The 72,089-nt window shown below is 31.1% G+C and overlaps 2 protein-coding genes across 2 annotated transcripts in view; both read left to right on the top strand.

Annotated features, from left to right (window-relative positions):
• Positions 1-28,000: 28,000 nt before the first annotated feature.
• LOC149225597 (zinc finger protein MAGPIE-like) lies at positions 28,001-65,251 on the top strand. The gene is made up of 3 exons (XM_089377185.1): positions 28,001-28,442; positions 28,954-29,350; positions 63,684-65,251. The coding sequence occupies exons 1-3, from the start codon at positions 28,274-28,276 to the stop codon at positions 64,966-64,968; spliced, it is 1,851 nt and encodes a 616-aa protein (XP_089233311.1). The 5' UTR covers positions 28,001-28,273; the 3' UTR covers positions 64,969-65,251.
• Positions 65,252-70,818: 5,567 nt separating this feature from the next.
• The window catches only part of LOC149225596 (uncharacterized), a 3,501-nt gene continuing 2,230 nt past the window's right edge, over positions 70,819-72,089 (top strand). Inside the window, exon 1 of the mRNA XM_089379968.1 lies at positions 70,819-72,089. This exon is cut by the window's right edge and continues 982 nt beyond it. Within this exon, the coding sequence (XP_089236094.1) occupies positions 70,819-72,089 (1,271 nt within the window).

Below are 72,089 nucleotides of genomic sequence, written 5' to 3'. Positions count from 1 at the left end.
CACAAATCAAAGGTTGAGATTTATCTCCAAAGTAGTTATGACCATTTTCCCTTTCAAATAAATTGATTAATTAAAAAAATCATATGAATAAGTGTCATATGAAGTGAATTATAGTTTTTTGGGCATGTAGTATTGATAAGCCATGCTATTGTCCCATGTTATTATAACAACGCCTTTTTACATATTAAGAATATCTATAATAAAGTAGGAGTAAATCTCCATGAATGAGAATATTGTGCTATGTTTTTCCAAATGTATATATGTTTAAATTATATATTAATTTGTTTTATAATAAATAATAATAATAATAATTTATAATAAATTTATAATTTAAGAGCAAATATTCATGGATAAAAATCGTGTTCCATGTTTTTTCAAATGTGTATATGTTTAAGTTATATATTAGTTCTTTTTATAATTAATAATAATAGTAAAGAAGATTTGCGAGCTTGCATCCACTCTTTGTGATGATGATTTCTCCCCATGGTCTTTCATTTTAAAACTTGGCGAACTTTTTCTAATTTGATGTTTTAGTTTCTCTTCTCCCACTAGATTTTCTCTATGGTATTGGTCATGTGTGTTGTGGCTAAGGCTTCCTACTAGAAGAGATTTGAGAGCTAGGAAAGAAATCCAATTTTTGAAATTTCAGTGCTCCTATGCACTCAATGTTAAGGACTCCTCTTTAAAAGGGATTTCAGTGTTATCTTCATTTGTGAGATGGGTTGATCCATTCTTTGAGTGCATCACCCCCTGTAGTAACATACAATGTTGTGGATGTATATGCACATTTGGTCCATGTGGTTATAATGTCACCTTGTCTTGGTATTTGGGTCAATCATTCTCTACATTGTCTTTGGTTGATAATGAATGGGCATTTGAATTTTTCCATCAACTCAACAATAAATTGGATGACATGAAAATTGAAATTGTGAAATTAAAATTTCACTACAATGCAAAATCCATATTTGTTTCCAATGTGATGGAACTGTCTTTTGGAATTAGAGGCAAAGTGGACAAGAAAGAAGATGAAATAAGTCACTTATGTCAACAGGTCAAGGAGTTGTGATATCTATTTCACAATTTTGCCTTGAACATGAAGGAATTTTCTAATTCAAGTGGTTCAACACCAAACGGATGCCAAGATCTAAATGAACGATCGAAGAAAGTATGTTGTAATGAAGGATTTAATCCTTAAATAGGGAGAATGTTCTACAAATGTTTCTTAATTTTGGTGATCTTCGGGAAGGTTTCAACCTCCAAACAAATGTACTATGTTAGGTTAGTATTCCTCATCAAAGGATAGTTTTGAATCATGTTATGCTAGATGTTCTTGAAGAGGATATAAAATTCGAAACATAACTCCTAACATACAACTATGAATGTGACACAAATTTTCAAATCAATACAAGTATTCTCAATATGATTTAAAAAACTAATAATAATAATAATAATAATTAAAAATAAAATTGTAGTTGACTTAAATTTTAAGTATTTTGATATCCCCTCACAGGCAGATCAATTGGAAACAATAGTGAAAATGAAGTGTTATGTACCAAGAAATTCGAGGTTCAAATACCCTAACTTACTCATGTTTGTGGAAGGGGTATACCTAGGAATCTAAAGGTTATAGTGGTAGCAGTTGAGATCAATCCATGTCACGCGAGTATGAAACCGATCCATGCAAGTGAGTATGAAATTGACCCAGTTGTCAATTCCCTTGGGTACAAAATAAAAATAAAGAAAATAAAAAGAAAAAAAAAATATTTTGATGCTAATTATGGATTGCTACTTATGAGAATTTACCAACCATTTAATTTATATGACTGAGCTAATATTCTAATTTAATAAGAAAATTATTTACATAAAAATATGACCTAAATTGATGGTGTAATTTTGATTTGGACATTTTTGGACTTATCATAAATTGAAGTCTTTTTCAATAATGCTTATATTCTTACTTATACATGGATTAGTCTATTGGTTTAGGAATAAGTGTCACTTTTAAATTATATGAAATATTTGTTGTATATATTCATGCATAGTTATGTTTAAAAGAAATCATTTTGTATTTAAGTTTTGTTAAGGTAATAAATTCAATAATTGAAATAATTGAATTAATTAATATTTGATTAGTTTCAATTTAATTATAAATAAGTGGTTTTATACATTTAATTATAGTTTTTTTTTTTTTTTTTACTTTAAAATGGTTACAAAGACACGTAAATGTGAATGTGGAACTTATAAAATTAAATTTATAGTTTTATATCTACATTTTCCAATTTATAATTATGGATAAAGATTTTATTTTCATAAGTCTTTACTTGACATGTTATGTCAAAATAATGATAAAACCCTTAAACATTCACATAATGGCTTGTGTATACATTTTATATTTTCAAATTTAACTTATATTTTTATAAAACATGCCATTTTACCAACTATTCTAACACATTTTCATCTATATCATTAGAAGAATAATTATCTAAGATTTTTATCAATACAAAAAAATAAATACTCATTTTCAAAGCCCATCCTTATAATCACCACACAATAAATTACAACTTCACATCTTCAAGAATGTGAGGTCAATTTTTGTGAAGTGAACTCCAGTTTCTCATCAACTACTACTTGGCAATATGAAAAGCTAGAATCATTTAAAAAAAAAAAAAAATCAAGTAATTTTAATCCTTTTTCAGTTCGACTTATAATAATCCACAACTAAAATATGAAAAGCTAGAATCATATTAAAAAAAAAGACATGTAATTTTAATCCTTTTCAGTTCCACTTATAATAATCCACAACTAAAATCTTATATTTTTCATCTCATGCTTAAGGGAATCCTCAACTCCACCGTGGATAATTTTGTGAATTGAAACTCAATTTTAACTTAATGGTGTATCTTTTAGATATCATGTATCGGGCATCCTCAAACTCACTTGCAATAATTTGTGCATAGGAGGTTTAGTACTAACCATTGTAACTCAATGAATTATCTTTTAGATATCATCCTTTGGTGTATTGTCAACTCCACTTATAATAATTTAATATTTCCAATCTCACTAATATTAACTTCGCCTATATTGTGAATATCATGCCAGGACACCCAAAAAGCACCGAGCCACACTTACGCTAGGAATCAAACCTGAGATTTTGACTTAAGGTGCCTCAAGACTAGGTATGGAAGTCAAGACTAAAACCAATGGCCATGGCTAAAAATGAAAGTTTATAGTTGTCGATAGATAGTGGGTTGATCTATTACTAAATTAAAGACGTATTTTTCATGAAAATCAACATTGCTTAGAGTTGATGATAATTTCACAATTTGGGTTGAATATGTTATAGGTTTTTTTTTAAGCATTAGCCCTGACAACTCGTAAATTTGTCATGCGTATATTAGGAAATGTTGAAACTTATGTCTAAACATTGAATCTAAGACCTTCTCTACATAATGAGTTATTACAACCAAGTTAAGTGTTTGTTTCATAATGAAGAACTTAAAAATGTAGGGATTTGGGAAATCAAGGTTACATAACTAATTGTAGGTAGTTTGTAAAGTAGATTTATATTTTAGATATATTTTTAAATATCTTATTAAAATTTGGACACACAAGGAATCAAACCAACAAGTAAAAGTGGATGTCTATAAAAGTGGATGTCTATAATATTAATTTATATGTTTATTTCATTTCATAATATATGAAAAGACATTCAAAAAAATGTTGTTTTCCACATTTATTAATTACATCCCAAAACTACAAAACTATAAATATATTTAATTAATATTTTTCATTTCAAAAATATTATGATGATTAATGTATATGAACCAATCACATCCATCATTAATAACAACTAATTAACCAATACCATTAATAAAAACTAATTAAATTTCCAAACCAATATCATTAATAACAACTAACTGAATTTCTAGCTGATAACAAAAACAATATATATATATTAAATATAGTAACATAATCCATTTTAACTCCTACACTTCCCAAGAGAGGAAAAAATACAGGGTAAACCCTTTGGAAGTATTGCAGAAGTATATGCTTGAGCTTGTTCTTAACATGGGAAGACTACGAAATTAACATCTAAACATAAATAAGTAACGTGACACCTCAATCAATATACTTTAAAAGGGCCAGAAGAAATATAGTTGTCACCATGATAGAATGCTCCTACTGAGGAAAGATTTCTTTACAAACAATAGCGCGCATCTCCAACCAAACAAATTTATCTACGTACAGTAGAAATGCTTTTGCTGCATTATAAATATATGACCAAAAATAACCAGCTGATAAGCAAGTATTACCTGCACAGAAAAGTAAGTTTACAGAGTTGCAGACCACTAAGAATACAGGTCAAATCAACATGTTATCAAACCCCTTCAGCTATCATTCCATTTTTGTTTCTTATGCTGTCGTTTCTGCTACTGTTTATATCAACTCCTGTTCTTCCTGATAAAACAGACCGTATGCCGACATTGAACAGCCAGGCAACCTATGAATACACCACAGATAAGTAAATAAGATATATATTCATTGAGTATACTTAATGAAGATAAGTAAAAATCAGATATATATTCATGCCATATATAGCAGAATGCAATAATTTGGACGAGGTGGGCAGAGGCCATAGGATTCTCCCTCTCTGTAAAGTTTTGAATATTCCAAAAGACAAATCTCAGAGTTTGGAGGTACGTCCATCAATGTTGGCCGCCCACAATGTACGAAGGGAATATCACGAAGACAGTGAGACAGTGGGATACCTTCAACAGCTTTCTTTCACATATTTATTGCAATTTTTGAGAAACAAAAGAAATTAGGGTTTGTGATGCGCACAATGTGGGCCATCCCTTGGTTTCTGCCATGTTTATTTCATAGCCATCAAATAATTGTATGCAATCCAATCAGCTTGTGGTTTACATGTAATTTTCATTATTGTGTAGATGCCCATAGATAGAAGTTAGGTGCTCTAGAATGGAGATTAGGTGAGAGAGTAGATTATATATATATATATATATATATATAATAATAATAATAATAACAGCAACATAAATATTTATACTTATTAAATATAAAAGTAATTTATTTAATTCATTTAAAAATAATTTATTTTTATGTAAATTATTAATTATGTAATTTTATTGGATTTTATTTGTATTAAATTTTAACACTATTTATTTAAATTAGCAATTACTTTGGTTTTGATGTAGATTATATTTGATTATATCTAATGGTGTTTAGCATATACTATTTATTTAAATTGGTAATTACTTTGGTTTTAATTTATATTATATTTGATTATATCTAATGGTGTTTAGCATATACTATTTATTTAAATTAGCAATTACTTTGGTTTTAATTTAGATTATATTTGATTATATCTAAGGTGTTTAGCATATATATATATATATATATATATATGAGAGGTGCATTCATAAGTGCGAAGCATTCTAAATTCATATTAAAATATACGAAGTTCTTGTTAAAAGGAGGAAGAGGTTGTATATAAATATGAGACAAGAGAATCTTTTTCACCTTTCTAAAGTTGCACAAAAAAAGTTTTGGTGGAATGTGTTTGTTCGTAAAACAAAAGATAATCATTTTGTCCCCTTAGAGAAGTGGGACATCTACATTAAGAAGTTGTATGACTCCTCGAACACCATGGGCATCCTCTTAAACACTCCTTTAAAGGAGGATATCTTTTCTTTAGAAGAGGTGGAGACTAAATATATTAAAGGATACCAAGCTGCAATCTTCAAAATGGGAAGGTCTATCCTCATCCCTCATATCCACAAACTTCTCAAATTGGCATTAATGCATGGCTTCCCTAAGCTTTGGATGCAAAGTCTTATTGTGTCTATCTCTAAAAGTAGGGACAAAAGCATTCCCTCTAACTATAGGATCATTATGATTAGCCACATTTGAGCCAAACTATATGGGCTCATTTTGGAAAAAGAGATTAGCCTCTGGCTTGAAAGCTATGGTAAAAGAGCTAAAGGAAAGCTAGTTTTATGAGACAACTCGACTATCGACCATGTTTTCACTCTTCAGATCATTGTTGAGGAGTGTTGCAATAGTAAAACTCACCTCTTCTGTTGTTTTGTTGACTTTAGAAAATCTTTCGACATTGTTCTTCGTGATAAGCTATGGAAAAGATGTGAAAAGATAGTGATTCCTAATGAGTTGAGGATTGTTGTGATTCATCTTTACGAGAATGTTGTTTCTAGACTTAATACCAATAAAGGGTGGTCTAAAGAAATTAAATGAAATATCGGGGTTAAGAAAGGGTGTTCCCTATCCCCTACCCTTTTTGGCATATACAACGATAAGCTAGAGGAGTGTTTAGAAATTGTGGGTTGCAGCGACCCCAAGCTTGATGGTATGGTCATTACTCTTCGCCTTTATGCCAATGATATTGTTCTTCTAGCCAGAAGCCAAGATGATCTTGACAAGAAGCTTAAGACTCTTCATGATCATTGCTCCAAGATGGGTATGATAGTTAATACCGACAAGACTAAAGTCATGATAATTAAATCCAAAAAGATCAACCATGGTAATTTCATCTATGATAACAATTACTTGGAGCAGGTTTCTTCATATAAATATTTAGGTATTGACTTCCATCATCAACTCACTTGGAATTATAGCATAGAGAAACATATTATTGGAGGATGGAAAGCTTATTATGAGCTTGAAAATAATTTTAAGTAAGCTCATCCAGGACTTGGAGTAAAAAAAGGTTCCTCTTTGAGACCCTCATTATCCCTGTTATTTATATGGGTGTGAGGTTTGGGGTTGCAATATATCTAGAGAGTCGTGGTGAAAGATCGAGATGATTCAATAGCAATATATAACCTACAACCTCAAGATTAAAGGAAATAATCCTTATCCTATCCTCTTGATCAAAGTTAGCTTTCCCCCATTGAAAGCATGACTATGTTTAGGTATTTGATGTATAAGAAGAAGCTTTATAACATGGAAATCAAGAGGCTTCCCAAAATTGCTTCTAACTCTATCCAAAACCCCCACCTCCGCCTCAAGCGTGAGTGGCACAAGGATGCCCAGTCTTGGCTCGACCATTGCGGGGTGAAGGAGGAGATCATCCTCGTGAATAAGGATAGTATAAAAAATACTATCACCTCCAAATTTAGTGATAAATTGTGGGATGATAAAGAGTTGGAGGGAAAAAGGAAGCTAAGGTTTTATATGGAGGTGATCAACCCCACCCTTGCTAACTAGAATTATCTCTTTGTCTTGACCAGTACTAAGAAAACAATGAACATTGCAAGGATAAGAACCAATTCTCATTAGCTTCAAAGTGGAACCAGGTGGTGTTCTATTCCCAAAACTCCCTGGGATGAAAGAATGCCACATTTGCGATACTAAGAGGGTGGAAAACGAAAAACAATTTCTCTTATATTTCTCGGCTCTTACTCACATTCGTTCTCATTTCCAAAACATTTGCCACACTTCCAATCTTCTTGACTTGTTAATCTAGTCTAACTATAGTGATCTTGGAGCGCTCTTTTTCCTTCTCTTTTATCATAGAAATAAATTTTTAAAAAAGTCACCACATTAAATTTTTTAAAGAGTCACCAGATTAATCTTAATAGATGTTAATCATCATAATCATATATACAAATATTACTCACTTTGTACTAGATTTTTTTTTTAATTATATAAATAATATATTATTTCACTTTATTTTCTTTCTTTAATATTTTAGATTATGTATAAAGTATATAAATATATCATTTGATTTTTCCCTTTCAAATTTGGAGTTTAATTTATTAGCTTTTTTTCATTATTATTCAAGTCTTTTCATTATAATAAATTATATAAATAGATTATTACACTTTTTCATTTTGGATATTTAATTTTAAATTTTGATTAATATTTATATTATATTGAAAAATATTTATTTAGTGAAAACGAATGCAAAATAATTTTATTAAAATAATATATAAAAATTTGACTAATTTTAATATATTTTATTAAATAAATATAAAATAATTTTAGCATTCACAATTATGTTTAAATATATTTCATTACCTAAAATGGTAAGAAATTTACATTTTATTACATTGTTTTTCTTATCATAAATTACCTAAAAATTAATTAAAATTGACTTTTTAGATGTACAAATCTCTAATATCTATCTTTTAATTAACTTAGTTTTGAGATAATTTTTAATTTAAAACAAAGCTCTTAATATATAGAAATATGTGGATTAGGAATTATGGATCTTTATATAGTTAAAATCATCTCAAACTTCCCATTCCTTTGGACATATAGATATCTATTTATTTAATCATAATTAATTATGATTTGTCATGGTTTTGTTTAATTACATAGTGTGAATTGTCTAACTATAATTATAATTAAATATATTTTTAAAAAATCTATGAGTATTTCAAAATAGTTTCTATTTATAAATAATGATTAATTAACTAATACATTTTTAAAAATATTTCAATTATCATAAATATTTAGTTTGTGAATAGATATAAATATATCTTTTTAATAGTTCAAAAAATACATATGATATAAAAAGTCTAAAAATTACAATGAGATGAGTTTATAATAGATATAAATATATCTTTTTAGTAGTTCAAAAAATACCATATGATATAAAAAGTCCAAAAATTACAATGAGATGAGTTTATACCAAGATACTTACTTTTCTCAATACATATTTCATGATAACTACAAAAGTATATAGATTTAAAAATATATCAACATTTATTTATTTCATGATAACTACAAATAATTAGAGATATAAGGATTTAAAATTACATAAACATTTATTTAATTATTGATATATTTTCTTTTTATAAAATGATAAGATTTTTTATTATAAATTATTTTATTATGGAAAAATAAATAAATAATAATACAAATAAATAAATTTGAAAAATAAAAGAATTCTTATAATTTTATTGAAAAATATGTTTTGAATTTTTTTATTAAGTAGTTAGTTGCTAATAGCATTTAAAAGTTAATTATTTTTCCAAAAATTACACCAATCTCATTCACTTGCCTAAGAAAAGTCATCTAAACATAGTTAACATTAACATAAATTTAACTAAATCTCTTAAGATTAAAAAATATTTGACTTAAAATTCATATTTAAGAAATATATTTACTAAAAACTTATAATCAAAACAAATAAAATTATAAAAAAAACATAATATAAAAAATGACAGATTTAATTTATCACTTAAATACAAAACTATATACTTAAATATTAAATAATATATTATATGGTAACTTTTTAATTGTGTTTATCAATCTCATATGAACATAATTGTTAACCAATCAAATTTATAAATTACAAAATTACAATATAGATATGTTTTATATTATAAAACATAAATAAAACTATCTATAAATTAATTCCAAACACCAAAACTCATCAACAACCCCAACAATTCCATCCCATCCATATGGCTTCAACAACCCCAACAATTCCATCCCATCCATATGGCTTTGAATCATTGTTGATTTTGTGATTGCCTCATACTCACGGGGCTTCATATTGCACAATAATTATCATTCACTTTAACTGTGTTTGTGAATCTCATATGAACACAATTGTTAACCGATCAGGTTTATAAGTTACAAAGTTACAACATAGACATTGTATAGGCTTAACCACCAAAAAGAATTCCATGTGTCATGGTTGATTTTGTGATTGTTTTATACTCCCGGGGCTTCATATTGCATATAATGATTGTCATTCACGTTTATAAAAATAAAACATGAATGGCAAAAGAATATCCATCCATATGTCCTTGGGCGAGTCTTGATTTAATGGTTGGTATGTGAGTGTGGCTTTATGATGTATATGATTATAAGTTAGTGAAAAAAAATTATTATGTTTTTTTAATCATCGTCGGTTTGGTTAGTTTATATTTATGTCTTAAAAAAATACTATTATTTAATATAAATAATATAAATATTTTAAATAAGTTGTGGATGATAGGTAAATGTTGGGGTGATGGTATATATAATATGTTTTAAGAGTAAGAGGTTATTAATAATGACGTGAGAGTAATAATTTGATTAGTTATTTTACAGAAAAAGAAGAGTATGATAAGTAATGAACCAGCATAGATCCATTTTAAATATAGATTTAATATGAGTCTAGAAGGATCTAATTTCTTCAAGTGCAAATTTTATGAGGCGTTATTATTTAAATGTTTTGTATAGTTATTTAATTGTTTTTACTTTTAGATTTTTTATTTTGGCTGACATGAGCAAAATTTCAACTTTTACAATAGACCGATAGAGTTACACATCATACTCGGCTGTAGAAAAAGCCTCTTGGCTCAACAATGGTTAAGGATTTGACAATATTATTAAAGGTCATTTCTCCACCAAATATAAATTTAAAGCTTCTAATTTTCCAAACTTTCTCAAAAAATCATCATGGTGACTCAAGACTTTGAGAAGATAAAAATTTTATATGTTTTCTGAAAACAAAATGGGGATGTGGATACACATGCCAATCTAAGAGGTATATTGAATAAAGGTATATATAAGGAAAATGATGGAGGGGTGAGGGGTTTATATTTCTTTTTATGATATATTACAACATCTATCTTATCATGTAGTTTATAATGGTTAATGAGTTAAGTTTCCTCCATTGTTCCCCTAACCTCATATGATTTCCCTCTTACATGTGTGATTATGTTCAATATGATGGTATATGTGTGAGTTTCTTGGGAATGGTTTTTTTGGCCTAGTTTAGTAATTATTCTTTCTATTTTTTTATTGTTAGTTCTAGCAATAGACAGCCATTGGGAGTAGGATGGGGTGTTTTGTCTATGAATGCTCTGATTATACCTTCTGTAAAAATAAGGTGATTATGGCTCACTACTAATGTAGAAGTATTTATTTTTTCTATGTAAGATAAAGGAGGTTCATAAAGGGGTAAAATGTTGCAAGCATGAGGCATTAGAAGCATAGTGTAGTGCATCAAAATCATTATATTAATAAAAAAAACTAGACAAGAATTTTGAGGAAGAGAATCAGGTAAGGGATTAGTATGTAGGGGAGACCACATCACATATTCTATAAATTATGGAAATGGAGAAGAAGTTCATGCATTCATGCAAATTCATCATAAAAAATACTTGAAGTGAAAATCCAAGATGAGTTCATTGAAGTTTGTCATAGGTTGGATTTCAAACCACATTAACCTTCCTTAGAAGTTTCCCTCATCTTTATCCTCACCAAAATTTACATCCTCTATGGGCTCCTATCTTTATGATTTTTCTATTGCCAATGAGGAATATATGGAAATCACACACTCCAAAAATTATGAACTAGGGAACCCCATGGTGAAGTAAAAAATATAGCTCATATTGAGTGGAGATGCACTTTAAGGATGTTGTAATGGCGACTCATATGGGTCTAATAGGTAAATCCCTACAAGGGAATAATTCTATATTTTATTGTATTTGGAATAGTTTTTCAACCAATTATTTTTCTATTTCAATATGTATGATAGTATATATACCAAGCCTATAAAGGTTAGAGATGGAAGATTAGGAATATAGGAGGTTTTGAATTTTAAACTATATGTTTTTGATAGTAGGTTTGGGCTAGACTCCGTCATTTTTCCTTACAAATTATATGGTTCAACCAAAAAAATATATATTATAAAGCTTACTCATGATCATGAAAAAATAAGATTCTAAATTATTAAGTGGGATTTTCTTTCATGATGATCTTCATATTTTTTAAACATATCCTTTCTCTTGATACCCTAGTTCTTTTTTCTATGTTTCTATTTACCTTTGCAACCATGTTAATGTGGTGAATCTTGTCTCCATTGTTGCATTTCCCTATAACTACAACTAAATATGTGGCTTTAGTTTTCTAGGTAGATGACGTGCTCTTTGAGCATCTTCCTTAAGCTAGACTACTCTTGTCCTAATCTAATCTTGGGCATATTTTGACTAATCTATTTGCAATCCCAACCCAATATTTGGATATTATAGATGTCGACATATCTAAGGATGCCATAATAATAATATCTTCCTTAGTCAATGAATAAATGTCCAATAAGTTAAGTGGAGAAGAGTAGCCCTTTAAATTTTTCGACAACCACTTAATATTCTTCCTCTATTATCAGAAAATTTGTAATTAGTATATTTCTCATGGTTGATTTATTACTTAGATTCAACTTACTTTCTATATGTTATTAGTTTTCTCTCATGTATTTTAGGTGTAGAGTCCAGTTTACTATCTTTGAAATGTTTCAAATGATTCACCCATGCCTTGTCTATCCATATTTCCATTGGGGCTCCATTGAGACTCCTTCAACCTATAATTTTAGAGACAATGGAGCTCTAGCAATTACTCTTTGGTTGGATTAACCAATATGGTTGTTTATAGGGTTTGAAGTGAGATAAATCAATAACCCAAATTCTCGTGTATATAAGATTCTCTCTATCTTATTTTATACAATTTATATTTGTTTCTTTCCAACTTTTACCTAGTATTTTCCACAAAATCTCTATTAACTCGATATAGTCTGAAAATATTCTAAATATCTTTAAAATACAATAAGTTTTTTGTTTTTTAAGTTATAATCTACACCTTAATGTTGAAATAATTACCCACATCCTCACTTCATTCTACATCCATTTGGATGTGGTTCTCTTCGGCTTCCTCAAGGTGTTGATAGCCTTGCTTATTCCTAATTTATATTCTAATATGGATATAAGATAACGTGGCTCAACTTCATTATGGTCCAAATTTCCTTATAATACATTATCAAAATACCAAAATGAAACCATAAACTTTATATATTTTTCTAATTGCAATAAAAAAAAATTATTACTCTGACTTCTTAAATAAAAATTTCACATTTTCACCTTTTTTATTTTTATATATTCAAACCTAAAAATTTTATATATATACCTAATCTGAAGATTCTCTGCTCATGGAATACACAAACCATGGTGAAAGAGCCCACAGAACATCTCCCACCTTATCCACATAATGGAACATATTCTTAAATATGGATACACACTTTATAAAAGCTACACAATATAACAAATAAATAGTCGGTTAATGGAGGGTTGCATAATAATTAACTTACAAGACAAGATGTATGAAATATAAAGCGATAGGAGTACTTTATTTTATTAAAAAATAAATATTTATTTAACGTAGTGACATCGTAAACAACTTTATGATAAAAGAACGTAAACAACTTCACGATAAAAGAACGTTGACTTATAAATATATATATCATAATATAGGCTGATTTTTTCAATTTGCAGAAACATGTTTCCAGAAGTTATGTGTTTGGTATAATATGATTTTTTTTCTGGCATGGTATGGTATGTTTGTTCGATATGATTTTTTTTAATGTATACTATGAAGGTTTAATAAAAAATTATATAAAAATAATTAGGGTTATACTGAGAAATACGTATATTTTATCTAATATAATATTAAAAAGATGGCAGTATCTATCAATAATATTATATAAAATTAAAAATATAATAAAATAAGTAATTTTTAATTTTATATATTAAATAATATTATAAAAGTAAATTTAATTAATTATTAAAAGAATAAGATTATAAGAAATATGTTTTTTTTAACCATTTGTTTTTTGGGTCAACCCTAGTGAAATAAAAATAAAGAAAATTTGGAGGTTAGTTTAGCATGTTTTGAAGTTGGATAGTTTATAATTTAACATTTATGATCTTTAGAATGGGATGGGTTTCACAATTTTTTATATTTTAAGATTAGGATTTGATATCTATATGTAAAATTGATGTATTTTAATGATTTTTTTTAGGAAATCAAATTTATTTATGAATTTTTAATAATAAGAAATTGTAATCTTATTTAGTTAAAAGAAACCAAACTTTTAATTAGATTGCACATTTTTTTATATTTGATCACTCACAAATTGGACTTTCATCATGAATTTGACATTTTTATCCCTTCTAAATTAGACTTTGTAATATTTCTCAATCAACCTCACTAATAAATGAAACACTAGTTAGCATTCTATCAATTATTACCATCATTTTCAATTTAATATAGTTTGTAAATATTTATTTAAATAAAATATTATGTCTAAATTAACTATTCAAAATATTAAATTTTATAGACATAATTGTGGGTTGGGTATAAATATAGTTTAGTGCATTAGAGATTAGCTCAATCAATTTGAAATGACTATTTGTGTTTCCAAAAGGTTATAGGTTCAAATATTTAGGAGTCTCATCAAGTCACTAACCACTCCCATAATTGGAAATTGATTTATTTATATCCGTAAATTCTTGTGAAATAAAGGGAGTGCTCCAAATTGAATGCTTTGGTAGCCTTAGTGTCATATCCTTTGGGATGGTACATACTTTAATTCCTTAATCACTAATTATGATTCCTTATTGGGTAGGGTTATCGAGTGAGGGAAGTAATCCAACCCTATATATATATATATATATATATATATATATATATATTCAAAGAAAACCTTGTGAGAAAATCAACGGATGCTTTCTCACATTTGTGGATGAAATCCATGGTAAATCATTTGAATAATAAACTAGACACTTGTTGGCACTGAACTAGCCAAATGCCCAATGACATTGCAACAACTAGTTCACCTAACTCATTGGATTATATATTTGATTCTAGTGCAACTGAACTTCAATTATTGTTGATTTTTGTTAGGTTACAAACTACTATATATTATGGTTGATGGTTAAACTATACTCCATTTAAATATTAGAGGAAAAAAATGTTAGAACCAACCATTTTCCCTAGAATATTTGACTGGAGGGAAGCTCAAGCACCAACCACAATATATAGTAATTGGTAGTCTAACGAAGCTCAAATCTAATTGGACTAGAATCATAGACCTCATAAATGAACTCTACTTTGAAATAATTATTTTATATTCATTGTGTTAACCCATTAAGCTTTTGAAAATTGATGAACATGGATTGGGATTTGATTTGATTAATTTTTCATGTATCATAGCATCATTTAATAGAATCTCTTTGGATGTAATTGCATATTTGGCTACTACCTCGAGGTGATCCCCCATATTTGGGAAAAACCACAATAGAAATTGAACCTTGTCCAATAGTGAAAAACTAATTGCTCCTTACCATTGGACTCAACCCTTTAGGTCTCCTCACTACACACACACTTCATCCAAATGTAGTAAAAATATTGTGGAGGTAGTATATAATGTTATTCATGGATTTCCATTTCTCATAAATACTAGTGAAGAAATCATATGCAAAGTGGGAATTGCCAAGTTTCCCAAAATATAGTTCTAAATTAGGTTTCCTAAAAAAAAAATCCTCTAGTTAACTTGTTACATGATGAGAAAACTTAAGGCTTTAACAACTATTATACACAACATTGAGGCTAATAGACATACTTATTCATTGGATTTAATCATTTACACTTGCTTTGAATTACACTTATTTTATTGGAAGGAAGTAGGCATACACATCTAAGAAAAGGCTCTCTAGACCTTTGAGGAAACAATTGATCAAATCATAATTATTTGAGCATGGATAGAATTAAGGGCCACTTGATTATATTATATATTTTTATAAAATCAATATTAGTGGAAAATTTTACAATTCAAATACTTCAATCCCTAGGGGACATGTAATTTCTTGACCAAAACTTATCATATTCATTCATAAAGAGGATTCTAAAACTGCGAATAATCAAGTAACATATTACAGACATTTGGGGGAATATGCAAGGTATCAACGATTTTATAGGTATTGACAGGCATAAAAATGGGTATCTAGTAAAAATGAAGGTTTTTATTTTGAAATATGTAGTGGGAAGTGGGTTTACAACAATGATTTCAGAATTTATTTATCAATATCTAGTGAAGGTAGGGGTATTCTTCAGTATTCCATTAATGCACATGATATGTCATAGGTTCACCAAGTGAAGGCCCTGTGTTAGTCCTGCTCAATTTCTTCCTAGCATATAAAGGACTTACCCAAAATGAAACATCCCTTGTTGAGGATTGCTAGAGTGGGAAAATATTTTTGATGTTAGAGCCTTGAGCACTACTGAGAGTGGGGGGGGGGGGGGGGGGGGGGGGGCGTGGGGGGGAGGGGGAGATGAATTAGTAGTGTGCCTTATGATATAATCAAGTTTATCTTTTCTTTTTACAACAATGATTTTAGAAGTTATTTATCAATATCTAGTGAAGGTAGGGGTATTCTTTAGTATTAAATTAATGCACATGTTATGTCATAGGTTCACCAAGTGAAGACCCTGTGTTAGTCCCGCTCAATTTCTTCCTAGCATATAAAGGACTTATCCAAAATGAAACATCACTTGTTGAGGATTGCTAGAGTGGGAAAATATTTTTGATGTTAGAGTGCCTTATGATATAATCAAGTTTATCTTTTCTTTTCACAAACACTGATTCATGCATAAATTAACCCCAACACATGAGTAGATCAACACATAAGCATGTAAATCATATGCACAACATGCATAAGAAATAAGCAATACATGACTATCAAAGCACAATAACACAAAACATCAACACATGAGACACGAGATGTGAGGTGGAAACCATAAGGGTAAAGACCACTATCGACAAATAGTCTTCACTATCATCTCTTCTATTATGTAAAATTATTTTACATTTGATTCATTGGCCACTACAAATGTGCAAGCTGCCACTTGCTAATCATGCGAGCCACTACTCGCTCCAGACGACAACATGTATGAACGGTGCATGCCACCACCTACATGAAGCCACCACTACCTCGACTTTGAAGGCCACCACCTGCTAGAAGCCATCACTCCCAATAAGTCTCGCCCAGCCACCAATAATGTTAGGCCCCTATACTACTAGTGTAACCCCTTATTGTTATTAGTACAACCCCCTTATTATATTGTTATACCCATGTAGTCCCCATATTGTTATTATTGTGCCCCATAGAAGCCCACTATTGTTATTATTGTGCCCTTACATTATTATTGTTATGTCGACTCTGAATATATTATGACCCCTTAGACTCCTATATATAGAAAGGAGGTCTTGTCATTTGTATCATCCATGAATTTTTCATTTGTGTAATGTAAAGGAGGTTGCCCCCTCGAAGTGGCTGAATTCTAAGGTGTTGATCTATCTTTTCTATCTTTTTGTGAGCTGGTTTCATAACAACTAGACTATCCAACCACCATGTCTAGATGGAAACCACCAATCCCAAGTTCTCAAGATACCACCTAAAAGATGTCGCTACACCCCGAATATGCAAGCCACCACTTGCTTACTGAAGGCCCCAACCCTCAACACATATCATGGACCTCATTTCATTTATTTTCAAACTATGTCCCATATACTTTGTATACAACAAAACTATGAGCCTCTTTTCATCCAATTTTAAAATTGGACATACTATTAACAATCTATGCTCATTAATAGAATCAAACATCTACAACACAATCACCAATTTGCATGCAAAACTCTGAAACAAATCTCATCCAAAATTTTCTTAAGAAAACAAAACCCTGCTGCAGGACATAATAACAATCTGATATACACACTCAAGCATAAAAAACTCATGTATCCATGTAAAACTCATATATTTAAGCCACAATAAATTCTCTCCAATAAAACCCTTGCAACAAAAATGCATCAACAAAATCAACTTTGATCTAAAACTATAACAGCTACAATAATAACTCTCCTCTCCATATTAGCAGCAATTGGGAGCCATAATCTGTAACAAAAATAGATTAAAAATGTAGATCTATTGTAGTTCCATCATCCTCTAAAATATGCTCCAAGAATAAGCTTTGATCTGATCTCTAACTCTGCAAACCTATAACATACACTCTCTCTCAATCCAACTTCTTCTTCTTCACACTATGAGATTTTATAATTGATGGAGGGTGCAATCAATATCCATCACTAAACCTCCTCATCTTTGAATTAATCACATTCTAGATGACGATTAACCTTTTCTGACCTTTTTTTATCAAAAATCTTGAACAAAACAATAAGAAAACCTAATAAAAATGCCTATCATGCAAACATAATCCGAAGAAAATCACCTACAAACACAGTCTCTAGGATGACTACTAGCTCCTAGACACTATAGTAACTCCCTTTCCATTGGCCTCCCACTGTCTGAGAGCCTACAATTTCTCTATGCACGTCTATTTCCCAGGTACTGTAACTTAATTTAGGGAAAACGTTCTCCTCTAGGTCCAAAACTTTGACACACTTCCCCGAGCATTTTGACACCATGACACATCATAAAAACTCAAGAAAACATACTTGTGACTCAGTACAAGGTATAGACTCATAATTACAGGGCATATACCAAGTGACACCAATCTCAACTTCAAAACTTCCAAACCTTGTTCATCAACCTCTTCAATCACCTCCTGAACTTGTAGAACCTCTAGAAACCCATATCAAGTCTTTGATGTAGATGAAAAAGCCTCCAAACATGTACTTTGCAAGCATCAAGACATCAGAATAATGGTAAAATACCTCTGCATCAAATCAATATCATGATGACCTAGTTGACCAAACACTTCTGCATGGATCAACATTTTTACATCATATCAAGATCTCTACATCTAAACAATGATCAATCATCACAAGTCATGAGGGCTACCATCATCAAGTTGACATTAATGATATAACAAACGATATTAAGGCCTTGTTGACATCAATGCCAACATTTGGATATAATACACCCAATCTACACGGCAAGAGATTTTGTCAAAATTTTATAAAAAAACATTCAAAAGGGAAATTTACCTCTCACTAGAAAAGAATTTAGATTAATATAACACTACATGTTTTTATACAACTTATGTAGAGAGTGATCCAATCCACATAACTAATCTTTAAACATTTACAAAAGGTAAGATACCATCTTATGCAAAAACAAAAGATGTACATACATCCTTGTCCATGCTTTTAAAATTTTCATTAAACCATATTAAGAAAATTTACATGAAATATCTATGTTCAAGTGTTGGAAACTAAAATGCCAATATAACAAATGAGCTTTGACCAAAATATATCTTGGTATTATAAACCTTCACTATATTTATTTAGTCTCCCATCATAACTCTTCATTATATTTGATTAATATCACATTATAAACATTCACTATATTTAATTTATCTCCCATTATAAATTTTCATTATATTACATTTAATTAACCTCACATTGTAAACCTCCATTATATTTAAGAAGTCAATCTCCATTATATTTAATTAAGTTCTTACTGTAAATATTTAGTATTGAAATATTTCGAATAAAATCTTGATCTAAATTTAACATCCAATTCCTTACACACTTTGCCAATTTAAAAAAGATATTCACTTTTAGAAACATATCTTAATAATTTCATAAGATAGATTAAATTGTATCCCCTAACTAACTTGCTAAACTTGATGTATTTATGATGATTTCACCAGAATGAGATCTAGTTCCCATGAAACCTAAACAATGAGATGGTGTCAAGTTAATATATTCCTACCAAACAATGTTAGTGGATATTCCAAATCATTTTAATTTATCTTAGTAAACTTCGAATGATTTTTGGAGTGAGAGACATTAAGGAGAAGGTAGCTCTTGTGCATTCACTTATTCGCAAATCCCTTGAGATATCGAAGTATATGGTAATTTAAGAGTCTATCTTACCCAAGACTCGCATAGTCCTCCTACCACCACATTTTTTTTCCAGAAGAATCCTATTAAAAGACCATGACATGGTCAATGTTTTGTTTTTTTTGGAAACTATCTAGTGTCCTTTTTCTATGGTTGGACCAGGGGCTAGCTGAAAGACAACTGATCTTTTGCATTTGAATTTGGCCCAATCTTAATTTTAAAGCAAATATCCTAGGCTATTTTTTCTCACCACGTGGAGGTTTGTTTCTTTATCTCCCTAGTCATGTGTGTATCCTTAGACACGTAAGTAAGTATTGGCTAGTTTAAAAGGTTTAACATTTGATTATTTGGCTTCAAGATGATCCAAGCCTATATCTATGAGGGTAAAGATCAACCAAGCCAATTTTTAAAAGGGTGGTGCCCTATTCCATGACTAAGGATATACGATGAGGTAACATAAGAGTCAAAACTTTACTTTTTCCTTGGATATTTGTATCAGCGTGGGTGGTTACAGCGTTTGGAATGTCCACTTAAATGTACAGTCGTTCATATTGTGATTTAGGACTTGAAATTTTAAGTAAAGACGAGGCAATTTTATTTATTTATTTTTTTAATTGTTAAAGTAATTAAATTATATTTTTTTGGTTTGGAACTTAGAATTTAAGAATTAGTTTCATTTATGTGGTATATAAAATCAATAATAATTAAAGAAAATATTTAGAAAAGGATTTAAATTGGAATTTTATATATATTAAAATTAAATTGGGTGTTTATCTGGTTTTAGATAAAATAGAGGGTGATTGGATGTTTTGTTAAGGCACTCATCAAAGACATGAAAATGGTGATTAGGTATTCTGTTCAGACACTCATCAATGAAATGAAATTACCGATTCAATTTTCTACCTCGATCAAAAAAATATTAAGCATATGATGATGTAATCCGACCCCAACTTAAAAAAACTAAATTAAATAATTTACTCATAAAAAAATCTTTAATTTAAATAAACAATACAATTAAATACTATAATATTATTAAACCTTTAACACCAATAAAAATACAATTATTTTCATTTAATAACTTTATACTATAATTATTAAATAATACTTAATAATGATACTTCCATTCATGTGGTTCTTTTTTTGCCATTTATCTCTACTTTAATCCTATAATCTAACCATATGTAACTTATAAAATACATGAATATAGGTTTATTATATATTTTTGAACTTCATGTCATATCCATAAATAAATATTTTAACAAGAGATTAGTTATTAACTTATGGTAGATATTTAGTATCACTCGAGGCACCTGGTACAAAATTAGCATTTAGTTTATGGTAGATATTTAGTATCACTTGAGGCACCTTGTAAAGAATTAGCATTGTGATTGAAATTTATAATGTTATGGTTATTATAAATTGCTAAATTTGAAAATGCAATAATCTTATTTGGATCTTATAAAAGCTATAAATTGATTTCAAAAGTTTTGAAGAAGGCAACCATGGGATGATTAGTATATTTTTTTGCTTAAAATTCCTTCTTGATAAGATGTATTCATTTTAAATGATGGATCTAAAAATGGTATTAACAATCTTGACAAATAATACTTTAATTTTATCTACATTAAAAAAAAATAGTTGGCATCAATAATACAAATGAAAAAGATAAAACATGTTTATCTTTTTTTTCTTTTTATTCATTAAAAAATCCTTTTTCATATAATAATATTCTAAATTATTTTATAAATTAACTTTTTTTTGTTTTTTTTTTATGTTTCTGGGTATAAAATAGATGGTGATAGGTTGTATTATTAAGTCATTATGTGATGTGAAGCTAGTTGGTTCGAAATTCCGTGGATAAAAATCTAATCATGTTAAGAGTATCTAATCATGTTAAGAATTAGTATGGTTAGGCTAGATGCCATCTCCAAATGATTTTGATGGTTCAAATACTCCCGAGTCACAATTTTTCAAGACACAAATTAAACTTAATATAATCTCTAATAAACTCATATTAATTAACCAAAAAAAATTAATATATAAAATTTAATATAATAAATTAAAATATTTTTATATTTCTTATAAAAATTATTCTCACTCTTTAAAATTAATATACGTGAAAATAGTTTAAACCATCATGAGTGAGGCCCTTCTCTCCAAACTTTTAAAACCACACCACTCAAAATAAATAAATGGAAAAACATATGATAACTCATTGAATGGTATTTCCCTATATCCGATTGGTTTAAGTATAATTGGACTAATTTATGTTTAAATTTTAGTTGTCCAAATTAAACATATTAATTTTAATTAATTAAATAATTTTGTATAATTGTATATAAAAAATTATAAAATAATTTGCTATTTTCAAACCATATATTTTTAATGGATATTTCTCTATTAGATAGGATTTATATTTATTGGGTTGAATTATTTTGGAAAACAGATTAAGAGTGTATAATGTATAATGGAGAGATGTGTTATGAGAGATCTTTTATGTACAATAGGTACAATAAAGAATACTCATTAAGTGTAGTGGTAAGGAACTAATGGATTGTAGAGAGGTAAATGGGCATAGGAAACATTATACGGTTGAGGAAGACAATGAATTTGTTAATGGACATCCCATGTCTCCCTATATATAAAAGTTACTAGGGGAAGAAAAAAACCATAAGGATTGTGTGATTGTTATATTCCTTATCTAGACATGTTGATGCTACAAAAATGTGAACCCTTGGATAAAAAATATGGTTTTTTCAAGAATGTTGTAATTCCAAATGATCATGCTCAACCTAGCATTGGAATGTGAAGATGATGCATACATGTGTGCATGAAAGAAGCCAGGAGGTGCTAGGTTGATGTGCTTGTGGTGTGATAATTGCTACTATTGAACTACAAATGTGTAGTAGGTATCCTTAAAGTACACATGATCCACAATAGAGTGTGTATTGTAACCTAGAGGTGTTATGCTAAGGCTTCAAGGATTTTAATCCACTCATATATGTGATTGTTTGGGTATAGCTAGGTGGATAACATGTGCCAAAGTGGAGGAAAGTGAGGGTTCTTTATAACAATTGCAAATAATATGTCATGGAATGGTATATTTGATACATTTAGTTGTTCGGCAAAGGGGTAGTGATAGGCCCTATATCACTAGAGGATGCTATGTGCAATGTCCCATGTGAATTATCGACAAAAATGATGATAGATGCTTTGGACGCTGGCGTCTCAAATATGAATCCAAGGTTATATAACATAAAGAAAATGACTTATGTGCAAGTGCCAACTAAGAAAGACAAGAATACCTAGAGGGATTATCCATCAAATGTTGAGATGCTGTTGTGAAAAGAGGAGTGTTATTCTTGAAGTAGAGAAGAGGTTAATGCATACACTTGTGGTATGTTGCATCTAATGATGGGTAGGGAAAATTTTAGGGGCTAATATTTGCAAGTGGACTAAATTTATATGTTTTCTCCAAAAGAAACATTCACTTATTTCCATTTTTTCTAAGAATGATTCAGGTAAATTTTACAGTATACAATTATTTTAACTTGAAAATTGCCAAAATTTTATATATAATATACAAATGATTAGAAATTTGAATATTTTTACAAATTTCCAAACATTTTATAGATTGCATATTTGTACTAGTGAGACTTGACAAAGTTTCTAAACTTTAAGATAAATTTATATCCTTAAAATTTTCCGTGATAGTGGGTGATTAAAATTTCCTAAGCAACCTAAAGTTTGAAGAGGTTTCATTAATGTATGTGTCTTCTATTGATTGCCTTGAATTTGAAAAACATATTATTGCTTGATAGAAACTAGTAGTTATGCATTGTATTCTGTAGATGTAGGCATTTAGAGAGCACTAGGGGTCTAAGGGAAAAAATAATTAGTAAGCACGAAATGGGGGAAGAATAAATTTGGTGATGGAGCTCAAGGGTCTATAGGTTGGTTGATGTTGGAAGGAGTAACTAAGAATGGGGCTAGGATATTTCTTGTTGGGGATTGAGATAAGGAAAAACGAAGAAAGTGAGACATTTGTATTGAGAAACTTGCAAAGAGGTAGCTAAGAGAGGAAGAGGAATCACATAAAAAGTAAGATTAATTTTTTTTCATATTTCAAGAGCAAGTAAGTATTGTTTTTGGAATTCATAGGGTAGTACACTGTTATTGCTTTTCATAGGGTACATCATAATCTACCTGTCCTCGAAGGGTTTGATGGAAGATGTTACAACACACTAATTTTTAACTATATGACGTGGGAGGCATTGTTGGATCTAGCCTAGCTGATAAGGTGAGGGGTGTGAGGTAGTAGGAGACTATAAATGTTTGTCTAAGTTTTGAAAAATGAGGTACTTTTGGCTTCCATTATCAAGGATCATAGTCACTAATTGGTCTTCTATTTGGAAGTTGTGAGTAAAGAACAATACTAGAGCTAAGTGATATTGTTCAAGTGTCATTAAAACTAAGGAGGGGTTAATGGTGTTAGGATTGGAAAGAGAAATAATTTTAGAAGTGGGAGAAGGTTCAAATGAGGAAGGGACCATGAAAAAAGCATTGGTTTTCTCATTAGAATACAAGGTTTTAGATGTTTCTTGTAGCTATAATAATAAATATTCAAATAATCATATGTTTGGGCCTTGTCATAGTGGCACCATCATGGGGGGTAGAAAGAATTAGTGTGAGGGTTACATATAGAGGAATTTTGTGCTAGGAATGGATGAGGGTTTATGGAATTAAAAGTGTTAGGGTAGGAGCTAGTGTTATAGTTACTGTTAGGGTTATGAAATGGTTTAAATCTAGGTCACTTGTCATATTTTCATTCAATAACTAGGGCATGATGAAAAGCTTGTTCTAGAATGGTGCTAATAAACATAGATAGTTACATAAATAGTAAGAAAACTAATATTGAATTTAAGTACAAGTACTAGTTCTAGATCTCTAATATGAACTTGGAGGGTGGTTACAAGTGGAGCTTAATGAATACTTTGATAAAATACCAAAAAAATTTCCCCATATCTTGACACAACTGCAACCACTTGAAAAATAGGTTAGATAAGCAACAGGGTGGATAAAATCACCCTATTAAGGCTTGCCACAAGGAACCCCATGTAGTTATGTAGGTAGGAGTGTTGTTGGAAACTTAATTTTTTTCATGTCCACATATTGGTAAATTTTGGGAGAGATTTCTACCAAGATTGTGCAAGTACCTCTAAGTGGTTACTTAAAAGGAAGAGGCATTACTCTTCAATCATAGCTAGGCAAGTTTAGTAGTAGGTATTGTGGTTACGAATCTATAAATCCAAAACATCTATGTGCATCTAAACACCATATTTTATGTGCATGCACATAGTTTAAGACTAGAAATTAATTCCCTAACTAATTGACCCACATAACAATTAATTAACTAATGACAAATTCCCCTAGAAGGCTATGCCCTCAAGGGAGTAGCATCCCTCTTTCTCTAGGTTGGTAGACTTGCTAACCTCGCTAGAAGGTTGCACTCTCAAAGGACGAACACCCCATAATTTTTGGCTTGGATAACTACTTGGATAGATGAACTCTCCTTAGGTGTTGGGCTAGAGGAAGATGCCCATATTACACAAATTATATTCCAAAAAGATTTATGATTAGATCATAAACATGTTTCAAGAGTTCCATTTTTTCTCCAATAAAAAAAAGATCAACCATAAAAAAGAAAACACAAACTAAAAATTCAAATATTTTGATTGCATAAAAAATAAAAGTATTTGTAATTGAAAAAGTAAGTTAAAACTAAAAACCTTATTAAAATTCGACTAAAATATTACTTAATTATTTTATATATTTATATATAAAAATTAAACATACTATAATAACTTTTAAATAAATTTAAATTATTTAATAAATAAATTCAAAATACACTAAAACTATATAACAGAATCTTCAAAATCCATATTCATAATATTTAGATTTCAGGTTTATAAAATTGTTTATTTATAAACTATTCTTATATATACCATACATTACATTGATTTTAAATATACAAATATATCATTGAAATTTAAGAATTTCTTAATTATATCATTGAAATTTAAGAATTTCTTAATTCATAATAAAATGTAAGCATTTCTCAATTCATAATAAAATGTACCACACATTTTATGTCATGTAAATTATTTTGATATTATTTTTATTATAAATTATATTTTAAATATGAAAAAATAGAAAAGATCTATAATTGATGTAAATTAATTTGATAAATCTAATATATTTTAAATACATATATATAAACCTTTTATTTTTCATTATAAAAAAAAATTTCAAACTAAAATATAATAATTTTAATAAAATATAAATAAAAATTTTAATAAATAATATAAATTCAAAAAATTTTGATAAATATTATATTTATAATTATTATTTATTCAAATTCTATATAATTATTTTTTTCAATTATATAGTTTATGATATTGTTTAAAATTATTTAATTTGTAATGATTTTTTAAATTATATATTTAAAATGATTATATTAAATATATTAAAATTTATTAAAATATTTAAAAATATTTATATTTATATAAATATATCTCAAAATTCTATTCTATTTTTATCAAACCTATTATATAAATTTATAAAAAAAAACAATTTAATATTTAGGGGTTAAATACCCTTTAACATAAATACCTTATATTTTATGAAAATAAAATATGAAATGACAATATTCTTAATACCTTAAAAGACTATAAAAATATGCGAATAACTCTTTACATGAAATTTCCAGGTAAATCACTCCCATCTCTGTAAACACCTTCAAAGAGAACAAAATATGTACACAAACTTTTACCTGCAAGAGTTTTGTTTAAGCACTTTGTAATCTCCATATGCCTTATTCGATCACTGTAAAATACTTTCAATCACTATAAAATACTTTAATATGAATCCTTAAATACCAGTAGAATTAAATATTGTTAAATATCACCAGAATCACTCGTACTATCAAATTGGGAACCTCGTGGATCATATCTCTAAGTGCAATGTACAATGTTAAATGAGAGTTTCCTGAAATATTTCAAGAGACGTAGGAGATAATCTATATTGAGTATCCTCAAATACTTTTAAGCGATGTATTGAATTCTACAATTTATATTTTATTATATAAATATAATAAAATATAATTTTTTAAGTTTATTTTAAAGAATTTTATTTTGGTTAGGAATTTAGATATTTTTTTGTTTGGTAATTTTAAGAAAACATTTAAAATTTAAGCATGTTATGGGTTGTGTATTTTATATTGAGTGTAATCATTAAATTAAATAGATGTTATAGTTTATATATTTTTAAAAAAAAAATTCGATTACATGTTGGTATATTAAAAAAAATTACTAATATGTTAGTGATTTTAGAGACTTAGTTACACTAAACTGCTATACTAATCTTTAAAATAATATCATGTTAAATATTTTAATTTTAATTTTAACTTGCATATACCAACCCTTAACATAATTTGAAGTCAGATGTCTCAATTTTTATGGTATAGCATACAAATGAAAACCTTCGAGATTAACCCAAAAAAAAATATTATAATATACATTACATTAAGTTATTATTTCAAAATAAAAAATAATATAAATAACATTTTCAATTAAAGAGCCATGCTAGCCTAAGTAGACCTAATTCGTCATGCAATAAAGTTAGCGCCATTGTGCATAATTAGCATTTCCCTTTCGCCAAGAGAATAAATACCTAATAGTTTAACTATCATACGTCATCCACAAAGACAGCTAAACCGAACTTGGCGTGAGTGGCCCCTCTCTACCTCAACAATATTCTCGCCTGCCTCACAATCTGGTCTTGCAGGAATCACTCCAAAATTCTATAGAAATGCAGATTGAAATCATATGAAATTTTGTTTGAAAACCCAAGAAAGAGAGCGCAATAAAAAGATAGCCAGAGATAAAAACTGGAGGAGGCAGCGGCAGCGGCAGCTAAATTCGTTGTTGGGAGTTTGAGAGGCAATATTATAATACAGAGATAACCTTCATAGCTAATTCAAAAAACAGGATTTATTAAATAGTTTGTTCTGATAGTTTGGTTTGTAATTTGGTGTGAGTGGAGGTTAGAAACTGATTTTATATGTCGATCAATCAGAAAGGTAGAGAAGGATGGTTTGTCCTGTTGTGGATAAAGATAGGATATTATAGGAGGAGAGGGTGAGGTCCCTCAGGGCTGTGGCCCCGGTCCATGGCCCCATGGAGGCAGACACTCTGCGTGACAACAGCAGCAGGAAGAGGAGAAAAAGGATTAGGAATAAGTCAAGCTTTGGAAAGGAAAATAAAAATAAAAAAAATAATGATAATAAAGGGTAAAAAGAAATATATATGGCCAAGAAAAGCTGCAGGCATCATGCTCTTCGAAGGAGTACTAGAAAGTTGAAACCATAATCAGAGAGTGATGATTTCGGAAATTTATGATGGAGAGCAAGAAAAAGAAAAAAAACACAAATATACACACATTTGTAGTTGATGATGATATTGATGTTTGTCCAGTTTGATTATTGAATAAGTGACAAAGGAATTAGCAGCTAGCAGATCCAAGAGACCTGGTTTCACAATGTCCAGTTCTCCAAAGCTCTCTTCTGTTGTCAGTAAAGACGAGGATCATCAGCATAACATGTTGCACCCCCACCAAGCACAACAGCAAACAACAGCAGCTGCAGCAACAAACACTGGGCAGAACAATACTACTGTGAAGAGAAAGAGAAATCTTCCAGGAACACCAGGCAAGCAAAACATGTAGATATGGATAGATGTTTGATAATTGAGATATATTAGAAAAAACCCATCTGTCTGTTGATACTAAACTCATTGGTGATATCCACAAAATAGGTTTTATTGCAGCAGAGATTGTGTAAACTATATGGAGTCCTCATTGGGATTCAAGTTTGAGAAATTTGAGATACATGTTTAGATCAGAACTGAAAAAAAGGAAAGAAGGAAGTCTTCCAGCAGTATGAATCCTCAAATAGATTTTAATGGAAAGGATAGCAATGAAGTTAACGCTGTCGTTGCTGTCTCCATAGATGTATTAATGAGTTCCAAGGCCTAATTCAATCTAACCAGATATAGAAAAACATTTGCAACCGTAGAATTTATATCGTTATATCTCTGAAGACTCATTGGTCTTAAATCCTGGCCCGTGAATATGAAGAAAACTGTATATTACGTGACTAGGATTGTTTTCCTTTTTGGGTTTTTGATATGAAACTGTTTGTAACCTGTGTGGTTTTGCAGACCCAGATGCCGAAATCATCGCCCTATCCCCCAAGACTCTCATGGCCACAAACAGATTTGTGTGCGAAGTCTGCAACAAAGGTTTTCAGAGAGAACAAAACCTGCAACTGCACAGGAGGGGGCATAATCTCCCGTGGAAGCTCAGGCAGAGAACCACAAAAGAGATTAGGAGGAGGGTTTATTTGTGTCCAGAACCCACCTGTGTCCACCACGATCCATCCAGGGCTCTTGGGGACCTCACCGGTATAAAGAAACATTTCTGCAGAAAGCATGGAGAAAAGAAATGGAAGTGTGAAAAGTGTGCCAAGAGATATGCTGTTCAGTCCGATTGGAAAGCTCACTCCAAGACTTGTGGTACCAGAGAATATAGATGCGACTGTGGGACTCTTTTCTCCAGGTATCATTCTGATATTTTATTTTGTGACCCTTGAAACTTGTGTGCAAGTAGTTTCAATTAAATCAAAGCTTAAGATAGTGGAGAAAACCATTTAGGGCTGGGTGAACAGTTTTTTTGGGCAGCGTTCATAGCCTACTTTGTCATAGTTCATAGCCTACTTTGACCTGAGGAAAGTTGACAAGTTCATTGATCTGACTATATAGATGTACAAGCCATGATCTAGAAATCACTGTTAAAACATCTAAAACAAGTATAAATATCTTCGTCTTGCATCTGCCAAAGTGGTGTGACTGGAAGTTATATATTCCATTCAACCTATCTAACAAAACCAGTGTCACAAAATGAGAAAAAATGTAAGAACAAACCATTTTATTCCATTGAATTTTTGCTATTTCAGAATCTGTACTTCAATGTTCTTTTTAAAAAATTACTTATGAATCCCTGCGCGCTAATTATTCTCAACTTCTATCCTCCATAAGCTTATGATGGAGCAATGGCCGTACAACTAGCTTATCAGAATACTTCAAAGAAAATAGTTTCCTGAGACTCTGTTTACAGTTACTGCTTAGATGAGGTTCATTGCTAAACATCTTATCAGACAACTAAACATTCATCGTCTTTGAAATTCTCACTGCCTTGCATTGCTAAGCAAATCGTTTTCTGCAGAAAGCAGCCATTCGATCAACTAGTTATGAAAATAATTTGAAATGACTTGGACCGGAAGTTCCCGTTATCATTCTGTACCATGCATATTAACCCTAGTTCCTAGTTTCTAAAAATGTCTGATTATGTATGCAAATTCCAAAAAATATAGTGCAACCAGGTATACAACACATAAATATAACCTGGCTGTACAAAATAGAATGTGAAAGTCAACATTAATAAGCAATAATTATTGGGAAAATTGTGAAAGTCAACATTAATAAGCAATAATTATTGGGAAAATACTAAGCACCATGTACTGAGTTAATTATTGGTTTAGTGCATGTACTAAGTTAATTATTGACTTAGTGAAATGGTTTAGTGCAGGTACTGAGTTAATTATTGACTTAATGCATTTTCATTTTCTCTATTAATATTATTTTATTTTTATCTTGCGGAGAAGATAAAAAGACATTGAACTAATCATTGACTTAGTGCCGGTTGTTTATCTTGTCCATTGAATATCATTTTATTCCCATCCAATAAACAAAATGAAAAAACAGTCAGCCAATCATACTTAATATTTCCCATATTTATTATAATGAAAAAAGATACATTTGTTAAAGAATCTTTAACAAACCAGAGATCTGCCATGTTAATGGGTAGCATATATCTATCTTTATTGAAAATTTCTTCACCCATTTAAAATTTATCCCTAAAATTCTCATTTCCTCATCGTAAAGCTCTGAAACTTAGAATCTTCCCTATTTAGTTAAGCTGCACTGGATAGGACCATAGATTACTTTATCACATAAAATTCAAACTCACTCAGTTTTATAGAAAGTTACACTATTTGTTAGAGATCCTAGTGATGGGTAATTGTAGACTTGTTAGCGATGGGTAATTGTAGACTTGTTAGCTATGGGTAATGGCTTTTTAAATTCTGCAGAAGTACTAAATATATATGAACGTTAGATGCCAAAAGTGCTGATAATTACGAAGAAGCTAAAAGTGCCATGCAAGCACTTAGTCGCGATTAAGTACAATGGTGCTATATATATTAGGTCAAGGTATAATTTTGTTTTTTTCCTGATACTGTAGACCTATTAATGCGTTTGAAAAAAATTCTAAAAATTTCTATTCATGGTGGATTTTGCTTCATAAATACCAAACTGTGCCCATGGTGCGACGTGCGTACAGATGCCATCCTTAGATATTCCTGAATCTCTGATGCGCAAAACGACACACGATAAGGGTTTCCCTGCAACTTCTGCGAATCCCGTGCTCGACCGTAAGGCCACATATTCCCACCACACGTGATATTACTCTGAATGGGCCAAAAATTTGCCTGTATACGCATTTCCTAGCAGAGCCCGCAATTTTGCAAGCTGCCAAAAAACTTCTGCAAAAGACGATAAATTATTTTAAAGCGCTGTTAAACTTATCGCCATACGAAACTTATGAGAGCGCTTCACGTGTTGGCTCTGTGGCTTTTGCGCTTAAAAGTTACCGACTCGCACGATTCCAAAGATCCGCCTTTCTGCATTCCACCTATAATCAACGCCAAAGGATTTATATATAATTTATATATACACTTCTCATCATGACGGTGGATTCCACTTCTATAAGCGAATATTACTGTATGCTGTACGTCTTGGGCGACCAGATTATACAGTTAGCTTCCTGAGAAATAATGTCGCCATCATGGCTCATTTCTTGAATAACCAGACTGCATAGTTGATACTAGATAGTGGTCCTTCTAGGTCTTTTTTAATATATTGGTATAAAAATTATATACATATTATTATTGGGATTGGGATTTGTATTGTGGTAATAGGTAAGTAAATATGGTTGTATTGATCTTCATTCTCATTCTAAAATTGCGAGCCCGTATATATATATATGTATATATATGGTTGAAGTGAAGTGAAGCACAACCTGCATTATTTAGGGTGGAGTTTGCCTGACCATGGTGGTATCTGGTAATCACTTCAGATTATGGGGGTGTTAACTGGCATTCAGTGTGCTGGCATGTTAGTATGGATATGAATCTAGATTCTTATGGATTTGAATTTAGATGGTTATGAAAATACAAATGTCAATTAAATAAATTATAAATTAGAGGGTTTTATTGAATATAGGAAAGAAATGATTGTTATTTTTTTAATTTAGAATTTGATGAGATTTGTGGTAAAAGTTTGAAATTTGGGTGTTGAGTTTGAGCCATTTATTTAATACAAATATGTATAGGTTTATATAAAATAAAAACATATATATATATACACAGTTGAGGACTTTTTATTACCATGGAGGGTTTAGGGTCTGAGGCCATAAGCGGCGACCTCTCAAAATTGAGCACATATGTCAACGAAAAGTGAGCATCCTTTCAAAGCCTCTATTCATGACTTCTCAACAACAAAACAAAAGTTGGATTTCGTATAAAATGTCAATTTCGAATGATGGCCATAGGCATTATTAATGTCAAACATGTGATTCAATTTCTCTTTCGTGAGTAAATTGTTCAAACCTGTTAAAGTAAGTGTGAGTGTTTGTGTAGGAAATGCAGGAAGCAAGAAGCATCAACGTGAGAAGATTGTTCAAACTTGTTAAGAAGTGTAGGTGAATGTGATACTTATTAGTAATAAAAAATTTATTATAATGCAGATGATAATTGACAGTAAAGATAATTATCATTTATATTAATTTTTCTATTTAATCACATTAATTTATTTAAAATAATTTATTGGTTAGGGTTAATTAAAAAGATAGAATTTTATTTTAGTTGGAAAATTTTGAATTTTGATTTTTAAATTAAAGAAAATGAATTTTTAATTAATTAAAATATATTTTTAATTAATTTTAAAGTTTTAAATCTTATTAGATGACTAACTTTCTAAATAATATTTAAAAAATAATTTTTTTAATTATTTAATAATATATAATATATAATTTTAATATTATATTATCTAATTATAATTATTATAAGGTGTAATAGTTGAGTCTTGAGCTTATTTATTTCTTTACTGGTTTTATTTTGTTAAGAGCTATTTTAATATTTTTAGGAGATTTTTGATTGGATTCTTTTTATATGTAGTTTTTTTTTTATAAAGAAACACTTTTTGGGATGTATGATTTTAGCTTTTATTAATTTTATAATAAATTATATTATTTTTATTTATAATTAAAAAAATAGATAATGATGATGATTAGAATTGGCTTATAGCATTTAAAGAAAGGTTAGCAATTTCTTGATTTTCTAAAATGTTATTTTTGTATTTGAAAGTATTCGGAGAAGTGTTTTAATATTTTTATAATATTGATTATTTTAAAATTGGGAATTAATTCAATAATAGATAGGACATTCTAACATAAAATTCATTTCATCTTCAATCCTACATCACAAAGATGAAATATGCTTTCATCTTAGATGATTTGTAAATTGTCTAATACCCAATTTCACTATGCAACTCTTCTTTGGTTGTTCTTATTTTAGCAATGTTGATTTTCTTCTTTATGTGTTTACTTTTGATAATATAGATTAAGGTTTACCACCCATTATAGTATATTAATTTTATTTTTTCCTTTGCTTCCTTATTGCACCACATATATTCTCCTTAAATGTAAATAATGTTTTCATATTATCGATATTATGCAAAATGATAACTTCCTTTATTCTCTAATTATTTAATCAATACTACATGTTTACAAAATGAGATTTTCCTTTATTCCCTAATTATTTAATCAATACTTGACATGTTTACACCATATTCACATGGTCTTTTTTAGAGTTTGAAGCAATTTTGAGAGCATGTTGTCATCCATGTCATTTATCTTGCTCTCATACATTAAGTACTTGATCATAGTCATGCTCTCAATAGGAAAAATGATAGCTTGTATTAGTAGAATAGGATAGGGTGTATTGACTTCGATTTTGAGATTACAAGTTGTAAAATTATTTGGATTTACTTTAGGATTCTAGGTACAACATCCTCAAAATTCTCATCCATATAAAGTAAAAGAAGTGATGGCCGTCTCTAAGAGAGTTCTCTCAAGCCCATAATAAGGTTTCCACCCTCCATTTATCATTTTCTCAATGATATATAATTCCAATTGAGCTTGTGATGAATATTGAATTGGGGATATTTATATGAAGGCACTTATTCCAAATTTTTAATGTCATATATGAAAGTATCGTAAGTGATTTTTATTGGATTTAATTATCATTTAACTTTCTTCTCGTTAGCCTTCATAGTCATACTCGTACTAGAGAAAAAGTCTTCAATGCTTGTTAGTTTCTTACTAAGGTCATAGGGACACCTTGTCACAAGAACAATATCATTACTGTAAAGAAGAATGATGACGACTATACTTGTACTAGAGAAAAAGTCTTCAATGATTGTTAGTTTCTTACTAAGGTCATAGGGACACCTTGTCACAGGAACAATATCATTAGTGTAAAGAAGAATGATGATGACTATACTAGTTGGGCTGAAACAACCTATTCTAAAAAAAACTTCTAACTTGTCAATGTATATGACAAAAAAAGGTAGAGGAATCTTGATTGATACCTATATTATAGTTACCAACCCTTTATTACTTCTTCTAGTCTATTCCAAAGGTTATTCCTTGGTATTTTGTCAAAAAAATTCTAAAGTCACTGAAACAACAAAGGAAATTGATTTTATTATTACAATACTCTTCTGTAATGATCCCAATTTAACAAGGTTTTCCACTTTTAAATAATCTCTTAAATTTAACTTAACCTTTAAATTTTTTTTTGATGTCTTTGTAGCCATATACGAATCTTCTTTTCCCAAATCCTCTCATATAGTTTAGCTAAAATGAAACTAATTATAATGATCCTCTAAAATATTATTGAAATAATATTTGAAATCTTATCGATTATTTTAATTTAATAGTAATCACGATCTCCAAAACCAAAATTACCTTTATATATTGACAAGTGTTAAGAAGAAAATGAGCACTCCTAAGATAAGAACCAATTCTCCCAAGCTTCATAGTGAAAGACTCTCTCACTTATGAAATACTAGGAGTGAAAGACCCTCTCACTTATGAAATACTAAGAGGGTTGAGGATGGAAAATAATTTTCTTAGATTGTGGGTCTTATACTCACATTAGAACCAATTTTCAAAATATCTATCACACTACCTTTTTATAGGTTCGATAGCCCTTATAGATCTTAGTGGACTTTAATCATCAAATCGATTTATAATTAAAATTTTGATTTGATTTTTTTATTGTTAAAAAAAATAACACATCATATCATTTTTATTTTTATTTATTTTTTATATTTATAATGAGAATAGTTTAACTATTATATGTTTTATGTTTTTATTTTTTTGGGTATATGGTCAATTATTTTCACGTCAATTTCGCCCAAAATTTAATAAGAATTTATTGGTATTGAAAATTTGAGCGCATAATTTGTATAATAAAATTGCGTCGAATTTTTTTTTTAATTCTTCAATAAATTTATTTATACAATCAAAAACATAATTTAAATAATACAAATTTAATAATTGGTTAAATTATATATATATATATATTATATATATATATAAAACAAATATAAAAATATTTCTAAATATTTAACCTAACAAAATTTGTATAAATTTAAATTTTTTGAAAATAACACCATACATAAAATCATGATATATAAAATTATAATCATTATTGATTATATCACTAACACATATTTTCATTTGCAGCTTTCCTGACATAAGAAACAAAATGAGTTTTAAAATTATATTTTCATTATAAAGAAATATAACAAATCATTAAAACACATTAAGAGAAATCCCCGTGGCATTTTATCAGTGCACATTTCCAAATGCTCGTTCTTATGTTTTCTCTAGTATTTTAACTATTTTTTTTATTTAATATCTTTTCATCTATAGTTTATAGTTTTTTAATATTTATTTCTATTTGTTTTTTAAATGTTTTAATATTTTATAGTTTTTTATTATACATATTTTTATTTAAGATTGTTAAATATTTAATATATAAAGATTATGATAAAGAATATGAATTATAGTTGAAAGATTAAACATATTGGTTGAAAATCTAAATGGTCATGAACATTGTATTTCTATGAGTATCGTTTAACTATGAATATAAATCTAATAATAATGAACATTGTATCTATATGAATATCTCATTAATAAAATGTACTTCTATATGAATATCTCATTAATAAAATGTACTTCATGTTTATATGAATATCTCATTAATAAAATGTACTTCATGTTTATTTCACTCTGGTGTTCGCTTAAAAAATCACCCTTCGCTATTCTGAACTCTTCTTTTCCTACAGCATCAGACCTCTACCATTCTCCGTGCTTATTCTTTGTTGTAAATCAACCCAGAGATCATGTTCACAAACCTAACGTAGAGATCATTCTTTGCCATATTCCTGAGTATGTATGTTATTTTGCCGGCGAAATTTCTACCCGAAACATTCTCCATGCAGACTCTCATTTCGATAACTCTCACAGTCGATGGTTTCTCTTCTATCCACCCCATCACCATGGCCAACTCTTCATCGATCCCTGGTAGTATTAATTACATTGTGGAAGAGAAATAATCTGCTTCAGTTGTCTCTACCTATGGTACGCAAGTTAGTATCATGGCAGCTACCTCAACTACTCTCCACTACGTAGGGTCATTTACAACAAACCCCAGTTGTTCAAGCATTGGTTTCATTACCCACGAGAACAACTTGACACTCAAGAAGTTCAACGGTTCTCTTGGCTCCTTCATCCTATGTAGTATAGTACCAGTACCAGGATCAAAGCCTTCAAGCATTGTTAGATTATTCATGACCACGTGAATGGTTAAGCCCGTGCTCGTAATTCCATGCGGCAGAAGTATTACTGGAACTCATAACTATGTTTCCAAACTTTGAGTTGCCCCATATCCCTTGACAGTGAAATCTTTACTTATGTTATCTAGCATGTCAAGGTTTTGTCAACACAGTTATAGATCAGCCTATCCTGCCCACGAACGAGATTCAATGTAGCTGTAGGAACCCAAATGATGTGAAGAGATACGTTACAGAACGCATTGGAGATGAGTGCCAAAAAAATACAATCTATTTTTGACACCATTCTATACTGTGGGGTCCGTGACTCCCTTGCAACTATTCAGTAGCTCGCCTAAATCTCGATTGCTAGCACAAGAAGCCTCCTCCCAACTCTCGTAGTTCAACAAACAATGTGCTTTGTAGGGTTTGTATGATAGCCATGTCTTAAACTGAGATGATGTAAAGAGACAAATCAATATAGGGCCCAAGATATGATGGATAATATAGGGTCATGCTCTGAATATAGGTTTCTTATCTTTATATATATTTTGTTGGATGACATTATTTGTTTATTGTTTGGATTGTTTGTTCACTGCTTTAACTATATAACACCCGAACGCATTATGGTGTGGTTTTAGTTTAGATTCTGGCTTTCCTCTATTGAATTTTAGCCGTGGGTCAACAGCCTCAATCTTAGTCTAGAGATTTGATATTCTCTTTATTCCATGAACGTATTTTTTTCGATGTAAAATAAAGGTTTCTTCTATCAATACATACCAAGAGTGCAAATATTAATCCATTCAGTTAGTATTTTTGACAACACAAGTCGAATTCAATATTTGATAGTATATTTAATCCTCATAATCAATTTAGATTTAGAATAAAAAATAATAATAGTAGTTTGAAATAGTTTTATTTTTTATTTTATTAGCAAAATTGATTTGTAAATGGGTGCATTTTTGGTATAAACTCACACTTCGACCAAATTGGTTCCATGGGAGATCAATATTTTTTTATCTTCATCCTTGGGTGCATTGTGGAAAGATTTTCATCTTCTCACCTTGTATTAAACAAGAGTGAAAAATATTAGTGATTCATAGTCATACTTCAAGTTTTGAATCATAGTTGTAATCATAGCCAGCATTCATCAACTTGATGTGGTTGGTGGTCTTCTTAAAACCGTCATTTCATAGAAGACTTAGAGTTTCTATTAGACATCAGTTTTTAGTCATCTTCAAATTTCCATTTGCAAGCCCCTGCAATCAATAAAAGACATTAAATCCTAACCAAATTTGGAAAACTTCAAGGAATTGTTGAGCCATAGAGCCAAGTTCCATAGTTTATGGTCATCTTTAAATCACCATTTGTGAATTTTCCAGAAACTCTTGAGCCATAGATTTGAGTTTTAGAGTTGGTTCTAAGCCTTAGACCACCATTTAGTACAAGACTTTAGCTTCTACTAACCATTTGGTTTATGTGATTCTTAAAACTGCCAAACTTTGAGAGCACATTCAATGATTGGTAGTTTTCATCATCTCTACGTTTGGAATTATAAGAACCCCTTTAGATTAAGGGAAGAAATGTTAGACACCTAATCCATTATAGTTATGATAAGGAATATGAACGGTCATGAATCCAAGAGAACTTACAATAAGAATCCAACTATCATGAATATTGTATTTATATGTGTATCTTATGAAATGTAATTCTGAACAAAAATATAATATTTAGATGTTTTAAGCACATTTCAAAAAGGATCATTTAGAAATAGATCTCTTCAAAATATTTCACTAAAATATTTTATCCAAAAAATCCACATCCTTCATAATATCATGTATATTATCTATCATGTAATTGAAGACAAATAATAATCCCTTGGGGTAGCTCAATCGGCGACGGACATGTGAATGGAGTATTATGTGTGAGGAGGTTCAGTGTTGAAATCCCCTGGAGTAGCTCAATTTTCGATGGACGTGTGAATGGAGTATTATGTATGAGGAGGTCCATTGTTCAAATCCCCCCAATTCACCTGTGCATGCAGAAGGGGCATATGTGCCTACCTAGAGTTTATAGTGGTAGCTTGGCCTAGTTGTAAATTCCTCTAGATATAAAAAATAATATAACAAAAAAATAAAAAATTGAATACAAAGAATAAACTTAATAGCCTCATGTACTAACATGCTATAAGTTCAAAATAATTTCACACATCATTGAAAGAATTGTTTTGTATAACTAATTTATGACCATCTTGTTCATCTTCCTAGGAATGTGCTAGGAATCATAGTTGAAGTCCTTACTTTGAGACCTAATTTGCAATTTTATTGTGCTCTCTGTAAATATGAGGCTAGTTGACCCAAATAAATTAATTATATTTTAAGTTTAATTGATGTGGAATTGGTAGTAGAGATCTATTTTCTATGTAAATACTCCCTTTCATATAGTTAATGACCATATGTGAATCACCCATGATCTAAAGCTTTTCAATCCCTTTGTCCAAAGTAGATTTATTAAGTAGTATAAGGCCTTGAATTCCCCTTAGTTATTTGTTTGTCTTGATATATTACCTTTCACTAGAAATATGTGTCTATGTAAGATATAGAATGAAGTTATTTCTACTAGTAGAATCTTGGCCTTAACAAACCCTATCAAAATATCCCCAAGGTAAACACTTGCCCACCTATACCACTCAAAGAATTCTCTATGGATTAATATTTGAATAACCTTAAAATATAAAACATTAACTTGGGAATGTGCTGAAAAAGTATGCATCATTATTGAATAATTTTCTAGAAATAAATTGTGTAAGTAGTTTTGAAATGTCTAACTTTCAAGTAGACACTTCACCCATCATCAAAGACAAATGAAGCTAAAATATTAGAAAAGAATATGCCATGAATAGCTTAATATGGTAAAAATTAGGAAATAGCCATTGAAAACATAAAAGAGCCTAAAAACATTAATTGATTAACTAAGTGAAAAATAAAATTGAATTTAAAATCTTTTACGGTGGATGCATTAAAAAAGAAAAAAGAGGAAGAATGGAATAGAAGTGGGGAAGAAAAAGAACACAAAATAAAAAGTTAAAATGTGATTAATTAGGGAAATAAAATAAAGGCCTCAATTGAGAAGAGAGCGTCAACTTAAACAAACCAAAGTGGAAGGAGGGTGGAAACTACAAAATAATTAATTAAAATAAGATTAAAAATTATTAAAATATATAATTAATTTTTGGAACAAAAGAGGTTTAATGATTAAGGAAATATAAGATAGGATGAATTTGTAATTATATTTATGACTGAAATTTCGGGTATATTTCAATTTCTAGTGTTTCACAAATGATATGAGAGGAGTAATATGGTATTGATGCTAAAATTTTGGTTTAGTCAAAGAAAATTAAGTGATTATATTTAAAGGAGTGTTTAACAATAGCTTACTTGGTGATGTTATTGTAGGTTATGTTAGTTATATTTTCTTTGAGTTAAGATTTGAAATATTTCATAGTCTGTGATGTTATTGTAGGTTATGTTAGTTATATTTTCTTTGAGTTAAGATTTGAAATATTTCATAGTCTGGCCTATGTAATATTTTCTATAGGAATAAAGAATTTGGTAAATTCTTATCCAAGTATAGGGTCTATTTTCCTTAGTAGTTTTGTGTATTTTTTTAATGTTTTTATAGGGTTTTTAAAATGTTTTAATATTATATTTAGCTAAAATTTTTGAAATATGATTGGTTGTTCCTAGATGTAGGAAAGAGAAATTAAAACTAGGTGTGAGAAGATGAAGGATGTATTTTTAGTTTAGAACTTGTAGAGTAAGGAGAAGGATTTGTTGAGTAGAGAGATAAAATAACCAGCCACAAAATGCATTTTCCTTCTTAAGGAATTGAGACTCTAAGTTTAGGATGACTTGAGAAACCAAAGTTTTTAAATAATAGATTTTTAGGTTGGATGATGATAAAATTGGGCATGAAGGCATGGGTTAGTATGAATATTTCTTAATATAAGATTAGTGGGTGAGGAAACCAAAAATGAGATAGGAGATTAGAACATCCAAGAAGGAAAAATACTTATCCTTTTGCATCTCAATAGAAATTGAATATGGAGGAAATACTATTAAGATGGTTAAAGAAAAAGATCAAAGTGGGGTGGTCATGATGGAAATGATGCCAATTGATGACAATATCATCAACAAATCAAAAATAACATTTCAGTTTAAGATGATTGCTATTTTTCATGTTACTTTCGTCATTTGGCCTCATGGTCACTCCTCTATGATCTTTTACTTTAACCATCTTAATAAAATTTCCCCCATATTCAATTCACTATTTAAATGCAAAAGTATAATTCTCTTCCCTTTTTGGATGTTCTAATCTCTCATCTTCCCGGTGACTTCCAAACCCGCCAAGTTTATAAAAAATAATATACATATTTACCAATACATTTTTTAACATCATCCAACCCAAAAATTTGGTCACCCAAGCCATATGAATCTTAACTCCTCAATTTCTTCAAAAGGAAAAGGCCCACTTAAGAATGGTTCTTATGGTAAATGGTTTCTATATCTCAAATCAATAAATCCTTGTACTTATTTTTCAATTATAAACCCAAAAATTATCCTTCCTATTCTCTATCACTAGCTCTCATTTCTCTTCCCCGCGTACTTGGAACAATTGGTCATATTTTAAAAAATTTGGCTAAAACGAATATTAACTTGAAGTGAGCAAGGTTGTTCAATTCGTGAGAATATCATGAATACCTAAAGTAATCCTTACTAAATAATCATTATTTATTGTAAGAATGTCTATCTAAGTCATAAATGTGTATAAATAGACATGGTGGGTGATAGGTCATGCCTTTGGTAAAGGACATGATTTATGATTATTACATATCAAATATTACATATAATGGTTTTATGACTATTATTTATTACATAACTATCACTATAGTATAACCCTAGTTGTAATAAACCTTAGGTATATTACAAGTTCTACCCCTTTAAAAATGCTTTGTTTTCAAAGCATAAGAAAGGAAAAAAACTTTAGAAAAAAATGAAACATCTCCTTATATCTTTCACCTACTTGGTAAAGTTTAAAACATAGGGTAATGAGACATTTGAAGCCTTGAACAATATTGTCATATTGAAAAAGGATCAATCCATCCATTGGATTCTTTTTCATATTTTGTGATGATAAGATTTAAAATCTGATCTTCTTTGTTGTTTAATTAGAGGTGCATAACATTTTATGCTTCAATATGCAATAAAAAATTGACTTTAGCTAGGTGCCTTGGGATATTGGTACATTGATTCTTGTATACTAAAACTTTTGTGATTTGGGTGTCGATATTGTTAAATTATGAAACTAGGGTCAAAATCTACTTTGGAATAAATCATTTTATGTAGATTATGATTTCATTGAATTCCTCTTTTTGATAGGACCAAAATCAACCTAAAGATCATCAAAATTGGACAAGGGAAAGTGTACTTAAGAAGAAAATCCCACATGCACATTTGGACAAGTCAACCCTAATGGTAAATTGGTCACCCTTGGAAGCCTATAAATGCAAGTGACCTCAAGATCATTTGGAAATCACCAAGAATATTCTTCTTCTCTTCTTCATTGATGGTTCATATAGGTTTTAGGCTAGGATGATAAAATAAGTTCGCAAAGGTTTGAAATTACAGGGTTTGAGGCTCGCATTTGTTTTTAGTGTTTTGGGTTATAGTCGCTGGCTTGTCATAGGACAAATTCAACAACAATAGTTGGCTTGCAGGCTCAAGAGAGTTGCTTGAATCCTTCATTCGCTCACATAAATCCTTCTCCATGAGATGGAGAAGTTTGACTAAAATTTGACCGTTGACTGAAGTTGACCACAGTTGACAAAAGGTTGTCTCTGATATATTTTGATGCTGGAAACATATTTCTGAATTTTATTGGGTTGTTGAATGATATTTTATTGGGCTCATTGTACTCTCTACTGAACATTTTATGACAATCTAATACAAGAAGGATTTCAAAGGGTTTTCCCACTTTTGGGGATTTTCCCTGGTCTTTAACCAAACTTGGTATCTCTTGTTGATGTGTTGATTGTCTCCTTTGTCATTGCATTTATTGTTCTATTTTCAATTATTGTTGATGATTGGAAAGACTAATTGTTATTAGAAATATTTATAATTGAAGTATTGAATTGGGCTAAAGTAATTGATACAACATAGAACAATCTTAAAAATTTAACATGGTTTCAGAGCTAAGGTAAAGGACAAGGCCAAAAGGAGACAATCATTGAAGCAATCATCTTGGGAAAGTTGAAGGAGCCAATCTAGTCAAATCAATATGTCTTCCTTCTTCAAGGAAAATGAGAAGTTGGGTGACTCATCCAATTTTGTTGCATGGAAAGTTAGGTTGGAGATCATAGTTGACAGCAATGATGTTTTGGAATGCATTCAAGGAAAAGTACCCAATCCTTCAGAGAATGATTTTGTTTCTTCCAAGAAAAAGTACAAGAAAGGTGCGTTGAAAGCAAAGAAAATTATAGATAATGGTTTACAAGATAATTTACTTGCATATGTTGGAAATTTGAGGAATTCTAAGGACATGTATGATAAGATAGATGGCATGTATGAAGTCAATAATTTGAATGAAATCATCTCCTTGAAAGATAAACTCAAAGAGACAAAGATGAACAAAGGAGAGTCCATGCAATCATACATAATGAGGATATATCGTCTTAGAGATCAATTTCAAAGAGTTAGGGAATCTGTGCCTAACAGGGAATTGGTGATTGTGACCCTTAGAGGTCTCCATCCCATTTGAGAAACCTTTATTGTTACTATAAGCAATAACAATGTCCTCCCATCATTTGATGAAATTATTGGAAATCTCACTCAAGAAGAATCAAGGATGATATCAAGAGGAAGGATTCAAAAGCATGAAGAAGGAGAGCCTGATGCATTCATCTCTCATGACAAGAAGAAGAAGAAAGGAAAAAGAGTTCCATCAAATTCAAGAAAGCATTCTCCTCGAAATCCAAATAGAAGGAAGGAATTATTGCACATTGAATCCTACAATTGTCATAAGAAAGGACATTATGCTCGAGATTTCCCCGAGAAGAACAATGGACCATGCTATAATACTAGAAGCAACAACAACAGGTTTAATGATCAAAGAAGGAGATATGACTGAAGGAATGATCAAAATGGAAGAGATGAAAGAAGAATAAGAGATTCTCCAAGTGATCATGAAGAAGATCGTCCTCCACAAAAGAAGTCGAGATTCTCGAGGTATGAATGTATTGCTACGAATCAATATGAATATATTCTTATTTCTTCCCTTACTAGTTCATCTCCTCCAGATTTGTGGGATAGTTGGTTGGTTGATAGTGGGGCCACTCATCACTTCTCTGGTTATAAGGAAGTTCTCTCTAATTTGGTAGAGAGGGAGTCAAATTTGAAAATTATTCTTGGAGACAACTCCACTCATCCCGTTAAAGGTTTTGGGTCCGTCAAATTTCATTTGAATTCTGGGGAATCTATTTGGCTCCATGATGTGATGTATGCATCGGGATTGAAGAAGAATTTAGTATCAATATCCTCTTTGGAAGACAAATGGATGAGGCTTTCCTTCATTAAGGGAAATGTTCTTACTTGACCTATTGGATCACCTATGAGAAATGCATTCACATTGGGATCAAGATATGAAGGACTCTATATGGTTACTAGAAGACCACTTCTAGCATTGGTCCATGATACTAATCATCTAAGTGAACCATGGCACCAAATATTAACCCATTTACATAATGATTCTCTTATGATATTGGAAAAATTGGTCTCAAGGATTCCCAAGGTTCAAGCCCATAATGATGGAGTATGTATAGGTTGTGCTAGTGGAAAGAAGACAAGGGGACCCATCCCCTCTAATGAAAACAAGACAAGTGACATCCTCCATCTCATTCATTCTGAATATGCGGTCCAATTCCCATGCATTCTATTGGTGGCCATATCTACTATATCACCTTCATTGATGACTTCTCAAGAAATACATGGATATATTATTTGAGGGACAAGGATGAAAACTTCAAAATGTTCAAGGAGTTCAAAGCTTTCATAAAAAAATAAAACAGGGAAGAAAATCAAAATATTCAGGTCTGACAATGGTGGAGAGTACATATCAAAGGAGTTCATTGATTTTTGCAAGAATGAAGGTATCAAGAAAGAGAAAACTATGCCTTATACTCCCAAAAAAATGGAGTAGATGAAAGAAAGAACAGGTCCATTATAGAAGCTTCCTGTGCCATGCTCTATGATCAAAAGTTATTGAAGTTCCTTTGGGGAGTAGCAACAAATGTCGTCGTATATGTCCAAAAAATGGTACCTCATCAAGTATTGGACAACAAGACCCCTGAAGAAGTGTTCATAGGTGTCAAGCCCGATGTTGGCCATCTCTGTATATTAGGTTGCCCATATACTTTCATGTGCCAAAGGACAAAAGAAACAACTTGGAGGCCACTAGAATAAAAGGTATGTTTGTTGGATATTTTGAAAATTCTAAAGCATTTAGAATATATATTCTTGGTCAAAGGAAGGTTGAAATTAGCAGGGATGTTACATTTAATGAATATGCCACCCTTGGAAAAGAAAGGGACCTTCCTTCGCCTCCTCCTCTTGAGAAGAATGATGATATGGATGTTTTAGATGGTCCTTATATGCCCAAATCCAAGACAGACATTGTTGATGATCCCATGGAGCTCATTGATCCCCTATATCCTCCTCCATGTGATCCTCCTGCCATGAAGAGGCCACTTTGGCTTTGTGATACTTTATAGGATGGTGAGAGATGTGTTCTCGTTTAAAGATGATTTAGAGAAAGGAATAATCCATTTAGGTATGAGGGATATGTTTCTGCCATGAGCACCATGATTCAAGTCAGATCTCCCATCTTTGAAGAAGTTGTACAAGAACAAGTTTGGAAAGATGTTATGGCCAAAGAACATGAATCAATCATGAAGAATGACATACGGGATGGTGTGTCGAGAATGAAGGGGAAATTTGTGGTAACTTTTAAGTGGATATGCAATATCAAGTATGGAATTGATGTTAGCATTGAGAAATACAAGGCAAGGTTCATGGCTCAAGGATTCTACCAAAAAGAGCAAGAATATTATGATGATATATTTGCACCTGTGGCTCAATATGCAACCATTCGTTCGATAGTTTCACTTGCCGCAATTCAAGGATGGACACCTCATCGGATGGACATGAATATTGCATTCCTCCATGGCATGTTATAAGAAGAAGTGTACGTTGAGAAACCACAAGGATTTGAAGTAGAGGATCGAAAGACATATTTTTTCATTTTTAAGAATGCATTATATGGGTTGAAGCAAGCCCTCAGAGAAGGGTATGCCTAGATAGACAATTATTTGGTGAATTTGGGATTCACAAGAAGCAATGTCGATCCCAACCTCCACTTCAAGGTAGTCCAAGGTATGTCATTGATTTTGGTTTTATATGTTGATGATCTATTCTTGACAGGAAGGGAGTCCCTAATGATCGAGTGTAAGAGGAAGCTAGCCTCTGAATTCAAGATGAATGACCTTGGACTCATGCAATACTTTCTAGGCCTTGAGGTGTGGCAAAGGCCTAGTGAAATTCTCCTTTCACAAGGAAAATATGTTGTGAAGTTGTTGGAAAGATTTGAAATGACAAAATGCAAGTCACTACTCACACGGATGGAAAATAAATTCAAGAAGTTATGTGGAGAAGATGCAGGAACCGATTTGGCGAATCCATCTAAGTATATACAATTGATTGGGGCTTTGGTGTTCCTAGTGAACACTTGTCCAGACATATGCTATGCAGTGAATACATTGATTCAATTCATGATCGAGCCTGTCCATGCACATTGGATTGCTACCAAACACATTTTGAGATATTTGTATGGGGCGATCACACTTGGTTTGATATATTCTGTTGGAGATGCTTGAATTCATGGATACACTATTGCTGACTGGGTAGGAAACGTTATCGGAAGGAAGAGTACATTTGGATGTTGTTTTAGCCTTGGATATACCATGATATCTTGGATGATTAGGAAACAAAATTCCATAGTATTGAGTACCATCGAGGCAGACTATATTACCTCTAGCATGGCTAGCTACGAAGTAGTTTGGTTGAGGAAGCTATTTAGAGAGCTATTTGAGAAGCTCTTAGACACTATAGTGATATATTGCAACAACAAGAGTGGGATCCGTCTAGTATAAAATGTCATTTTTCATGACAAGTCCAAGCACATAAAGATCTAATATCACCTCATTTGAGACATGGTGGAGAGAGGAGCCGTTAGACTCCATCACATATAGATAGATGAGCAGATTGCAGATATTCTCACCAAGGCTTTGCTGAAAGGTAAGTTCTTGGTATTCAAAGAGAAGATTGGTCTAATGGATGTGACCCTTCCTGATAAGGGGAATTGTTGATCGAGGACACTAAGCCAACTCTTCCCCACTATTTGAGCTCCCAGGGTGAGGAATTGAGATGGAGGGCTCATGTGGTTGAGGGATCTTTGGAAAATAGGGTATCATCCCTATTTATTACCCATAGGATTGGATATGTTTCTCCCCTATCTTGGTCTTTTCATAGTATACCCTAGTTGGCATCATAGCCACTAGTCGGGCTTGTTGGGATTATCCTTCCCTGTCTGTCCAACGGGTTGAGGGGCTTGGGGCATGTGATCCTTACCTTTTGATAAGTCAAGTATCTAGCCCAAGCTTGGATTATGATGCATTTTTTCTACCACTTGACTCTTGATGATCATTTTCAGGAAGATCAGTAGGCAATAGGATGGGTTGAGATGTGGTCCCCTATATCACCTATTTCTTGATATGGGGTCAAAGATATTTAGCTCCCCCATGAGATTCTGTGTTGATATGTACTCCCCGATGTGGTTTTATATTGAGATATGCTCTTCGATGATGAAGAGGGTGGTAGATTTAACTCCCCAGTAATTATTCTTATTTAGATTCAAGAATGTTTCAGTAGATAGAGTTGAGCAGAGATTGGACATGATATAATGACATGTTGATCGATGGTTAGATATTGAGAGATGGAATTCTCCTTAGTTGAGAGGGAGTGTTAAATTATGAAACAAGGGTAAAATTCCACTTTGGAGATATCATTTGATGGAGATGATGATTGCATTGAATTCCTCTTTTCTAGAGGACCAAAATTGACCTAAAGATCACCAAATTTGGACAAGTGAAAGTGTACTTATGAAAAAAGTCCACATATGCACATTTGGACTAATGGTAAATTGACCACCCTTAGAAGCCTATAAATCCAAGTGACCTCAAGATCATTTTGACATCACCAAGCATCTTCTTCTTCTCTTCTTCATTGATTGTTTCACACAAGTCTGAGGTTGGGATGACAAAATAAGTTTGGAAAGGTCTAATATTACATGGTCTAAGGCTTGCATTTGTTTTTATGGTTTTGGGTTATAGTCGATGTCTTGTCACAGGAAGCCTTCAGTCACTTGCACAACTCCTCATCCATCCGACCAAGACGTTTGACTAAAATTTGAGCGTTAACCAAAGTTGATCGCAGACAAGAAAAGTTACCTCTAATATATTTTGATGCTAGAAACATATTTTTGAATGTTATTAGGTTGTTGGATGATATTTATTGGGCTCATTGTACTCTCTACTGAAAATTTTATGACAATCTAATAGAATAAAATTTTCAAAAGGTTTTCCCCCTTGTGGGGTTTTTCTCTGGCCTTTGACCAAACTTGATGTCTCTTATTGATGTGTTGATTGTCTCCTTTGTCATTGCATTTATTGTTCTATCTTTAATTACTGTTGATGATTGGAAAGACTAATTGTTATTAGAAATATTGCTAATTGAAGTATTGAATTAGACTAAGTAATTGATTTAGCATAGAACAATCTGAAAAATTTAACAAATAGCATAATAATTTGATACCTTTTAATCTATGTTTTTAATATTGTATTTACTAGTGTAACAACAATCTTCACTAAAATATGTTGTTCATGAAGATCAATGGTATGTTAACCTTCAATAAGTATGTAGATGATCACTAAATATTTTCTTGAACTTAACTTTTGAAAGCTCTTTCACTAGTAGTAAGTCTTGATTCATAGTGATGCTCTAATTTTTAGTTTTGATCCCTTCTATTGAGGCCTCTTTATCTTAATTTTGAATTTTCAGAGCCTCCTCCACAAATGCAACTTCATTTATAACAAAATTACATATATATATTTTTTCAATTGATTGCATTGGTGTTAGTACCATTGACCTTGTCTTGGGAATTTTGTTGTGACTTCTTCTTTTTTTTCTACTTCTTTATTTATGCTAGTAGAATTTTATGATTTCTCAAATATGCAATGTCATCATTTTTGGTTGGTAGTTCTTTGTTAATGTTTTTTCTTTGTTTGTTGCGAGTATTTTTTATGTTTTTAATTTGTGTTGTAGCTCATTTATTTGTTATTGAAATTTGTGAATTTCTATATCTTGATTCTCCATTTCCCTTTGGGTGTGCATAACCTCTTCATATTTGTTGATAATGGTTTTGTTCAAATATCTAATTTTCCATTCTAAATCATCATAACCTTGTTGTGGTTCTCATCATATTGGATTGTTCCAATTTTTTTATGGTCTACACATTCTAATGATGGAACTTCTTTGTATGACTCTACTACGAAATTATATAATGTTACCTTCTTTCCCTCATATGAGATTTCCAAAGATTTTATATATATATATATAAAATGTCCCCAAATTTTCCATCCAATTAGGATCTAGAATTGTGCTAGAATATTAAAACTAATACAATTTGCTAAATTGAATTAAGATATAAATAAATAAATAAATAAAATTATAAAAATAAATTGTTAATAGTAAGCCTTGAATTTTAAATTCTTCATAACCCTAAATGTATTTCTTTATGAATCTTCTTAACTTTGAAAATAATAATATTTTTCCTAATTGGACTTCAATATGATTTTCCTCTTTGTCCAAACAAATATCAATGATAATATCATCCCATTAAATAGTCCCATTTGAATTTTAATAATAAAAAATTTCATATTTTATTACATATATTAGAGAATCTTCCTTCCTTATCTTTATTAAAATTTATTATTTCCAAAATATTTTACATAATTTCAAATTGATATTACCCAATAAATCCTTATCTTTATTAAAATTTATTTTTTTTCCAAAATATTTTACATAATTTCAAATTGATATTACCCAATAAAACTTAAATAATAACTGCACACTAAGTTTCTTTCTTCCCATAGACTTTTCCCTTTTTCTAAATAAAAACTAAGAGATTAATTTTATAACTTTTTAATTGAAATTTAAAATATTTTAATAATAATATTTGACTTTCTTAAGATTATATCTAAACAATGTAAATACTTTTACATGTTTTTAATGCTATAATACTTTTACCTTTTTGTAATATTTTCATGTTATTCACTTTAATGCAAAACTAATTATCAAATGTATCTGCACATAAAGAGATTTTTATTTATTTTTCTTGTATTCCTCAATTTAAAAACTCCTCCACATAAATAGAGATTTATATTTTCCATTTTTAGTTCCTCCACCATTTTTAGTTCCTCCATGCAAAAATAAATTCTTTTATCATAAATCTATATTCTTCACACGTTATTTAGACAGCTTCATTTTTTAACTACCATTCCTTTAACTATGTTTAAGGGAATTTACTTATAAGCTATGAAGTATTTGTTTAGAATTTTATTACGTGCACGTTTAAAATACTTGGGAGTAACTCAAGTATAGATTCTAAAATATTTTAAAAAATTTACAGATATTGTCCATTAAATATTTCAAAGTCAGTAATCAAAATAAGGAATCTATATATATATTTATGGAATTTTATTTTTTAGTGAGGTTTAGATTGTTTCTGTTTGGAAATCTTTCTCTCCATCAGATGAATTTTGAATTCAAAATGAACTTATTAAGTATAATAATAAAATAATAATTAAAATAATAAAATAAGAGCTATGAATTTTAAAAAAAAAATAAAGGAAATTACTTTGTTTTACTTTATTTTTGCATTATATCCTTATATATTTACTCAGATGTCAAGTGTAGATACTCGTTGGATTTAGAATTCAATTTCACATCCAATATGAAGCTACTATACATACTTCTGAGTAGACCCACATCGAAAAAAATGAAAATACATGAAAACAATATGTTCAAAATGTTTTTTTTCATGTTTTTTTAATTTTTTTAGATGTGGGTCTACTGAAAAGTACACCATTGGATGTGAATTTAATTCCACATCTAATGGGTGTCTATATTTGACATTTGAATATTACCTATAAAGAGATAAGCCGAAAATACAATTAAAAAATTAGTTTTCTTCTTAACCCTCCAAAACATTTACCCTTGTGGATGACATCATCATCTTGAATTTTATCAGTTCTTTAAAGTTTGTTTTGTTTGTACAATTTTTGTTTTGAGGCCCATTTTTGACCTCAAAATATCCTCTATTCAATAATTCCTTAAAGGATAGACCATTGGCCTAGTACTATTGCTACTAGCAAAAATAACTTTTAAAATAGTTAGTAGAACAATCACTTTAATACCAATTGAACTAAATTTTGCAGTTCACTTTGAACACCATGAATACTTAAAGTACTCCAAATTATATATATATATATATATATATATTTGAGTAATAATTTACTAAGTACAATAGACATGTATAAATACACATGGTATGTGATAAGTCATGTATTTGGTAAAATACATCACTTATCAATATTACACATTAAAAATTACATAGCAATGGTTTTGCGGCTACTATTACATTATTATTATTTATTACATAATAGTCACTTTATTATAACCCTATTTGTAATATACCCTAGGTATAATATAGACTCATTTTTTTCAAACCATGTAAAATCATTAAGTAGTTATTAGAAAATATTAAGGACAAATTTAACCGTGTGCTTGTCACAAGAGTGTACCTAATCCCTTGTTCCTATGGTAAGTCTTACATAGGCCAAACTGGTAGGTTTTTCAAATCCTAGCTCAATGAGCATATAGTTAGCACAACCTATAACTACATTTCTAGTTAGCTATTGTTGAACAATCCTTTACATATAATCACCTAGTTTGCTTTGACCAAAACAAAATTCTTGTCTTATTGCCCTATTACTCCTCTTGTAACATTCATGAAGCATTGAAAATTGAAAAAAAAAAATCAATAATTTCAATCATGAGGATGGATATAAACCCAACCAATCAAAGCCTATCATACATCACCTTGATCATTTATCCTCTTTTGTTCCAAAGTTTGTATATAGATTTTATAACTTTTTAATCTTATTTTATTTGACTATTTTTCTCATTCACACCCTCCTTTTGGTTCGGTTTGTTTACTTTGACCATCTATTCTTTAATGTGGCCTTTCTTTTCTCTCTAATAATCAATTATTAACTTTTAATTTTCTATTCTTGGTCTTCCTCCATTTTTATTCCATTTATTTCATTTTTAAGACATCCACCATAAAAGGTTTTAAATTCTATTAATCAATTAACATATTTACTTTCTTCACAATGACAAAAAATATTTATTTTAATATTATTCGCAATAGCCCATTTATGTTTTAAAGGCTATATCCTAATTTTTACTCTATAAAAATATTTATCAACATGCTCCTTTTTAGCATTTTAGATTCAATTATCCTTGATGATGGTTGGAGTGTCCACTTGAAATGTTGAATGTTTCAAAAGTATCTACATAGTTTATTTTTGGAAAATTCTTTAGAAATTATGAATAATTGTGAAATCATACACACTCAAATAAGAATCATATTTTTCCATTATAACGCGCACACACATGCACACACAATTGAGTAGAGAATTTTATTTATATATCTTGGTAGTAGTAAAATAATTAAATAATATGAGTTATTACTGTATTTTGTCTAAATAAAATATTAAGTTTGAAGCTCCATTATCTTTAAATAATTGTGGAGAAATATAAAACAAATCCAAAATTCATTTATAACTTTTAGTCCCAAAATGAAATGCAATACACTTATCAAATTCTTCTTGTAGAAATGAGTCTTTCCCCCATTAAGAGAGTGGATATGATTAGGTTCTTAATGTACAAGAACAAAATATAAACAACATGGAAGACAAGGATGTCAATAAATATAATAAAAAGATAAGAACTTGATAGAAAATCATTTTGTACATTCTCAACCCATGTATTCATATCATGATATCAATTTATAGTACAAGTATCTGACCACCTCTACGCCTAGATTTCATTCTCAACTCAATAGTGGATAAAACAATACATGATTAGTAGCTTAGAATGACAACTCATAATAGGATGATCTAAAACTTTCAAATTTTCTATACACTCAAAGTCTAACATCCCCCTCCCCCACCCCCCCAATCATAAGTCTAAATAACTTTACCAGTGAGGAAACATGAAATAGTGCATAAATTGGTAGCATATTCAATCTTTAGTTCAAAACTTTTTGAAATGAACTTTGATTTATACATGCATAAAAAATTTCCAAAACGGAGGTTGATTGGTTCATCTAAATGAACTGTGAAAGTGTAGAATTGTTGGAAGTGAACAACGACTACATATGAACATTCTACTAATTGGTGTAAAAATAATAACACAATTTTGATATTAGTGAACAAATATGATCACCAAAGTGTTCTATGAATTTAGAAATGATTAGGTATCAAACTAAATCCTACATAAACTAAAGAGAAATTAGAATATTCTAGACTCCATGCTCAATGTTTCCAAATATGCTAATTTGATGATATTGATTTCAATTGAATGAATTACAGATATCTTATTAAAGAGATTGGTTGCCACACTAGAATTCCCAAATTTGATTGAAATTTGATTGGGAGAACTTTGAAACTAGAATCATAAATATCATCATCAATATCCCCCCTATCAAGTTTAAGGTGAGTTGAAAAATGTAGCAAGAAATTCTCAATTTGATTTTGCCTTGATTAAATTGAGATAATTCAAAATTTCACATCAGCAGACAACTTGGAGGAGTTAACTGAGGTGACGTGGCTCTTGTCACTCAGTTAGCTCATTTAATTAGAGTTAGGGGCATGAAGTTTAGTTGTATGTAGTGATTCCTAAATTTTAGGAGCTCAGATTGAGTTAATTTCAGTTGTAATTAGTTAAACTAGTTTTAATTGTTAATAGAACTAGTTGGTGGCCAGTTAAGTAGTGGGACATCAGTCTAAATCATAGATCATCTATTTAACTGATCAATCAGCTAATAATTAGCTCATGCATGCAATGAATTTGAGTTTCCTAGCTGTGGTGGAGATTCTAAGGCAGTGTACAATTAATTATATACTAGATTGAGTGTATAGTTTATTGTATTGGTTAGGTAATCAATCCTTGGAATTGCACAATAATTTTGGATAAATCCCTAAATAATAGGGGCCTAATTTATCAAGGAACAAAATAAGGAAATAAGAGCTTGGGGGCTTGAAAATTGGCTAAGTGTTGGTTAGAGTTAGTTGGTTAGGCAGAGGGATAGAGTATACACTTGTAGGGTGTGTTTAGGCTTGAGCAAGCATATGTATTCATCTCTATTCTTTGATTAATGCAGTACAAATAGGAATGGAATTTGACTAGCTTCTTTCCCCTAGATAAATCTTTGTGCATGTGTGATTTTTCCTATTTTATTTCTATGATTTGTGTTCAATATTGTGAATTAACTTTCGCAGAGTAGTAGCGTAGCTTCGATTCTTGTGATTTAGTAAATTTCATGAGTAGTTTCGAATCTACAACCTAATTTCTACATGGTATCAGGGCTAGATTTGTAAAAATTTCTACATGGTATCAGAGCATGATTCACGTTAGAACCAATCCTTGAAGTCCTCATGTATAGTGATCATTGAAGAACTAATGAGCTGTTAGGAGTCAGAGTTATGGAGCCCTAGTACAGGGTAGGTCCAGAAGACCCAATGAGAAGACTTCTTAATGGAGCTAGAAGGTTGCTAGTGGGAAGATCAACGAGCCAATATTTAGTGAAACAAAAAAGATTTGTGATCATTGATATTAGAAGATTTAGGATTAGAGAGATTTCCCACAGGGAGATCGAGACTCAGAGGGAGTCTAGTTTCAGAGGGAGCAACCCTATGGAAGCTACTACTTCAAGATCTGGGGAGATCATACTCATTATTGTAGTAGCAACAACAAGAATGAGAGGTGTTTCATGCAATACATTCCATAGGTGCAGGATAGGGACAATTGATAAGCTCTTTCTTACTGAGAGGGAGTGTTGAAAAATGCAACAAGAAATTCTCAATTTGATTTTACATGGCTCTCAATTTGAGGTTACATGGCTCTTGTCACTCATTTAACTCAGTTAATTTGAGTTAAGGGCATGAATTTCAGTTGTATGTAGTGATTCATAAATTTTAGGAGCCTAGGTTGAGTTAATTTCAGTTGTAATCAGTTAAACTAGTTCTAACTGTTAATAAAACTAGTTTGTGGCCAATTAAGTAGTAGTACATCAGTCTAACTCAGAGATCATCTAGTTAATTGATCAATCAGCAAATAATTAGCTCATGCATGCAAAGAAATTGAGTTCCCCAGTTGTGGTGGAGATTCCAAAGCAGTGTAGAATTAATTATATACTAGATTGAGTGTACAATTTATTGTATTGGTCAGGTGATCAATTCTTGGAATTGCACAAACATTTTGGATAAATTCTTAAATAATAGGGGCCTAATTTCTCAAGGAACAATGTAAGGAAATAAGAGTTTGGAGGGCTTGAAAATTGGCTAAGTGTTGGCCATAGTCCTTCAATCAAGAAGAGGGATAAAATATACACTTACATGATGTGCTTAGGCTTGAGCAAGCATATGTATTCGTCTCTATTATTTGATTAATGAAATACATATAGGAAGGGGTTTTGAGTAGTTTCTTTCCCATATATAAATCTCTATGCATGTGTGATGTTTCCTTTTGCATGTCAATGATTTTTGTTCTAGATTGTGAATTAACTTCCATAGAGCAGTAGAGTAGCTTCGAGTCTTGTGATTTGGTAAATTTCATGAACAGTTTCAAATCTACAACCTAATTTCTGCATGGTATCAAAGTTATATTTGTAGAAATTTCTACAATGAGAAGTATGTAAAAGTGATCTAATCTTGAGCTTTTGGATTCTTCTATTTTCCAATGGTTCATCATTGTATTTGATGGTTTTTTTGGTTGACTATTAAACATTTTGACTTGATTAAAGTGATGGTTTTAGTTGACCACTAATCATTTTTATTCCATCAATATACTCCCACGTTGAGTTCAAGAGAGTACATTTTTATTTGGCTCATGTTTCACTTTAAACATGTAGAAATGAGCCTCAATGATTCCTGAAATCATCATCTAGAATAGTTGTTTGAAACCCTTAATCTTTTGTGATTTCTCCATGAAAATAAAACTTCACTTGTATTTAAACTATATGGTAAGGTGTTGCAACTTCTTGACTTGTTGATTCCATTTCCAAGAAGTTATTTATTCATAATGAACTATTATATAAGCATTATTTTTATTTCAACTTTATTTGAAAGATGATCTGTCTTCCCACAATTAAGACACGGATAAAGATCAAAACAATGTGTCTCCATATGGCTAACTCGATGGAAATACTAGCAGTCAATTTTTTCTTCAATATGTTTAGTATCTTGCATCACTAACCTCATTTACTTATACGCTAACTATTAAATCCTTCAAATTTTAATAAAAAAATCCCACAATCATAAATTGAACCGTTTTGAAGTAATTTGAAATACAAAATTGATTCCATTTGTTACATCCCATACCATCTCAATTCTTTTTCAAATTACAATTCTTCCCAACTGAAAATCATCTTAGAAATATCATTTTGATGTTATTAATAAAAAAGAAATTGATAACTTCAAATTCACATTTATTGTTTATATTATCAATTTGTGCTTATGTGTGTGCCTATCTTTCACAACACTTATCTCATTATTTCATTATATGATTCCATTTCATGACTAGACAAGGAATCATCAACCATATCTTTTGTCTCATTTGTATCCGCCATTAGATCATGTAAATCACAAGTAACAACAACCATTTACATTAGGTCAATTGCACCACAAGTTACATCAACCATATTGTTAGTTTCCTTCTCATTTTCTATTTGATTTAGTTTAATTGCTTTAATAAATCTAGCATTGAGATTGATTTGCATGTAAATACCAATAATTGAAATGTTGAATTCATTTAAGGAGTCTTTTAATTTCTTAATTTCTTGATTGATATTTTGCAAACACTTTCATCATTTTTTCCATTTTACATTTTACACTTGTTATATTTGTTTTTACTTTCTCACTCACATGTCCTGATTACTACCTCAGGGTGGCAAGTACTATCAATCATGCACCCCAAACTGTGATTACAATGGTTTTGAAAATAACCTCCTTATTCAATTTTAGGTAGATCCTCCTTTTGGCTATTTCCACAATTTACTTTCAAAGAGTTTACAACTCCTCCCTTAATTTAATGACTCAAACTTGTTCAAATAACTATTGAATATTCTATGAATTAATTTTCCATGAAATAGAAATAGAACAAACACTATTTAGTCTCCTCTTACATGAGATTACACATTGCTTTGTGGATGGTTGATTTTATTTCTTAGTCTGATAAGGTTTTTATGCTTTGTTTCACCATATGTGTCAGAATAGACACAAATTGCCCATGGAAAAATATATAAAATAAAATCATCCACCATACATGAGCACAAACAAAACCATGTTCATAAATAAAAAGGGAAAGACAAGAACTATCGTCTTGAACATTTATTTGAAGGTTTTATGCTTTTGTGATTTCTTCATGAAAATGTGTCTTTACTTTGTGAACTATATGGTAAGACATATGCAACTTATTGACTTGTTGATTCCATTTGTCACAACTTATGCAACCATAATGAACTATTTTATTAACCTTCTTATTATTATGACATTTATATAAAATATGATTTGTCTCCCCACATTGAAGAAAAGAATGGACATTAAAACACTATGTATCTATATAGCCGACTTAATGAAAATGTTGGCACTGAAGTTTTTCTTCAATATATTTATCATCAATTATATCTTTAACCTCGTTAACTTTTTCATTAATTTGTGAAGTCCTCGATTATTTATCATGAAATTATACACTCACAAATTGAATGAGTTTGTAGTAATTTGGAATAAGAGAGTTGTTTCCTTTGTTATATCCCAATCTATGTCAATTATTTTTGAATTGCAAATGCTCCCAAGGTATGATAATCCTCTAGTCTCCTATACCATTTCATCCCATTTTAGACAAAAAGTGCCCAACATCCTCTCAATTTAGGAAGGAAATTATAGTAGAGGGAATATGACCATGGGTTGTTTATCTCATAAGAAATGTGTTGTCATATTATACTTCATATTGTACTTGTTAAAAATGTTGTGTTTGAGCTAGAGGATATCTATGCAACTATAGAAGCTTGAGGTACAATTGTTATTACCAACATGTTAAGTGTCATATGTTACCAATTCATATATGTGTCTTCTTACATGGAGCAAGGATTCTACTTCAAGTGAAAAATTAAAGTAGGTAAATGTTGTGTCTTTCTCTTTTATTTCTAATTCTTATTTGAACATGCAACGTCCTCTTTTTACGAACATTACTTTTAGCCTAAAGTTCTTGGCCAACACTAGCTTGGCTAGTGCTTACAATTTCTCCTTCATGCTTTTGATCATTCTTCTTCTACTTCCTAACTTGAGTTTTTCATATCTTCATTGATTTTAGTAATTGATGGCCAAAAATATATACTTGTGCTTTTGTGTCTATTTCCATAATGTTGATAGTATATTGGAAAAATGTGGTCACAAGTTTGTCTCATTCTTTCATGAAAACGAAAAAAAATTATGATTATAAACCCACAAGGATGGGTAAACCACTTTAAAACCAATTGATATAGAATTGAATAACATAATGGTTAAACATTAAAATTATTATTCCATTTACCCCACATACACACACACACACACAGATATATATATATATATATATATATATATATATATATATATATATATATATATATATATATATATATATATATATCTATATATATACTCACTCCAATCTTTTATATTATATATCACATATGTATGCTTTGATTAGATGGTGTTAGTATTTAAGGGGTGTGTTAATATCTATTTAGAAATAGAATAATTAAAACATTTAACAAAATATTAAGATATACAAAATTAATTTGAATATTTTATAAAAATATTGATTTTTTTCTCTTTAAAATTTATTTATATTTAAAACTTTAATATCGTTAAATAAAATTTATTGGTAATTGAATCTAGTTTTAAGAATTAAGAGGAAAAATTATTTGTATTGGATGACTTGGAAAGTGAGCTGTAGTGGGGTGGGGATGACCACAACTACCTCCCACAGTGAGAGAGGATGGTGTACCTATCTCCCACACTATGATGATAAATTTGGTTAAATGTTGGATGCCATTCATTTGTTATATCATGATGGCATTCACTTCCATGGAATTGGATCATACCTTGACGTGATTGACACACACATAAAACACTAATTACCTGTAGTTGGTTAATTATCCATAATGTCATTTGGCTTCCTAAGTATGAGAGAACTATCCTCCATTATGTTTGTTGAACATCAATTATGCTCTGTGTTCCCAATGGTTCCTTGTCTAGCAACCTTCTATTTTTTTGGGTGTTCCTTTGTGAGATTTTCTTTGCTTAGATGGGCATGACTCTGAATCATTTTCCCCTATCACTATATTTGTCTCTACAACTTTTCCCTCCTAGTAATGTTGCTTTCCTTGGTATTCTAGTGTCTCTCCCTTCCTCCTTCAGTGCAACCATGATGATATAGAGGGCTCCTTACAAGTGCGACAAAGGAGGTTGTGTCTCACAAGGGGGTGCTTATGTTTGGAAATGGGATAATACCTCATATAAACTCTACAGGGAATAAATCTCATAGGGAATTCATGATTAGTTGCATGAGGTGGAGTTCGACCTAATTTGCGAGTGTCATTGTCTGTTTGGCTTTGAGATCCTAGACATGGTGGCAACATGGGTGCCAGACAAGAGGCACACCCATGGATGACATAATCAATACATGTATACCATAGATCTTTATTTCCATGTGAAGGCAGTTCTAGGGTGCATCCTACCTTATAGCAATGATGCCAAGGACTAAATATTCTTGATTCTAGATGATTTGGTTTTATTGTTGAAGGAGATGAAAAATAGATTGATACGTATAGAGACAACATGGATTTAGGTCATAGACTGAGTAGCCACAACCCTATGGAACCTAGGCCCATATAAGTCAATGCCTTTGATTCCTCTTAGTTTTCTTGATGTTTAGTTGTTTATGGTATTTTTGCTTAGCACTAGGCTTTAAGGCTAGAATGTTTTATTCAGAAAGTTTCTTGTAGATTTTTGGAAAAAAAAATGCATTTGGATATAATAGAATTAAGCACATGCAAACTATATTCAGTGTATTATTATTATCTCATAATATCATATATTTATACAACAAACTAAGCTTAAGATAGATTGACTATCTTATCTAGTCAATCTAATTAGTTGAGATAATATCTTAACCACACCTAAAACTAGGGGTTAATTAACAACATTGTAACTAAACAACTCACATAAAAATTACAATATCTAATACATTCTATGATGGGGAATATCACATATTAAACACAAGACATGTATGAGTTAGTAGTCCTAACACCCTCTAGTAATGAGTACTTCTCTTGATATTTTGTCTTGTTGAGTCTTCATCACCATCTTTATCCATTTTGAAATATCTTAGATTGAGTTCCATCAAAAACATCCATACTAAGCTATACTTCCACCCGATTCCTTGAAGATACAATTACTTCAAACTACTAAATCATTTTCATATTTGTTATGACTAAAGTATTTGTCATTCTATTGATATACTTCCATCTACTAAAATACATGGTCATCAACTATATTTACAAGCTATTTAGTAAAATAGTCTAAATACTAAATATATCCATACCCTAGTCAGTTATACAACATATCCATACCCTAGTCAGTTATACAACATGACCTCCATCTCATTTTGAATATTCACGCTCATTAATTTATCCCGTTACTAATGTAAATGTCCACTTTGAAAATAAATCCATTAAAAAAAATAATGAAGGAATCCATCCGTATTTCTGAGTGTATATATATATATGATTGTTGCTGCCACAAGGAGCAATACTCTTATGAAATACAGTTGGTAGAAAAAGCTATAAAACCTATCTGATAAATAAAAAGGAAAAGACGAGTGAAACTTATCATGCCATGAGGGCATCTTCCTCTCTAATTTTTGCTAAATTTTTTATCGACCCTGGTTAACAGGCATTAAAGGATTAGAATTGCTTCCATTGTTGCTATTGTAATGGGGTTCTTTGCAACCATCTGCATAGTTCTAGTTCTGAGCATATGTAACTCATTAAAGCCGCTGCCTATTGCGCCATCTTCAAAGCTGACCTCCACGGAGGAAAGCTTCCATGCTACCGTTGAGGGTTGTTTCTTCGAGCTTCTAAGGCATTCAGCATAAGCTCCACACAGGTCTGCGCAGGTCAATGCAGGCTTGGTCGGCTTCCGGCCAACTTTGGAATATAAACTATTATCTTCCCGAGACACAGCTGTTGCTTTTACAAGATAATTAATTTCAACGACCAGCATTCCAAATTGTTTGTCTTCCCAAGAACGGCTGTTCCTTTTACAAGATAATTATTTTAACAAGTAGCATGTGATGGCCAACCACAAAAGCTAGCCCTGACCTTTTACGAATCTGAGGCACAGCATTTGAGGAAGTCCCCCTGACCTTTTACGAATCTGAGGCACAGCATTTGAGGAAGTCCCAGTTGTTTAAAGATGTCTATGATTGTCAGAGCAAAAAGAATGGTTAAAAGATGTTTATGCTAGTCAGAGCAAAAAAATTTAAAATGAAATGATATTTTAACGTTCATGGCACTAAAAATAGTTTATAAGATTAAAAGTTACAAATATAGTCAATAATTTTAAGTTTAAGTTATTTATTTTATTGAAGTTTACTAAAAACTTACCAGTATAATCAATATCTCTAAATTTAATTTATTTATTTCATCTAAGTCTACCAACCAAATTATATAGTTTAAAAAAAAAAAAAAAAAATCCACAACACTAAAAATAATTTATAAAACTAAAAATCACTAACATAACAACCAAAAGCAATATCTCTAAATTTCAATCATTTATTTTATCGAAGTCTACCCATCAACCAACCAACCAACCAAATTGCACAGTAAGAAAGACTAAGGGTGAAAATTACTGATTTCGCATTATTAGCAATGAGTAGTGATTTTAATCTATAGCAGTCTGTATACACAAAAGCTCGCCCTAACAGTTAATCACATACTCATGCTAATTTAGTTTTCATTTACAGTAGATTAATTTTACATTTTCCTTCCATTCCAGGCTGCTCATTTGTTTGATAGTTATCTGGAGACTGCTTTGATACTTTAATAGAAACAAACTATATTCCTTATATTATTATCATTTCACAATATTATATATTTATATAACAAATGCATTTCTAAACATGCATATCGTTCATATTGTTATTGAATGACTACATGTGCATTTCTAAATATTCATGGTTTGGTTTTGTTCATATCATTGAATCACTATACGTGCATGTCTAAATGTGCATGGTTTACTTTTCTTATCTGTTCCTGCAACATGTTTTAAAAAACCCTTTGTATAATTCAATAATTCCTTACGTATATCTTGGTTTTTAATTTTCCATTAACAACTCTTCTTTATTTTATTTTTTAAGAAAACCAAAGGTTAAATAGTGCAGATTCAAGTTATATTTGCCACATAAAATTGATATACAGCAATCATGATGTATCTAACACTATGATGGCAGGCTAAATACAAGATTTCTTTAATTTTTTGATATAGATATACAGCTCGCAACATAGTTAGTATCTTTCAATAAATACTTGAAACGCTATAATTCATGGAACTTTAATAAGTGTTAAATGCTCTTCAATTTTTTTATCTGAACTTTTTGGAATATTTTAAAATAGTTAGTTGTTTAGCTTTATTTTGTTTAGCACATTTGATACTTCTGTTCGATAGTTTACAAAGTATTCCCGATATTTATAACGAAAATAAAAACGGATAATTGATTATTTCCCTAACCTAAGGAAGTTTTAATTTTTTATGCTGCCATATGTACATGTCAAGAAATTTGCAATGGTATTTTTCTTTTAATCTCTTTAATTTTTCTTTTGCAAGGACAAATTAGTCCTCTTTTTTTATTATAACTAAAGCACATTTGGAATATTGATATAAAATGTCTTTTAAAAAGCTTCTATACAGCCTGTATTTTTTATTTCTATTCTAAAAATATGGAAATGTATTGTTTTTCCTTATGAAAAGAAATCCCTAACTTACCTAAATATGGAAATGTATTTTTTTCCTTATGAAAAAAAATCCCTAACTTACCTAAATATGGAAATGTATTTTTTTCGAATTGAAAAACATATCCTTAACTTACCGAAACAATTATATAAACATGTTTAGTACAACATTTGCTTCTAGTGGATTTTAGTTAGTTCGGCACTTAGTTCATCAGTTCAAACAGGCATTATATTTATTATCACTGACCCTGAGTTTTGTTTGGTTTTATGTATTTATTGTTATTTTTCCTTTGGGGACACAGGAGGGACAGCTTCATCACACACCGAGCATTCTGCGATGCCTTGGCTGAGGAAAGTGCAAGGATTCCTACTGGACTAGTAGGAGGCCATTTATATAACAACAGTGTCTTAAGTTTACAGGGACAAACAGCTGGCTCTCCAATGTCTATAATGACAGCCCCTTCATCCTCGGCCTTCAGGCCTTCACCAAGCTTTAACCATGGAGGAGGGGGACTTAACTCTTCAATGTTTTTTACACAGTCCCCAAAAGCCATCCAGGGTTTTCTGCAAGACTATGATGGTAATAATTCACAGGGAGTGGGACACGAGAAGCCAAATTTATCAGGCCTAATGCACCTGCCTGCTGGAGCTTCGAACAATAATCCTGTAAACCTAGCCTACCCAAACCTTTTTACTTCAACTGCCTCTCATGCAGATCTCCAACCGAGTGCAGGAGCAATGGATTTTACTGGCAACAGTGCCCAGTCAATCTTCACAAATAATAACGGCAACGATCATAATGCTGTGGGTACTCAGGATCAAAACCATGGAGGCATCAGCCTGCCCAATCTATACAGCCAGCAGCACGTTGGCCAAAGCTCAAGCAGTACTTCTCAGCCTCAAATGTCAGCCACTGCATTGCTTCAGAAAGCTGCACAAATGGGTTCAACTGCAAGCAACTCTTCAATGCTCAGAGGATTCAACATAAGCAATGCAATACCACCCTCAGGCTCCAGCAATCACAACAATAACAACAATAATATCACCATGCCCTTCAGTGGCAACAATAACCTAAGGTCATTAGAGAATGAGGGCCTCGTTCATGACATGATATTAAATTCTCTAGCAGCTCAAGGATCAGGAACCATGTTTGGATTAAACAACATGAACCAACCTACATATGCAGGTGGAAATTACGGTGTTGCAGATCATAGTGAGCATCTCAGCTCTGAAACTGAGAGGAACACACAAACATATGGCAATCATGGATCAGGACCAGTCCAAACAAAAATGCGAGGAAGCAATCAAATGCTAATGCTATCAGGCATGGGGAATCACAATGTTCCACGTAATGAAGATGGAGGAATTGCAGGTGATGGATTGACAAGGGACTTCTTGGGTGTGGGAGGGGCTTCCAGTGCAGGTTTTGCTTTCAGGAGTCATCGTGCTGCAGCAGCAGCACCACCACATGATAATATGACATCAAGAGACTCAGAAACCAATTCAGGATCTTACAATAATAATAGTAATAATAATAAAAATAATAATAATAACCACCACCATCAACAATGGGAGAGTTTGAGGTAAGTCTTGAATATCTGTGGCAATTGTATTCATGGATGGTGGTGAGCCTGAAATGCTTCCTCAACATTCCAACAATTTTATCAACGCTTCTGTGTATGTGTTTTTCTCAGCTAATGCTTAGCTTTTTCATCGTCATTTTCCCTCGAGGTTCTTGATCAGTGGGTACCGAACACGAGAGAATTTTATTTCAAGCATTCAGTCTTTTTATATATTCAATTCAAGTTGAATGAACTTATGCACGTCCTGAATTTTCCTTCCAGTGCTCTTACATGATACGACTTCAGGATTCAGACAAAAGATTGGTTTGCAGAGTGCAAATATCTCGTAGGCCACTTTGCATTTCCAACTTATAGAGCTATAACAGGTCTGGTAGCAAATTATAATTATGTTTCGATGATGTACCGTATTAATGGCCATTTCTATATTATTTTATTTATTTTAAAAATTAGCATGTGCCTTTATTTTAGTTTTTATACATATTTTAATCATAGATTTATGATTATGATAGGCCATCAATTTTGTTTGGAGATAGATAAATTAGTGGGACTTAATGGTTGAGAATATATGTATTTTTTTCCTTCCTAGTTTTATGATTATATTATGTTTGTAATTTTGTTTCTATGTAGAAATTGAATATATTATATTATGTTTGTAATTTTGTTTATATGCAGAAATTAATGGGGTTTAATGATTGAGTTATATATATATATAGTATTTAATGTTTTTATGGTATATAAACATTTTAATTTATTTTAAAATAAGTTATATTTATAAATTTGATTAGGTTGATTATGTTATTATTTAAAATTTGATTGATAAATTTATTTCAATTTTAAATTTTAAATTTAATTTTAATAAAATATTTTAAATTTTATTTTTCGGTAAAAGAAATAATAAAAAGAAATAAAGTTTTTATTTATTTTAATTGGTTTGAGGAGTGGATAATACACTTTGTATAACAAGAAAGCTACCAAGTTTATAATTTATTTTTATAGTTACCATTATAATTTGTAGATATAATCATTTTGCTTTAAAATGATATAATGTTTGATAATCTAGAAATTTGGATATAAATTTTTCATTATTTATAGAGATTTACTAAATAAACAATTTTGACAAAATAATCTTATTTAATTTTTAATTATTGTATTGAGTGGTGTTCTCTCCATTAATATGGAAGAGACGTTGTAATATTTTTTTATCTCATTTTTTCTCATAAATATTAGTGATTTTTGAACCCATGAATTTTCCTATGATATTGTTCTCTGATATAACCTATTTAAAAGCATAAAATTCCAATGAATTTTACTTTTTATCAAAAAAAATTAATTGAAAAATAATAAAACGAGTAGAAAATTGTAAGTAGCCTAATTATCTAATATTAACTTTTCAACAGATTTCTACATCTCAAATACTCTGCTCAACTCTGAAATTTACAGTACATTTTTTATTTTTTAATTTGATTAAACTTATTTTTCATCAAATTTTTAAAAGCTTAATTTTCATTTATATATATATATAAATATATATATATATATATATATATATATAAACCATGTTTATATATTTAATTGAATGTAACTAGAATTTGTAATTATTTTAAATAACAAAATATGTATTACATTATAAAATTCATTACTATATATGATATCATGTTAGAAAAAATTTAGCAGGGTTAGAGGAGAGGAGTTTGGCTCAGAAATGAGTTGGGGCAAAGTTAATTTTAGCTGTGGCAATAATATCACAACTACACAAAGGCTTAATTGAAACAGAAATCTAAACCACAGCAAAGCAAAACAGAGTAAAACCAAAAAGGTTGCCATAAATCTACTCATGAAGGTTTAAAATCATATCACAACAAACCATGGTTTAGATTATATTTCAAAACATAGGAAAATACATTCACTGATAAATAGAGCAAAGCAAAAGAGAGTAAAATCAAAAAGATTGTCGTAAATCTACTCATAAAAGTTTAAAACCATATCACAACAAACCATGCTTTAGATTATATTTCAAAAAATAGGAAAATACATTCGCTAATAAATAGAGGCTGCAGCTCCAAGTAAAAACATAAAAACTTACTGGAATTTACTCTATATAAATCATGTTTAAATTTTTTTTATATTCTATTTTAAATAATAAAATATGTATTACATTATAAAATTCATTACCATTTATTTTATTTCATTTATCTATAGGAATCATGACTAAATATTTTTTATGAAAAAATATGTTTCACACTATAAAATTCATTACTATACATATTTCCTTTCTCTATGTATGAATCATGTCTAAATATTTTTTCTATTATTTAATATTGTAGGAGAGCTATGGGTCCGTCCGCGGTCTCTCTCGTAAGAAGGGTGAGTGATTTTTGATGGTGTGCATGGTGCAATATGTTTTTAAAGAGTGAGTTTCAAATAAATTGGATAGGAGTTGAAGACTTTAAATATAATGATTTATTTTATATATTTAATTTAGATTCAGAGATTGTAAAATAATTTATAAATAGAAGTATTATAGTGGTTGTTGATTAAATTTGTGTTTTCAAAAAATGTTATTTTATAATTTGGTTGATTTAATTTTTATAATTTATGAATGAATGGGCTTAGTTATTAAACATATAAATTTTGATTGTGCAGAGTATTTGGATTCATTTCAAATTAAAATAACATGATAAAAGATAATGGTTCATTATCATGTAAAGTCATATGAAATTTAAAATAATAACATGTTTTTTTTTCTTTATAAAGAATATCAAAGAATAAAAAAATAAGAGAAAAATAAGAGGAATCATTTTTACACATGGGAATCATTTTGTAATTTAACTTGTTTTTTAAATTTGAGATTTTTTTTTTCAATTATTTTAGGATTTTTCATATATGAGCTTTACAAAATTATAAATATTAGCTTTTACAAATTGTTTGAAATGGTTAGTAATGATAGAGACTATATTGATAATTAAAACGCTGATTTTTTTCAAGAAAGATTTAATATCAGATAATTTTGATTAATTAAAATTTAATATAAGGTAATTTTGATTAATTAATTTTTATTTTAGTTTTTTGTTTAAAGAGAGAAGTTTATTTTATTTTATTTGTAAATAAAGTGAATTTTATATTTTATAAAAGAAAACGGAGTTAACGAGCTCTGCAACTCAAACCCTAATGGCGGCAAAGTGGTGAAAACCTAAGGAAGTTGTGAGGAAAGTGTGGACAACCGACGCAGTCCAGTCCAGCAAAACTGTCAGCGGCCAAAGCAGAAAAGGAATGACAAAAAATGTCAGGAGGGGAGAGATCCCCTCCTACCGAGAAGTGGCGGCAGGAGACAGACAAAGCAACCAGGAGTCAGAGGAACGGAAGAGCACGGGCCCGGTGCTAGGAGCGGCCTGGCAATCAGGCCGCAGAGGAAAGTGCCTGCCATGTACAATAGAGAAACCCAGATATGTGATCCCAGCGAACAAGCTGGAAAAGTACCAAAGTTACATGAGGGACCATGCCCTTATCTGCAAGTTTGTCGGAGTCTGGCCATCAGAAAGGGACCTCACCAAGTGGATACAGCAGAAATGGCAGCCTCAAGGCCACATCGAGCTCAAGCTGGGAGTGAAAGGCTTCTTTACAGTAATCTTCTTTAACCTGAAAGATAGAGAACATGTTTTTGATAATGGCCCGTATTTTTATAATAATGCCGGTTTGTTCTTGTGTTTCTGGGAAGACTGCTATAACCCTGACAAAGAAACCTTTCTGGCTGCTCCTGTCTGGGTCCGTCTATTTGGGCTCCCCACAGACTTCTGGGACCCGGATATCCTGGAAGGAATAGGCAACTCAATAGGAAGCTTCGTGAAAATAGCAGATACTACAAAGAAAGGTAGATACACCTCGTATGCCAGGATTTGTGTCTACATGAACCTAGCAAACCCCATCCCCGACACTATAGAGCTTGAATACCATGAAGAGATCTGGCAGCAGAGCATAGACTATGAACATATCCCGTTTAGGTGTCGTAGATGCCATACCCATGGCCATCTAGCAAAGGAATGCCCAATAACCCGGGAGGAAGAAGAAAACAGAGGGCCCCAAAGAAACAAGAGAGAGTCGGATCAGGAGGAATTCCAAGAGGTGAGAAACAAAAAGAAAGCCAACAAGGAACCCCCCCAAAGAGATAGGAAAGGCAAACAACCTGACACAACGAAACCAAACAGTTTCGCTATACTGCAGGTAGAAGAGGATGAGGAAGATCAACACATGGAAAATCAGGAGGATAAAGGCTCAGACTGCAGTGAAACCAGTGAAAGGATCCTAGCTAAAAGAAAAGCCCCGAGTGAGACACAAGAACAGGAGAAGGAAACAGAGGAACAAACGGATCAGATGGAGACAGACCAGGAGTCCAGTAGGGAGGACCTAAGCCAGGAAGAGGAAGTGTTGGAAAATCTGCTGCACGAATGGAAGAACCTGGATGAGAGGTTTATCCCCGAAGATCAAAAGAAGCTGTATACTGAAACCTTCCAACAATACAAAACCAAATTAGAAAAAGGCAAAGCCCCAACAGCAGAAAACCAAGAGACTCACAAAGAAACCAAATCAGACCAGACTGGACAAAATAAAGGGGGGGGGGAGAGAGGAAGAAGAAACATCAAGGACTCCATACAACTCATGGGAGAAACCCTAGTAAACACTGGAAAAGTAGTCTCGCTATCAACGGTGTTCCAAACCCTCTCTCAAGTTAATCAATGATTTTGACCTCATGGAATATCAGAGGCTTAAATAGTAAAGGAAAACAGAGACATCTAGCAGCACGACTCAAACAAGACAAACCTCAGATCATGCTTCTCCAAGAAACCAAAATCCCAGGACAGAAAATGGAGGAAATCCTCAATAGAATAAAACCAAGATACGAACATGTCACTATAGATCCCAAAGGCAGTGCAGGAGGGATAGCTATTCTCTGGAACCCAGCTGAAGTCCTCGCTGACTGGTGGATAGGAATGCCAAGAATCCTCACTGGGCGATTCAGACTAATAGGACAAAGTGAATGGGTTGTAATCTCAGCTGTATATGGGCCCCACACCCGAGCAGACAGAGACCTGTTCCTCACTCAGCTGACTAAGCTCCGAAGTTTACACCAGGAACAGAGATGGATCCTGGCTGGAGACTTCAACTTAATCGCTTCTCGAGAAGAGAAAAAAGGTGGAATAAGCAGGGAAGACACAGAAATGGAAAGATTCAGAGAAGTGCAGACAGAATTAAGAGTAGTGGATATCCCAACCATCAACGGGAAATTCACATGGAACAATAGAAGAGGCGGTTCCAAACAGATTGCTTCAAGACTAGACAGATTCCTCATCTCAGAACACATAATCGAGCTGGATATCTTCTATGAAGCCTCTATCCTACCCTCAGCAGGGTCGGATCACTGGCCAATAAAGTTGGAAATAGCCTTAAATAATCAGAGCAAAAAGAGACCCTTCCGGTTCGAGTCCTTTTGGCTCCGAGCCCCTGACTTCGTAGACAAAGTAAGAGGCTGGTGGCAAGACAACAAAAGTGGAAAGGAGGGCCTCAGCAAAATGCGCTCATTTCAGCAAAGACTCAAAGAAATTAAAAGCAAAATTAAAAAGTGGAACAAGGAAGAATTGGCAATATCCAGCAGGAGCAGGGAAAACTCCAATCCAGAATGGAAAGAATCCAGCAGCAAATCATCTTGGAAGGCCGAAGTCAGGCTCTCGCAGAGGAGGAAGGTAGAGTAATCACCTAATTAGAGGAAAGGCAAAAACAGGAGGAAATCTTGTGGAAACAAAAATCTCGAATCCAATGGCTCAAAGAAGGTGACAAAAACTCCAAATTCTTCCACAAAGCCATGATAAACCATCGCCAACACAACAGAATTTTCTCCTTGAAAGACAAGGAAGGAAACAGAGTGACTCAGCAAGATGAAATTGAACATCTATTGGTGGAGCATTTCAAAGGTATTCTCTCTGAACCAAATATCAACAGAGCCGAGGACATAGACAAAATCAGCCACCATATTCCCAAGAAAGTCTCTAGAGATCAAAACCTGGCCCTTCTTCGGATAATCTCCAAGGATGAACTGGAGGAAGCAATAAACAAAATGGCTAAAAATAAGGCCCCAGGACCTGATGGCTTCACCATAGAATTTTATCAGGTGACTTGGAGCTTCATGGGAAATGATCTACTTGATCTAGTGGAGGAATCCAGGTGCTCCAAACGCATGCACCAAGGTTTGAACGCCACCTTCCTGGCATTAATTCCAAAGTCTGGCTGCTCAGATGAACCGCAGGGTTTCAGGCCCATCTCCCTATGTAATGTTGTTTACAAAATCCTTGCAACTATCATAGTCAACAGGCTTAAGCCGATCCTGCCGGATCTCATTGCCCCGGAGCAAACTGGCTTTGTCAAAGGAAGGCAGATCACAGATGGCATCATAGTAGCCCAGGAAGTGATCCATTCCCTGAAAAGCTCCCGAGCCCCAGGCATGCTTATCAAACTGGACCTGGCCAAGGCGTTTGACAGGCTTAGCTGGATCTATCTGGAAGGTATCCTAAAAGCCTATGGATTTGATCAACGATGGATAAAATGGATCCTGTCTATGGTTAGCTCCCCCGTCCTGTCAATTCTCCTAAACGGCTCCCCCTCTGAAGCTTTCACTCCTTCCCATGGGCTAAGGCAGGGTGACCCCCTGTCTCCTTTCCTCTTCATCCTGGCTGCAGATGGCCTAGGCAGATTGGTTAAGGCTCAGGTTTCCAAGGAACAGATAAAAGGCCTCCGCATCTGCGGAGAAGATATTCCGGTCTCCCACCAGCAATTTGTGGATGACGTAATGCTTTACGGTCAGGCCACCCTAAAGGAGGCCCAAAGAATTATCAAATCCCTATCTCAATTTAGCAGAGCCTCCAGGATGGAAATCAATAAAGATAAATCAGAAGTGTTTTTCTTTAACACCTCCTTGGCAGTCCAAAGGTTCCTGGCTCGTACTCTAGGCTTCAACAGAGGATCCTTCCCTTCCAAATACCTGGGTATCATGTTACATGAGCACCAATTCCGGTCGGCCAACTGGAATCTGCTTATCAAGAAAATTCGAAATAAAATGGAGAACTGGACCCACCGCTC

Source organism: Pinus tabuliformis, chromosome J (assembly GCF_031772625.1).
Source record: "Pinus tabuliformis cultivar Carrire ecotype Pingquan chromosome J, CPIR1, whole genome shotgun sequence".
Lineage (NCBI taxonomy): Eukaryota > Viridiplantae > Streptophyta > Pinopsida > Pinales > Pinaceae > Pinus > Pinus tabuliformis.
The sequence above is the reverse complement of the archived record's forward strand: the minus strand, read 5'-3'. Positions and strand labels throughout refer to the sequence as shown.

Excerpts from the sequence above, each read along its gene's own strand:
- LOC149225597 (XM_089377185.1), top strand. The coding sequence starts at position 28,274 with ATGTCCAGTTCTCCAAAGCTCTCTTCTGTTGTCAGTAAAGACGAGGAT. Across the intron at positions 28,443-28,953 it reads AAATCTTCCAGGAACACCAG|ACCCAGATGCCGAAATCATC; the intron begins GCAAGCAAAACA and ends GTGGTTTTGCAG. Across the intron at positions 29,351-63,683 it reads TGTGGGACTCTTTTCTCCAG|GAGGGACAGCTTCATCACAC; the intron begins GTATCATTCTGA and ends TTGGGGACACAG.